Here is a 72089-nt window from a genome sequence, read left to right on the forward strand (position 1 = left end):
TTTTTTTGATTAACGAATGGCTTACCTATTTATATAACAGACAGCATTAAGCAGGGGTAATCTAAAACGGACTCAATTTTTACTTTTCTTTTTTGCCCCAGCTCTAACATTTTACTATCAGAACCCCAGGCTTCCGCCACGCTGCGCCCCCGCGCCTGACGTCACAATCCGGATCTAGAACTACCAATCCCAGAATGCCGTGCAAAGGGGCGGGCTCTCCGGGAGCCGCCGAGTGATTGGCGAGCGGGAGGCGTTTCCTTCCGGCGGGAAGGGCCTGGGAGGCGGGGACTAGGGGATGCCTTTGGACACTATTACCGGAGTGGGAGGGGTTTGTGCGTGAGTCTTGGGTCCCCCGCCCGCTGAAGAGATGGACGAGGATGGGCTTCCGCTCATGGGGTCGGGCATAGACCTGACCAAGGTTTGTGAATGACGGAGCTGAACTTTTGGCGACCCGGGAGGAGGATGGGGAAGGGAAGCCAGGTTCCCAGGGGACTCCATCGCTCCATGCCACACCCTGTGGCTGGCTCCGGGCCTCTCTTCTGCCGACCTCGGGAGGGAGAGTGCCAGCCTTCACCTTGAAAAGGGATCCCTGTCAAGCTGCTTAGGGGGGTAATGTGCCTGTCCCAGCCTTCGCTTCGTGCGTCACGAGTCTGTGCTCAAGAGTGACCCGCTGGCGACATGGGCCGGTCGCGACCTCTAACCCTACCTCTTTTATTCGGCCCCCGAGTTTTTTGTGTGTTTATGTGTGTTATCTTTACCGGCAAGTTCGTACTTGCGAATCCAGAGCCCATTCTCCGACTTTTCTAAAGCCTCTCTCATCTTCGGACACCCCACCCCCCCAGTTTGGGGAAACAAGTTAATGACTATTCACAGTGCTTCAGAGAACTCATATCACACAGCAAAATGCCTCGTTATTAGTATCAAAGGGATTGCACGGTGTACATTCCGCCTGTACGAATCATATTTGTTTTTACATAATACAGGTGCCAGCTATTCAACAGAAAAGAACGGTGGCATTTCTAAACCAGTTTGTGGTGCACACTGTACAGTTCCTCAACCGCTTTTCTACAGTTTGTGAGGAGGTAGGTCCTGTGATATTGGTTTAATGAGTAGCCTAGAAATCGCCTTGCATTTTTGAAGGTGGCAAATGAGTAAAACAGTCTTTACAGTATTCACATACCATGACCTCGTCACCCAATTATGTAGACATGCCTTAAATCCTCTTGGGTTCAGTTACCATCAATCCTGCATCCCACCTCTGCTGAATTAGTTTTCTAGAGGCCTTTGTGAAATAGTTCCGTAAGGCTTATTGTGATTACAGAGGACAAAAAGAATTCCAAAATTTCACAGTTGAAAACATTTTTTATTTTGAAATTGCTTATGTTTCTCTAACCCCTTAGATTTACTTTTTTTTTTTTTTTTTGCTGAGGACGATTGGCCCTGAGCGAACATCCATGCCCATCTTCCTCTACTTTATATGGGACGCCGCCCCAGCATGGCTTGACAAGCAGTGTGTCGGTGTGCACCTGGGATCCGAACCTGCAAACTCCAGGCCGCCAAAGTGGAGCTCGAGCTCTTAATCGCTTGCGCTATTGGGCTGGCCCCCAGATTTACATTTTTAAGTACACATTGTTTCAGTTTGTATTAAAATTATTTTACATTCCTTCATCCGAAAGATGGTTGGGAGGTAGCCTAGGAACATAACTTTGGCATCAAATATCATGGAAATAAAAATACTTTCTGCAAATAACTTGTGAAATGAGGATTAAGTACCCAATTAAGGATTAGATACCAGATCCAGGGATCTCTGTCTTTAAAAAAAAAAAAAAAAAAGCCAAAAAAGAGAATGGGAAGGAAAATGGGAAACATGGGTTGAAATTGAGTTTAAGAAAGGAGAATGAGGGGTAAAATTAGATAATTCACAGGTGAGCCAATTAAACAGTATTGAGTTCATTTTGTCTTGTATTTGATATAAAGTATAGCCTTGGCAAGTGGAGTTTTTGTTAGATGTGTTATTAATAAAAATTGCATGGAGACAGGAAAACTATTTTCACTTGTATAAGGTTCCAGCTTCTGTTTTTGTCTAGTTATCAAAATCTCTTCTGCCTTCTCACTAAGGCAAAGGAAAGCAAAATGATAATTGATAGAGTAAGGGGCTCAATTCAATATATTTTACTTAACAGGCCCAGAGAGTAGGGGGTTGCTTCCATGAGTTTTATCTTGTACTGCTGCCTCTCTAAGTGGGATGTAGAATGGACTGACTAAAGGATTTAGTCCTTCACTTTTTATATCAGGGTAGGGTGCAGAAGTATCTGGAGAGAGACTATTCCAGGATTGTTAGCAGTGAGGAGCAAATACTCCATCCTCATGCTCTTCATCACCAGGTTAAAAAATAAAATAACAACAACCAGCAGACACACCTGTGAAAGCAACTTGATGGAGCTGCTCTGAGACAAGGATAGCCCCTCACCTTTGTGGTGCCTAACGACTTTCACTGCCTGAGGAGTGAATGCTGTTTCCTGGGGACTAGATCAAATATAATAATCGTCTCTTGTTTATTGACTGCTTGTAAATTATGAAAGCCTCATGATTCCTTCTTTTCCCCCCTTTCTGTTCCTGTCTCAACTTCTCCCCCAACTGTTTTAACTCTATCACTATTCCCATTTCTTCCCTGAACTTTAGAGAAAAGTTTCTTGACCAAAAAACTCATGAAGTTTAAAGGTGGCTTATTGCCTTTTTCTCCTTAATGGATACTCTAGGTTGACTGTAACTCATTATTTACAGTTTTTGTTTTAGCAGTTTGGATATTTATGTCAGTTGTAGACTGCTTGGTATGATGACAATAACTAATATTTATTGTGTGCCTATTCTGTGCTAGGCATTGTACTAAGTGTTTTACATGTATTTAGTCATCACAGCCCAGCCCTCTGAGAGAAGTCCAGTTATCTCTCTTTTAGAAATGCAGAAACTGGGATGTAGAGAGGTATAAATCATTTACTCATTCGTTCATTCATTCATTCATTCAATATATATTTGAGTACATAGTATTTAGAGCTGGGGTAGCTGCTGTAACTTGCCCACACTCACACAGCTAGAAAGTAGCAGAGCTAGGATTCCAACTCTGATCTATTAACTGGAAAGAACAAAAATGTCTCACCATTCTGCTATATTGCACCTTCTGATCTGAATAAGAGGCATGTTTACATCTTTTTCAAGTGAGAGACTGCAGTGTCTTCTTTATAGCTATTTCATAATTTATTTTTTAGATTCGTACTCTCTTTGCTATGCTATGTCCATTTGATGTAATATCTTTTTTAATGTGATAAATTCCAAGGACATATATATTCAAACTTAAGGTGCCATTTTCTCCCAAGTTAAGATCAATGTGGTTTTTCAACATAATTTGTAATTTGTTAATAGCATCTATTAGACCTGTAATCCTTGTTTAGTTAAAGCCTTAAGCAAAGACCTGTAGTCCTTGTTTACTTAAAGCCTTAAACAAGAACAAAAACAACTGTTTCCTTCAACAAAAAGTGAATCTCAGCTATTATTTTTGTTCTCCCCTCCCCAAAGCCCCAGTGCACGGTTGTATATTCTAGTTGTAAGTCCTTCCAGTTCTTTTATGTGAGCCACCGCCACAGCTTAGCAACTGACAGACGGGTGGTGTGGTTCCATGACCAGGAACTGAACCTGGGCTGCCGAAGTGGTGAGAGCGCCGAACTTTAACCACTAGGCTATCAAGGCTGGCTCAGCTATTATTTTTTGAACTGGAAGTAAACTGGGGAGAAAAAACCTGATTTTGTTTTTTGGTTTTTGTTTTTTGCATAATCTGGTTTGAACCAAACCCAAACTGTAACAACTTCAGTCACAGCTTAAGTCAAACTGGAATTAAATTTCAAACAAATTGCTAAGGCTCTTTCTTCATCACTAATACTGGTTTTAGTGTTCTCTAATAAGGAGAAAAGTGAAGGACTTAATTTTTTAAAACTTTCTGGATACCAGGCTACTTTGTAACGCTTCTAATGACTGGAAACAGGGTAGGAGAGAAGGAAGAAGACAGAGGAAAGTAGTTGAGTCAGACCCAAGATACAAAGTTACTTAAGGTCATCTCTTGCTTTACAGATCCTAAGTAAGCATTTCTATTCTGGCCCTAATCGGCAAAATCTTGTTATGGTGGTCCATTGGGACAGAAAACTTAAAAAGGACAACACAAGTTCTATGCATATTGCAGATAAAACTAAGCAGAAATATAACCTTATAGTGAATTTTAAAGTCAAAGGTACTCTACAAGCAGGGCAGTCAGATGTGTTATTTTGATTTAGACTGGTAACAAGCCTAGAATACTGGGTTTTTAATCATTTTTTTAAATATTCTAAAATGTTTCTTTCTTCTAAAATCTTTAAGTACAGGCAAAAGTGCTGAGAATTCTCACATAACCTAGAAAATTTTACAATGCTTGTCTTCTACCTCCAATTTTTAAGCCCACCATCAGCTTCAGCCAAATAATGTTTTGCTTAAAACTCTATTTACTGCTACAACTTTTACAACTGCTTTTACAACTTTTACGACTGCTGGGCTTAAGTGTCAGATGAAGCTTAATAAAACCATCAACTGCTTCCCTTTCTGACTTCTAAGACATATCCAACCCAGTGTAATATACCAAGAGATCCATTATTTTAAAATACTCTTTCTCTTTTAAAGAACTGGATATGCAAACTGGGTATTTTACAACCCTGAAAACCCACAGTATTTAATTTTTGTCTCCAGGTTCAACTATTAACTCCATATTTCTTCCTTTCGTCTTGTTTTTCACTTTAATAAAATGCTCTGCTTTAGAAATATGTGGGTGATAAATCAAGAAATTTTCAGCTTACCTAACAAACTTCAGGTACCTTGTAAATTCCCCTTTTGTCTCAAACGAAGGTATTGCAGGTTCTTTAACTCCTTATAAAGATAAAAGGATGGTTAAAAGGATGAGAAAGACCTTTCCATTTCCTCTCTGCTAAAACTTTCAGAGGTGGGGACAGTTACTGTCCATAGTCATCTACACTTTAGAGCAGTGGTTCTCACCAGGGGACATTTGGCAATGTATAGAGATGTTTTTAGTTGTCACAACTGGAGAGTACTAGTGACATTTAGTGGGTTGAGGTCAGAGATTCTGCTAAACATCCTATGGTGCATAGGACAGCCCCTCACAACAAAGAATTATCCAGCCCAGAATGACAATAGAGCCAAGTTTGAGAAATCTGCTTTATAGTGGTCTGAGGGTTGTAGATTGAAAATGCAGAAGGCATAAACATCTTAGAGATGAACTTCTGCAGCCCATAAATGAAGCCAGGTGTACTTTGTTAAGTGACAATGACTTTCTAAAAAGTATATGTTTATGTATGTTATAGCAGTAATTCCATGAGAACAGACTCAAAAATATTTTATGCTGAATTATCTTTGAAAAGCAAAGGTTCTTAATTATGCCATGACCCATTGGCACTCTGGTGAAGCAAAATTAATGTTTTTAAATGCATAAAATAGAATGCATAGGATTATAAAAGGAACCAATTATATACTTTTAAAAACTCAAAATTGTGATATAGTAATATGTCATTTATTAAAGCATTAAATTATATAATCCAGATAACATATTTAGTATTTTAAACTCTCAAAAACCAGCTGTAGAGAAAATGGATAATACCTTTGTGGGTAATAAAATTACACGGTTTATCCACAACAAAGATCTTCCCTGGCCAAGAGGAAAAGCCTTTTGTTGATCTGGTTTTGAGAAAATCATTTGCATAGTGGTTCTAAACTTGGGGTACCTGAACTTGGATGAGAAAAAATTATATTTTTATTTACCTCTAACTTAAATTTCACATTTTCCTTAACTTTAAATTTAGTCACCAAAAATCACAGTAGTATTGGGACCTATGACTTTCACCAATAGAAATCACAGATCTTTTTTTATTAAATTACACTTGTTTCAGATTTCTTTGTACTTTGCAGTTATGGTTGTAATTAGGTTAGATATCAAAAACATTCAGATAAATTATTATAAATTAAAATATATTGATGTTTAGATCAATGTCTTTCATGTCTTACATCAATAAATCATTCATATAATCTTGTTTTATTTAGAAAAACAGGTCATTTCATTTTGGTGAAGTTTTGATAATAGTAGATGAGGGTAGGTAAAATGAGTGCTTAAGCAAAAGATTGACATACCAGATGAATCTGCATCCAAAAAAATGGAGAATAACTGCTCTAGAAATTATAACTTTTTTCCTCCAAGCCTCTTTAATCTTCCTTATCAACAAGTAGTTTTCTAAATAAACATTTTCATCTTTAGTCCCTTATTTACTAAGACTTGTATTTCAATCCTTAGCCTATTCTGTGTGAATCATTGAGTACCCATTTAAGGACAATTTAGTTTTATGATCTAACCATGAAAAATTTTTCATACCAATTTTTTAATAATTCCAGATAAACAGCATCTATTTTAGGAAATTTAATCAGAGAAATTTGATTCCCAGTATTTCACACAGTAGCGTTTTAGCCTTAGTGAGAAGCGGGTTGATCATTTATTAGCTTTGAATGACAAAAATTCTGTTTATGCAATACTTGGGGATTTTCCTTTTTTTTTTTAAATATAATAAACTTTATTTTTTAGAGCAGATTCAGGTTCACAGCAAAACTGAGCAGAAAACAGAGTTCCCGTATACTTCCCTCTGTCACCCTACATGCACAGCCTCCCCCACTATCAGCATTCCCTACCATCATGGTACATTTGTTCCAGTCAATTTGTTACGATCTGCATTGACTCATCATCATCACCCAGAGTCTAAATTTGCTAAAATTTAATTTTAAGGACAACACCTATAATTTGGAGAGGAATTCATCCATGTGGTGTTTTATAAACCTGTATTTATGTTTACAGAAAAGTCTTATGTGAACAAATCGTAGAAATCAAGGTTAAACTTAGCTTCGAATGCCATTGAATCTAGATTCTAGTGTTTTGTTTCCAAATTATATCTTCGTAGATATCAAGATGCTCATCTTAAAAATAAGTGTCTTGTGAAGAAGCATTACCTAATCTGTGGTTGCTTTCAGTTTTTTCCCCCCCAAATGTGGGCAAAATGATCATTTCTTGGGGTGTTAAATGAATTAGTCAGGATCTTGATAATATCCCAAAAATCGGTCAGAGTGCTGCACTTCTGCCAGCTAGTAAACTGGCCAACTGCTCTTGGACTGTGTCACTGAATATAATAATGTTTAGGATTCAGGAGGTTTAAATAAATGTTCTTATGGATCATATTTTATGATGTTACTTTTATTTGTGTGGATAGATAGATAATTTAATTGTACAGAATAACTGGAGCATGGTAAGTTTTTGGTTCTGGTTTATCTTGGATTTTGATGGTAGATTGATTCCTTTTGCTATTCTAGTACTTTTCCTATTTTTTTCTCTTTGTTTTAATTCTTTCCAGCATGAGCTTCGCATCTTCTAATTTCATCCCCTTTTACTTTTCCAAATTGGAAAGTTTGAATTTGGGACTAATTATATATACTTAGGTGTTTAAGTAATTTATAAAGGCAGATCCTGTTCCGGGCTGTTTTGAGCTAATTTTTATTCTGTTTTCTATGAAGAATTCCTTCAGTCATCAACAAATAATTATCAGGCTCCTGGTAAGTGTCAGGGCATTGAGTGTATAGCAGTGAACAAAATCTCTGTCCTGGGAGGAGTTGACATTCTGGTCTCAATGATTGATTATGGCTCTGATAATGAGTTTGACAAGGCTGAAAATGTAATTTTTTCTTATCTGTGAATACAGTTTTATAAAATAACCATGAAGCATGTTAATGAAGATAATAGACTACTTGAGTTACCATTCCCACTCATGTCAATAAGAGAGTAATATATTAGAAAATGGCAAATACTTAAACCATAGTTTTTATTATTTTCTAATCTGCTGTTTGTTAACAGTTTATTTTATTCAAACTTTATTCTTTTGTTTCTAATCTTTCTTTTCCAGAAACTAGCAGACCTTTCTCTTCGTATCCAACAAATTGAAACAACTCTCAATATTTTAGATGCAAAGGTTTGTATTTCTGAATAATTTATAGTATAAACTTTGCTCTGCATATACCAGCTTTCTCAGTCATACTTAACTTTAATTGCATTTGGGAATGAATTCAGTTTAGCTCCAGTATCCATGAGGTAGTACAGTGGTTTTTTTTTTTTTTAATTCATTATAATTGCAAAAGGAGTGATATTCATTATTTAACCATTAACTGACTCTGTTTAAATGTACACATGGAGTGAGATTTTTTTCGTTATACTTGTCAAAAGCATAATATGAGTAACATGTTAAGTTGAGCTATTATATAGTTTTCTTCATTTGATGGAAAATTCACAATTATCTTGATAGTAATCATTTGATAACACAGTAAAAATTATATAAAATTTTAGATATCTCCAGAACAAAATTTGCAGAAAATATCAGCTATTTTCCATTTGCAAATATATTAAATGCTAATAATTTTGATTTGACTAATTTTGATGCCAGAAATTACAAGAGATAACCAAGAAAAATAGAAGGGTGTTTTGATTTGAAAGCTTGCAGATTTTGTGTGTTTTTCCTATTTATAAAATAATGGAGACACTACTATATTTTTGTGACTTTGTTTATTTATCAAAGAAATATTGGGGTCCAGCATGGTTGCGTAGTGGTTAAGTTCAGCACACTCTGCTTTGGTGGCCTGGGTTCGCAGGTTCGGATCCTGGGTGCGGACCTACACCACTCATCAAGCCGTGCTGTGGCAGCAACCCACATACAAAATAGAGGAAGATGGGCACAGATGTTAGCTCAGGGCCAATCTTCCTCACCACCAACAACAAAAAAAAATCTGAAAAAATGTTTATTGAATATTTATGAGGAAGTAAAATGACTGATATCTTTAGCATAGGATCAGAGTGTCTAGTATGTACTTTCTACATCTTCTTGTGGACTTCAGTCACTATATTTCACTCAGAACATTTCTCTAGCTTGGAAAATTTAGGATATCTGGCCCTTGAACATATTCAAAATATTTTCCTAGCAGACATACTCCCTTGAAACTATTTGGGCCATAGCCACTGTGCTAAGTACTGTCATCAGTCAACAGTTCTCAATGAATATCGCTGCTTCAGATCTTATTACCATTGGTTTTTTTCATTATTCTTTATTGTGAGTGTGTGTCTTATTTTAGTGTTTGGGGAATTCTTGAATTAGAGTCCAAGGTCACAAGTTAAGTTACGGTATGGACAAGTTAACCTTAATTATTTCCATGGCCATAGAGTTAATCCCCAAAGTTAGCCAAACATCTGACAAATGTATATCATTGATATTAGGATGAAATCAGAAAAGAGGGTTTTCATGGATCTTGCAAATCCAACCTGAAATGCTTAACCACTGACAACAGGCCCATCTTTTGTGTGTGAAAAATAACACATTTTAGTAACATTCAGTGATAAATGTTTAAAGAAAGAAAAAAAGAATGAGCTGTGTCAGACATTAAAATGTAATGTCAAGAGTTTTGTCATTTCCCAGATAATTCAAATTTAAAATATGCTGCCAAGCACTTTTTTTTTTTTTTTTACAAAGTATGTTTAATAAAAATCTTTTTACAACAACTTTGTGAGGTAAGTTTTCTTATCCCCACTTTACAGGTGAGAAAATTGAGGCTGAGGGAGATTTACACGAGGTCATGTAGCTTGTGACTTAAACCGAAGCAATCTGACTCCAAAGCCTCTGCTCTCATTCCTTACACCAGCACTCTTATATTTTAAAAATAATTCCTGGGAAAAGAATGGTTATAAGCTAAATTAGATTTGTGAGAAATTCTTCAAAAATGTTTTATTTGTGAATTCCTTTCATTTTTAAATAGTTTTTGGCATGGAGAATTTCAAACACCAAAGATGAGATTTTATAAACCTATTTCTATAGGCTTAAAACTTGACAGATATTTAAAACACACACACTTAGAAACTTATAGTGTTTAAGCACCTAATATTATCCTCATATACTGACATTAATTTTCTTTTCTCAGTTGTCATCTATCCCAGGCCTAGATGATGTCACATTTGAAGTATCTCCTATAAGTGTCACTAGTGTTAAAAATGAATCACCTTCTGAAACCACTTCAGAGCAATCACAGGTAAGTATTTAAGTTCCAAGAAACGTGAGCAGATCTTGGTTGAACCAGACCTAAGCAGCAGGTTTGAAGGAAGAATTTAAATAAAAGTGTATAACTTTGAATAGTAATATTTTAAAACCTTAAGATAAAAAATGAAGTTTGAAAAAAAGTGGCTGTTTTATTTTGTTATTTTGAAGGGCTTTCTTTAATATCTTCTTTGCTTATAAAAAAGAAAATCCATCTATACAGGACTAGGAAAAATCTTGAACATAATGATTTTCTTCAAGTTCATTATGGAAATTTTTCCAAGTTCTTCTAAGAAATGTACTTTTTAAATGTTTTATTATAAAAACTTTCAAACGTACTCAAAAGTAGAATAGTACAGTGAATACCCAGATGCCCATTACCTGGATTCACCAGTTAAGATTTTGTTGCAACTGCTTCAGATGTCTTTTTTGTCATTTGCTGAAGTGAATCCCAGGCATCTTGTCATTTCAACCCTGTATAATTCCTTGAGCATCTCTGGAGAGTTCTGACATTTCCTTCTATAACCACAGTGCCTTTAGCACACACAATATAATTAACAGTAATTCCCTGGTATCGTCTCACCCCTTGTTACTCAAAGTATGCTCCGGGGACCAGCAGCATGGGCATCCCCTAGGGGCTTGTTAGAAATGCAGAACCTCAGACTCCACCCCAGACCTACTGAATCAGAAGCTACCTTTTAACAATATCCCTAAGTGATTTGTAGACTGTTGAAATTTGAGAGCTACTGATCTAAGAAAAACCAATTGTCTAAAAAGTGTGTTTTTAGAGTTGATTTGTTCAAATCAGCATCTTAGTAAGGGCCACACTTTACATCTGGTTCTTATGTCCTAATGTTCATTTATGCTCCGTATAAATTTAAATTTTATATTACTTTTTATGTCAAAAAATAGAAGTTTTTCATTAAGAACAATTTCTCATGTATCTCAATGAGGTATTAAAATGCAAAATGAAATAATCACTAAAATAGTGATCTACCAAGTACTAGTGAACAAGTAGACTTCCAATCTGTATGGAATTCTGCATTTGTGCCTGGAGATACTTTCCATAGGATACTTTTTAGATCATGATAGTGTTGACCTTGATGATAATGACTAACATGTAAAGGGTCTTTACTGTGTGCCAGGTGTGCTTCTAAATGCTTTTCATAAATTAACTCATTTAATCCTTACTGCAGCCCTATGAAGTAAATAGTATATTATCAATTCTGCTTTACAGATGTGTCAAATGAGGTATACAGAAGTTAAGTAACTAGCCAAATGTCAAACAATAAGCGTTAAGAGCCGAACTTTTAACCCAGGCAATCTGGTGCCAAAAGTCCTAGCTCTTACCTACTACACTACACTGTCTCCAGCACCTGTGTTGAATTCATTAAACATATTGAGCACATGTGGTACAAGGCCCTCTGGGAGGAGCCATATATTTAGATATAATATGTATTTGGGGAATGAATTGGATGGAAATGAATTGGTCCTGTCTATTTAAGGTCTCAAAAAATTGATTACAAGTAATCACAGCTTAATTTTCTAAAATTCAGAATGACCTGATATAACTGGCAATTTTATTTTAAAATTGTATATTAATTCATTTGGAGGATTTATGAACTCTGTTGGATTCCTGAGTTTAAAAAATTGTGGTAAAGTTGTGTGTTGATTAGCTTAATAAAATAACTGCTCAGCATGTTCTTTATATTCAAATCAACTTCGTATTTCTCCATTGTTATTAATTGGTATATTTTATGTAAAATATTTTGAAATGGACTTAGGTATTGCTTAACACAGAATTTCTATGGGCATTACAGTCAACTCACTCATCAGATAAAGGATAATCATGCACTTTTCTTTTAAATCATCCATTCATTGCAATCTCTAATCTATATATGAGTCAAAGACCTTTGCATATTGATTTTTCTGCAACTTTAATTTCATGGTTCAGATCTTGTCATTACTCACAATAGAACGTCCAATCGTGCAGATTGAAATTAATTTGAGAATAAAATGAAGGACAGTTGAGAGATATGATAGAGGATTTAATGGGTCGTTCAATTAGCAAAAGTGTAAGACCTGACATAATTAAACCTTGTTGAGGTCTTCGTTATTAGGCAAAAGTTAACGGCTGAGTTCTGAAATCCTTTGGGGCTGTATGTAATTATCATTTGCTCCATTATGCTATTTTATGAGTTTATTGTCCGTAATTTTTTTAAAAACATACTTGGGCTTTGTTTGAATTTTTTATTTAATTAAATGTTTTGGACTTTTTGTATTTGTGTATTTCACAGATGAATATATATGTCTACTCACTTTTGTATGTCATATAACAGGAGAAACCTAAAGAATTTTTGGATATTTTGTTTGCTTCAGTTTTCCACAGGTTTAATCTGTATTTGAATTATCTGAGGAAAAACCTTAATATATAATTTATATTTCTATTCTAAAAACTATAAATATTTAAAAGTACTTCTTGATTTATCTACATTTCAGCATAGATATGTAGACATAAAATTGATTTCATTCTATTAAGGTACTTCCTCTTAATGCTAATCTACAGATAATGAGTGAGAATTCACAAAAGTAAACTTACTCTAAGTGTTCAGATAGATAGAAAAATCAACAACTATATACAGACAGTCCTAGCTTTGCACTTAAGCGAGGACAGGGTTTCAGTCTGGACAAGTTTCAGTTAACATGGTACCATGCAAAATGAGAACTGCCTGTACAATAGAAGCATTTTTATCTAAAAAGACCACTCCCCAGTATTCTTCATTGTAAGTAGTATTTAGTATTTCATCTTAACCACTCTGTGGAGAATGTTACCGTTAATAGTTCCATCAGTAGCTGCAATATACGAAACCAGATAGTTTTGTCTGGGAAATGGGCTTCTCATCCATAAACTCTCCAGGCATTGCTTTCTAAGATGTTAGAATAGCCATATCCACTTAGAATAAGATTACTTAATAAGTGTGGAATTCAATTGTGTAGATGGTAGATACCTAGCAGATCAACTCACTGTCCACTGGAGTTGAATAATTGACAAATCAAATAGTTTTATCAGCTTTATTAAAAGTTTTATTAAAATAATATGCCCATCTAGAATTCGTGTAATATATCAGCACTCGGACAAGTAAAGTAGAATTCTAATATTTTTAATGCCATGAATATATTTGTGTTTTTTAAGGAACAATATAATGTTGATGTTAAGTGTAGCTTCCTCTGAAATCATATTTAAGTATTTGTAAATATTTGGAAACATATATCCCATAATTAAATTATTGGTATTTAACTTTAGAAATGTTTTTTTCTGATATTGATTGTTTTAGAATTATAAAAAGAAACATCCCTTTTAAGTAATATTAATGGACCCCTTTCATGACTTGTCTAAAGATTTACACACAATACTCTCTCTACAGCAGAACAGTTTACAAGACTCTGGACCACAGGAAAGTGAAGTAACAGCAGAAAATATCTTAACTGTAGCCAAGGATCCAAGATATGCCAGATATCTCAAAATGGTTCAAGTGGTAAGCTAATTTGGTCTGTCTTCTCTGTCTAGCAGCCTCATTTGAAATTCTTAACCTGGAGTTTTCATTGTTATTTTTTCACTCTGAGAAAACTGCTAAACCAAGTGACCAAGTTTTTCTACTCTCTTACTTCTTTCCTATGTTTAATTAATGCCCTGATGAAAAGTAAGCAGAAGTCAAATCTTTCTAATTAAAACTGATCTCACATTCAAATTAACATAGTTTAATATAGATTTGTGTAAGTATTTTTGCTTTACATAAAGTTATCATTGCAAATCTTGGATGTATCAGATAGAGGAATGCAAGTGGACTATGCATTTGGTAAATCATATGGCTTTAGCTTAATTCCCATATGCTAGCACAAATAATGTTTTTTTGTGTGTATTTTTATTCTGAATTTCATCTGTCGGTGGTTTGGTTCATAGAAAAGAGCATAAGTCTCTTGGCTAAGTGAGGTAATGCTTTTAATACTATATGGCTTTAGCATTCATATTTTTTCTAAGAAGTCATTACATGGTATGACACCAAAAATATTTGCAGTTGTCCATGACAGCAGAAGTTTATTTCTTTTCTTTCCTGTAGAGAGTCCTATTACAGTGGTTGAAGGAGCTAGCTGTCCATCATTTTTCTGTTAATCAAAAAATTAATACTTTTGTAAAATTCTATTATCAGGCAAAAGAAGTACTAATATTAAAGAAGAACAGTTTTGTTCTGCTGTCCATGGCATTATTTATCACCAAAATAATTTAAAAACAAATACTACCTGACAACCAGAAGAGTAGATTGGCTCATTTAGAAGCTATGGTGGTGACAATGGGAAGAAGAAAGTACATTCACTTTTCCTAGCTGTCAGAAGAAGAGGATTTGTCACCTTCAAAATTCTTCATTGACAGTCAAAATCCTGGGCTCTAGGCTTTAGAAAAAAAATAAACCAGACTTTGGGATGAAATTATATAAAGTTCTTTAATTAATAAGAATAAAGTAGAGCTAGTTTGATTAGGAATCATAAGTTTTTAAAGCTAGAACCCAGGAAAGCTTAAGCTAAGCTTAAGATTTGGATTGTTAAAAACTGTGTGTTTGACTCTTTCAAACAAAAGAGGAAAAGCTTCAGAGTAATTCTAGAAGGCTTTTTATGTTAGTCTCTTCTTGCCTAACATATGATATATGAAGTAGGAAAATCTACTTGATGATATCTATAAGAATGCCCTGAAATCTTTGATGAAAGACTGCATCTTAGGGTAACTGTTATATTCTTGATACATTGCCTCTGATTTTACGAGAACTTCAGAAACTGATTTTCCTTTTCAGTATAAATCCACTGTTCATTTATTCCACAAATATTTACTAAACACGTACTTTAAGGTACTATGTTAGGTACCATCTAGATTTATTTAGCAAACTAGGGTCAGATACTACTTGACATTATTTTTGTTATTAATTACTTAGACAAATCCCATTGCTTTTCAGAATCATGTATATCATATGTATGTGTGTGTGTGTATGAATGTATATATTTAAACGACTCTTTAAATATTCGTTTTTCTAATTATATGGCTTACCATCTCAGCAGGAGTAAAAGCCAGTCCTTCACAAGCCTATGAGACCCCGTACAATATTGCTCCCCTGTTACCTTTCTGATCTCATATCTTTGCTCACTCTGCTCCAGCTCTACTGGCCTCCTTGATGGTCTTTGAATAAATATACGGGCAGTCTCTTGTCTCGGGACATTTGCATCAGCTATTCTCTCTGCCGGAAACACTTTTTCCCAGATATCTTCATGGTTTGCTCACTACCTTCCTTCAAGTCTTAACTCAGACATTACCTTCTCTCTGGTCCCATTCCTTTTACCCCTTCCCTGCTGTCTTTTTCTTCATATACCCATCCAGTAACATGTAAAATACTACATATTTTACATACTTTGTGTCTCTCCTGTTACTAGAATATAAACTCCATGAGAGTAGGGAATTTTTTGTGTCTTGCACTCTTCCCAGTTCCTAGAACAATACCTGGCACATAGTATTTACCTAGGGATGAAAATGCCTGTATTTTTCTCTATGCCATTTTACCTTTTGATAGGTTTTGGTGATAGATTTCTTTTTTACACTAGCTCAGTGGTTTTCAGACTGAGAAACTTGGTCAAAATACAGGTTCCTAGTCCCCACCCTACTGGAGTCTCTGGAGTTGGGACGTGGAGCTAGAGCATGTGTATTTCCGAAAAAGCTCTTCTGATTAAGAACTGTTTAAAATATTTTACACTATATTATAACATCCTTAAAATAATTTGTGTTTAAAAACATTTCAGAAAGAATAAGGAATTGTTTGATTTATTTTTTTTAAAAAACTATCTAATTCTCTAGCAGAATTTAGCACTTAGCTTCAGCCCATCCCTTTTGTTAGTATGGGCAGGAGTTCGGTTTCTTCTGCCTCATACTTTTCCTGTTTTTAGCCCAGTTTTCCTCATTTCAGTCCTTTGCCTCTTTTCTGCCTTTGGTACAGGAATTTCTAATTCCTGAACATTTTCAGGGTTCTGGGAGTGCTGCTGCCCTGTGGTGTCCCCCTCTTCAGACTTGGCCATCCTCTGCTAAGTCATAATCATTCTTTTATCTGCTTTTAATTTCCATGTATTGTAGTTCATATATGCCTCTTAGTCACTGAAATTGAAGTTTGTGTTCTATTTCTTTTTGCCTTATTGTTTGAGGTAGTTTTCAAGAGGAAAGGAGGGAGCAGCATCTACACTGCCATCCTAAAACTGGAAGTTCATCCAAGTTAAATTTAATTTTATTGATTTTAGTTTATTGTGCCAACCTGTATCCCAGAATCTTATTACCCAACTTCTGTTTTCTACTGCTCCCTGTCCTACATTTCATTCTTCAGACAAAACCACAAACCCTTCCCAATACATGCTCTATGCTTTTCCACCTCTGAATCAAATTCCCCCTCTCTTGATTACTACATGTCCAAATTCTAGTCATCTGACATGTTCCTGTGAACACTTCCACTAAATCATCTCAGATTCTGGACCCACCAATACATAAAGCTAGAAGTAATATCTCTCATCATTGACCTATCCAATCCCTTTATATTTTTTATGGAACTTATCACTCATATCTTATTCTATGACAACTTATCCATATTTTTATCTCCCCTGTTGAAAAGAAAACCATAAGAAGAAGAACTGTATCTTGATTCATCTTTGTGTTCACTTTAACACCTTGCCCATAAGGTGCTCAGTCAATATCTGTTGAATGGACTATTTTATCCTGCATATTAACTCTCCTTCCCAGCTTTGTGTCACCTGGAAATGTACAGATATGCTCCCATTTCTTCAAGTTATTGGTATAAAATGTTTTGTAGGACCAAACCAAGAATAGACCAAGAAGAGATCTCTCTCAAGGTTGACATGAATCTGCTAATCGTTATTTTTGGATTATAGTTATTAAGCCATCTATAAATCCACCATTTTTCCTGTTTCCTAATATCATGAGTGACTCAGAATGTCCAACCACAGATATAGGCTACATGTTTGACAGTGACAATGCTCAGTATTGTCTTTCCTTGGCATGGTCCCTACCAGAGTTCCTGTCACTTCTGCATCATCATTCAGTTCTGCCTTTTTGTTTAAATATAAGTATGAAATAGTTAAATCAGTTCCCTTCATTGCTTCTGCTATCTGTTGAAGGACGAAATTTTCAGCAAGGTAACTTAGGAATTTATCAGATGCTCTGATTTGGGCAAAAACAAGCTGCGAGTGCATGTAAATAAGTAATATCTCCCATCATGTCTGTGTCTTATCCTTGTGCTTGTTTATAACTTGTTTTGGAAAGCCTCATCTAAATCCTGCATCTGGTCAGGTAGCCAGAAAGTATGCTCCATCTGATAATACAACTATTGCGTTCTTTTAGCCTCACTTAGGGGTTCCTTTATCCCAGGTTCAAGACTTTCCATATATATGTATATAGATATTGATTTATAGGTAAATCCTTCCATTGTTATTGGTATAAAAAAATAGAGTATACCTTCTATACTCTAGGGTAGTGAAATGCCTTCCTATTTTCTGTGTTAGTCTTCTAATCAGTTGTGTTCATTCTACTAAGGTGGTTCAGTTACTTGAGTGTGACTGAGAACAGACAGGGTTCAGAGGGATATAGATAGAAAAAAAACAAATTTGACCACTTCCTGTAAGGAGGAGCCTAACCTCAGCTAATTCTAGAGGGTAGCTTCATTACAAATTGCCTTATCAATACTGGAAAGTGTTTCACTTTCCCAACGAGATTGTAGATTTTCATTAAAATACCCAATTTTTCTCAGGTATTTTAGTTTTAGTTATTAATGTACAGAAAGACCAATATCAGCGTAATTCATCAGATGAGTACTACTTTGTCTATTAATATGACCTTGAGTAGTTTATCACCCGTCATACACGTTACTACATGTTATCAAAGCTGAGTTTTAGAAGCCTACATTCTGGAATTTAGGAAATTGTTTGTATTAACAAAAGAGAAGATAGCATGTTCTCAAAAAAACCTGACTTTCTGAAAAAAATCACTGTATTTATACCAACAGTATAAAAATCTCCTAAGATCCCCCAAATAACCATTTCTATATCCTCAAAAGGAATTTAACAGTGCCACAAGTTCTCTAACCTCCTAAGGACAAAAACAGGATTTCATTCATTTTTAATTGCCTTTATATTTTTGTCATTTAAAAGTGTGAATTGCTGCTCCATAAGCAGAGTCTTATACCTATAATTCCCCTTATGCTGTGTTTCTTATCTTTTTCCAAAGTGTAATGTTCTTCCACTCAGCATCTTAGTGCTTACCAGGCTGTCAGCTCTCTTGTAATCTGTCCTCTTGCTTCCTTCCTGAACTATTGTTTAGAACCATTTCATTCGCTCTAGTAAGATAGAGTGGACAAGTATTTCTCAAGCCCTGTCAGCGTCTTTGCTAGTATAAAAGCTTGAATTTGCTGACCACCCGTGTGGTGCTCACTCATTTCAGGTAGGAAGGCATTGAAAGTCCTACAAATTACAAATGCAGATATATTTTTTTAATTTTTAGGCTCCCTGGATATCAGGATGAACTACAGTCTTTTTTGGCTTTCTTCTTAAGCTGCCATGAAAACTTCCTCTTCCTGGGTCCTAGCTATCTCTGGAATGTATTGCTTTTGTATTTGCCTTGCCTCACTTTATCAAATACCTGTAAATCTACTTTAGAGCCTAGGTAATTAAAACTGCTTAATTAATATAAACTCCTTTGAACAGAAGCCAACGGAATCTTTCCGTAGTCACAAGTACCAGTTCACAGAGAAACCAGCAGTACCTTGCTTTTTGGTCTTTATACCTTTTTCTATCACTCCTGGATTCCTACCCTTTGTGAGATATAAGAATGATTACAGATCCAGAAGGTAGTTGTTCTCTGTGAGAACAATTTGAGTGCCAGGAGTACCCCCAGATCTTTGCTCTGTCCTGCTGACATGCAGCATGGTATAGTTTCTTAGCTTTGTCATACAACCCTGTGTGACCAAGTTCAGGACATGTCACCTCTCAAGGCCTGAGTTCCCTCATACATAAAATGAGATCCTAAGTTTGCTCTAGATTTATGATCTATTCATTGATCCCCAAATTTGGATCTCATTGTTAATGAATGTTCCTGGAACACCTGCTGGCATTTTCTGATTTTTTTTTTTTTTTTCTTTTTAAGCAAGTTTTACACAAGATTTTTCAGTGAGTAATACTGTTGTGTTCCAAATGTAGCAGATAATTGATTCTGATTTAATGTTTGTTGTCATAATAGTGCAGCACAAGCTTTTACTAAATTACATATTGCTTTTATAACTTAACTGGAATTGTGTACATAGATCACTTTTCCAACAATTCCCCCCTTTTTACTGGCAGAGCTTGGTAAATCCTTTGCCAGTAATAAATTGTGCATTGGGAAAGTCCGACTTCCACATTAAGAAGCTAATGACTTGTATTTTTTGAAACTGTATTTGCCAAAACAGTCTCTTTGGACACTTAGACTTTTTTAAAGCTCTATTTTCTTTGGCTGGCTTAAAATGTGAATTGAATAATCTCCTTGGTTCTGGTGGTTCTGATGCATCTGTTGCCAGCAGTGGCTGTCGGGCTTGGGAAAATGTGACTTCCATTACCTAAGGATGAAGAATCTCCAGCTGATTACTAGAGATGTTCATCAAGAAGTTATGCACCTTGGACCTGGGGAAACTAATCAAGCATGAAGTAGAGTACTCTTTAGATAAGGTTTAGTTTTTGTAAGAGTAATTAAAGGCTTTAAAACCTTGTTTGGGATATGACCCCAGTGTGACTTTCCGTGGTCTAGAGAGTTCCAGGGTAGGTTCTTCATCACTGATCAATGGGGTAGTCAAAAGGAAGGAGGAGCTGCTGGTTCATGTGTAATCAAAGCTGTGGAAAACACTAGTGCGGATTTAGTTTAACAACTATGTGCTATTTCTTTTTTTGTTGCTTTTTATCTCTGTAGGTCTTATTAATATGTGTTTATTGTTAATATATTAATATGTGTTTTGTTTCCTTTATAATACCTAAAGTTTATTAATCAATATCAAGGTCAGTATTTTTTGAGCACATAAAGGTTTGGGGCGGGGGAGACAACTTTCTGTGGTGTTTTAGCGTCACACTGTTCATTGAAGATAAAAGCTGCATGTACAAAGATTGATTTCCCACAAATAAGAATGTGGATAAAGAAAAGACACATGTGAACATTTGTCCATTTAATTAATTGCATAATTTAGCCAACTTTGAGAATTGAAAAGGGAAAGTATTTTATCCTTCCCATCAACTAAATGATCAGCCAGATCCATTTGACTACAACTGAAAGAAGTTAAGCTTAGCAGACTGGTAGACTGTATGAGTAGTAACTTTAAGTTGGGATAAATGGAACTCAAGTGACCACAGTTATCCTCCTTCCTCTGCATTCTATCTTACATCAAATGCAGGAAGGATAGAGATCCCCCTAAGGCAGAAAACGTTGACAGTTAGCCACCAATTGGGAACCCCTGAGATGTTACTTATGCTTTGCCATGGCCTGAGTATCTGGAGAACCTAGAAACAGGTAACTTTTTTTGTATTCTTGGCAAAAAAACTACCAAAATTACTTATTCTCTGCTAAAGTCAGTGAACTAGCCTCTAAGGAAACGATGTGTCAAGAATTATTATGCCAGTTTTACAGATTATGATTTTTCAATATTTTGGCTGCCTTTTGAACCCTTCCCAAGTTGCCTTGAAAGTTAGGGAGCTCAGAATCAGTCATACTATGTACACATTTAATGTTGAGAAGTATTGCTTTTAAATGCTGTAATTGCCCTTTTGTTTATTCTTTGCTCTTTTATTTTCCTTATGTATGTTTGTTAGAGAGCAGTAAACAATATTGCTAAGTTCAGGTTTTAAATTTCTTGCTTTTCCAGATGTGTTTCCCTGATTTCTTGTTTTCCTTAGAAAGAAAAACATGTAGTGGGCAGGTACTACTAAGTTAGATGATTGTCAGTATCCATTTAGTAATATTATATGCGCCTACCTTGATTCTTATGTATTCCTCATATATTCTTCGCTAGTACCACTTTTACCATAATCATACAGCTCAGAATATTTTAATACTGATATCATGTATTTTTCATTATAGCTATCCTTCGGTGGCATTCAAATGCCATTAAAGTGTTAATTTGTGAATAATTTGTTTCCAGGAACTAATCATTTAACCATAACTATTTTTATTTATGATGTTTTCAGTCTCTGGAAAAATACATTTTGAACTGTGAACCTCAGGAGGGTTTGGAATTCTCAGTCATATTTGAAGATAAGTCACATACCAACAAGCTGGTGTACACAGATGCCAGTCTCCATTAGAGCTGTAGGAGGATATTTGGCTACTGTACATTTGAATTCTTTGTTTTTTAATAATATATCATATAATTAAAAATTAATTTAGATTAAAAAATAATTTAAAAGGGGAAGTGAAACGTAAGAGAACTGAGAATGCAAAATAATCTTCTTTTAAAAATAATTGATAAGGTACTAAATTTAAGACCCTAAATTTGTCAAATCAGTTTTTCTTAAGTATAAAAATGTATTTGAAGAAAATATATTTTTTTAGGAATTGATTCTCCATTACATATTTTTGTGTCATTAATATCATAATTAAATTAATTTAGATTATATATAGGACAGCTTATCTGAAACAGTGCTTTTAAGCCAAAACACTTAATTCTTTATTTCAGTTTATTTGTTTACTAAGTGCCAGTAAAATTTACTTCATCTGCCTTAAATTCACTATAGCACCATACCTCTGTACACTCCTTCACACAAAAGAAGGAAAAAGAGAGCAAGCAAGCAAACACAGGGGAGGGAACTTTTAGAGCTTAAGGTAGTTTTAGATTTCATAGAAATTTCCTTTAAGTGGGATATAAAATGATAACCAACAAAGACAGGGGCATTTAGCAGAAAAATATTTTTAACTTCTGACTTCATGTCTTTCATTCTAACTTCTTTAAACAACTCCTTAACCCTTCGTTTAGAAGTTGTGACAGAAGGGACAGTACTCTATTATTAAGGTTCATAAAAAAGTTTTTGAATATATACACTAACAATGACAGTTTTTATAGTTGCTGAAATATATGGTATAGTTCTTTTACTTTGATCCAACTGTAACTTTTTAGTTACCCAACTTTGATTTCTCATTGCCCTTCTATCTTTCTTTCCTACTCACCACCTCTTCTAGAAATAAGGGACCTCACATAAACTTTTTCCCAACTGGTAAGGAGGAAATAATATTAATGTAAGTTAAGTAGTTACTTAGATTTATTTACTCTTTTAGAAATACCATGATTCTCACCTTAACTATAAATTTGTTGTCTAAGATTGTGGTTAATTAATGGGGAAAAAAGCAAAACCCAGAGGAGCAAATAAGCTATAATAAGGAAGTGGGCTCACCTCAGGTGGGAGAGAAGTGTTTTAGAGGTTTTAGAGACCATCAACTTGAAGAAGGTGTTTTAGTACCATACTTGGACAAGGATCTCAAATAGTGTAAGCATTCATAATGGGGTGGACAGTCCTGGTGCAGAAGATAATTTGTCTTGAATGGATCACAGCAATGTAAGATGCAACAACATAGTTATATATAAGTTAATTTTTTTATAAGGATTATTTTACAATTTGGAGGAAATGCTAATATGTTAACTGTATGTTTTAAAAGGAAATAATGTAGATTTCAAAATATTGAATTTTATTGGGAAAAATGAATGAAAATTAGATTTTCTTCTACCCGAAGATATCTACATCTTTTGTATTTATCTTAACAGTATAATTTTAAAAAATATCTCTAGACCTAAGCACAACTCATCAAAGTTTTTCATAATATACCATAACATCCCAACTTTTCTTTTTCTTTTCCTAGCCCAAGTTCACAAATGACTTTTATTCACTTAGTTGGTTAGACCATGTGCTGATGACACGTTGATATCAGATTCAGGACCCTTCATTGTGGTTCTGTAGCCGCATAGAATGCCTAATCCTGGCCGTCTCTTTATGTGGGTACCTATGGATCCCTAAGACCATTGAATGAGAGACTCTTAATACACCAGTTCAAACACGTTACCAATATTGGAAAATTAGTTCAAAAGTGAATGCTTTGTGGTTTCAATCAGTGGAATCAAGTTTATAATTAACTACTAAGAATTCTATTCTTTATAGCTTTTATTGCTATATTTGGAGCTATTTCTTTAAAGCCTCTTGAATGGGTACGTATAGAAATAAGTTTTCAAAAACTGAACAAAAGACCATCTGAACTTATTACACTTTTAAGTAGCAAATTCGAAAATGATTTGCTATAAAAATTCTTTGAAAGTTTTTATTCCTAGAAAGTAAAAGTATAATTAAATCTAGAAAATTCTAATTAATACATGTTTTAAAGAACAAATATCATTTGAGTGAAATGAGGTACAGCAAAGCTATAATGTAGCTGAAGTATTCATAATGCAGTTATAGCATTAATTAGCCTATCAAAGCAAGTCTTTAAATTTTAGATATTGTTTTTGCATCATAATGGAGGAAGGAAAATGGGTCCCCCACAGCGCCAAATTACTCTTTTTTTTTTTTTTTTTTTGAGGAAGATCAGCCCTGAGCTAACATCCATGCTAATCCTCCTCTTTTTGCTGAGGAAGACCGGCTCTGAGCTAACATCTATTGCCAATTCTCCTCCTTTTTTTTCCTCAAAGCCCCAGTAGATAGTTGTATGTCGTAGTCGCACATCCTTCTAGTTGCTGTATGTGGGACACGGCCGCAGCATGGCTGGAGAAGCAGTGCATAGGTGCGCGCCTGGGATCCGAACCTGGGCCGCCAGTAGCGGAGCACGTGCACTTAACCGCTAAGCCACGGGGCCGGCCCCCAAATTACTCTTAAATCAACAAATACTTGAGTGTCTACAAAATACAAAGAAAACACTTTTTTGGTCCTTAACACCTAATATTTATCATGTTGCAAGAATACCCAGGAGAAAAATCAATCACATGGAGAAATTGATGCAGCCATATTTTGAATTGTCTCATAACAATAGATCCCTAACTTTTTGAAATAATTTCTTTAGAGGTTTTTCTTGATAGGCATTTAGGTTAACCTTAGTTCCCATGCCTAAAAGTCACTGGTAGAACTGCTAACATGTATTTTTCTTATGCGTAAAATAGTAATAACTCCCTCACTAACTTCCTAGGGCCCTGGTCATGCCTGGTGTCACTTTTGTCCATTTTATCATGTAATTTGTTCCTTCATCTTTAAAAATATCTGATGGGCAGTCAGTGAGAAATACTTTCTCCCTGAGAAACTGATTTCTTAAGATAATCATGGAAAAAGAAATAATTTACTGTGAGCTCCATAGAAACCACTGTGTATAGTACTAGTCAAGATTTGTAAGGCCTCTTTTTTGTCCACCTATTTAGGTTCAAATTAACGACCTTGGAGGCAACAGTATCAGAGTTAAACATCAGGGTCTAGCATTTTCTAAACCTGCTCAGTCATTAGAAATAAAGCTTCCCTTTTTTTAGATAGCCATATTCACTTTACAGTGATTGACATATTTATTTAAATTAATTTTGTATCCCTTCACAGAAAGCTTCCAGAAAGAGAATAGAGTATTGAGCATGTACTTGCTTTTGTGTTATGATTTGTTCAGTAAACATTTATCTGTTATATAGAATATTTCATTTGAAAATTATATCCTAAATATAACACCCTACTAATATAGTTCATAAAATGTAATATAGATACTTTAAATAGAGCGTTATTGAAAATCAGAAGATGAATAAATGGTTTAGTCCATTTCACTAAGTGAGAATTTAAGTAACAGGAGCCTGATTGGAGAACTGGCTGCCATTTTCCAACCCATAGCATCTTTTCAACTTCTACTCATTCCCTCTCCTGAAAATAAAGTACTATTCACCTATCAACTCAATAAATCCTTTTTTTATTGGTGACCTAGGTGAGGAAAAAATTTCATAAACTTCATATTTTCCGTCTTTCATAACTCAATTGTTGTGATTCAAGCTCATAAACTGAGAGGAAAAACTCTAAAATATAAGGAGCATTTTTTGTTATTTTAAAAAAGGATAGTCATTTATCTCTATTAGGTTGAGTAAGAGGGTTTTTTTTTTCCCCCTTCTAATCTAAAACTTTAGGAAAATTTCAACCTGGTTTATAAAGGAATATAGTAGTTTTGCTTCTGTTAACACAATGACAAATAAATGTGAACATTGGCAGTCCTATAAACCTGCATACAGTTTTTGTGATATAAGAAACTGGTATTTAACTATTAGTGTTGCCATCATAACTTCATTACTGTGGCTTCTTTACACACTTTCTCCAGTGACGCAAATACAGACGTGATTTTTTGGAACATCAGCCTTATGGCTGCCTTCTCTCTTCTTCATTACTTGTGTTGGACAAACTGCCGTTATCACTTGCCAAAAATAATCCCACAGTTCAGTCAACTTCAGTTTTGAGGTCTCTCATGTCCTCCTTAGACCACCAGTAGCTTTGTCTCTTGGAGATCAGAAATTGGACACTTCTTTTTGATGTTTAACAAACCAAACTCTGTTCCTTAACCTCTAAGGAGGAATATAACAAAACAACAACTTTTCTAAGCAACATCTCTGGAAACATAGCAGCAAATCCCTTTGGAATGCATCCTCTGGAACACAGGCCAAATTATTTTTGTATCAAGGTTTATGAGATTTGTATTAAGTTGATGATAATAGTAACATCTCTAATAGGGTAAGATATATGTATTTTCCTCCATCTGTATCCATATACAGAAATGACTAAAGACTCACCAAATTTTGGTAATATCTGTATTCTTTTGCTGTAACCAGCTTCAAGAAACTAAGGGTAAAATATGGAGCTTATAGATTCCGGCATCTGTTATTCTTATATAATATAACCAATTCCATGAAACTGTTGTTAAAATAGGGAGCTTATCTAATTCCACCAACTTCCCTGTTCCCTTTTCTTCCCTTCCCACCCACTGCCTCCCTCACCCCCGCCCCACACACACTCTCTTTGCTGTATTTTAGGAAATGTTTTTTTCAACTTCATTTCTCCTCCCTTCTGTTTTCTCGCCTTTGTAACTTATTTGTATAACCTTTCCAAAGATATCCTGTGGATTATGCTAAATTATAATAAATAAATCACATAGTTGAGTTTGTAGAAAGACCTTATACCATTAAACCATAGTTAATAGACACTGAGAGGTCTTTTTAAAGAGTCTGACATTAACTCTGCTTTTTTTCCCATTTAGCACTTCAGTGTTTTTTTATAACTTTCCCTGTTATACTAAATAGTTGAGTGGCATTTAATTATCTAGTAAAATTCCCAACCTTGTTGTTCAAGTAGTCAGCTTTCTCCTCTCCTATTAAAATTACATAAATTTTATTATTAAGTAATTATTAAGAGCATTTTATTTAAAAATCTTTCTCTCAAGTCTTAGTTCTAGGTAATATATATATATATATTTGTGTGTGTGTGTGTGTGTGAGGAAGGTCAGCCCTGAGCTAACATCCATGCCAGTCCTCCTCTTTTTGCTGAGGAAGACCGGCCCTGAGCTAACATCCGTGCCCATCTTCCTCCACTTTATATGGGACACCGCCACAGCATGGCCTGACAAGTGGTGCATCAGTGCGCGCCCGGGATCCGAACCCGGGCCACCAGCAGCAGAGCATGCGCACTTAACCACTACGCCATGGGGCCAGCCCCAGTAATATGTTTTAAAAGTGGTGCAAGTTTTAATCTCGTGCTTACTTTATTCCAAATGTAAAAGTCTTCACACTGGATACCCCTAAGCAAGTAATTGCTTTTTTTTTCTGTCTTTCATTTATCTTTTAACTTATTTTATAAGCTAAAAAAAGACCCAAACTTTTATCTTCCACCTTCCTTGTCTCCCAAACCTACCATGTTTCACTTTCAGAATACCTTAGAGATTGGTCCATGGAACAGTATTACTTTGAGGAGTAAGATTTTGAAGAGAATTCTATGATGGTGCTGTTTTATTTTTATCCATCTAACATTTAGGATGCACTTGTGTCCATTGTCATCTGAGTCTAAATAGATTACATTTTACTAATTTATAATATAAAACATAACATTTATGAAGATAAGTGTATAAATGGGCCTCTAAATGACAGCCTTGCCTTTGCTACCTCAGGAGAGAGGGTCTCCCTGGTAACCTATAAATTTGAAAGAAAACCTTTGCTTTCCCAATCTCCTTTAACCTAGCAAGCTGTAGAGAACTTGGACTTTTTCTCTTCCATAGCCAAAATAAGAGATTATGGTTGTAGAAGGCATCTTCTGACTCTATAACTGTCTTTTCTGGACTTTTTTTATTGAGGTCATAATAGTTTGTAATATTGTGAAATTTCAGTTGTACATTATTGTCAGTCACTGTATATTTGTGCCCCTTTACCCCTTATTTTGCTTAACATAATACCCTCAAGGTCCATCCATGTTGTTGCAAATGGGATGATTTTGTCTTTTTTTATGGCTGAGTAGTATTCCATTGTGTGTATATACCACATCTTCTTTATCCATTCATCAGTTGGTGGGCACTTGGGTTGCTTCCACGTCTTGGCTATTGTGAATAATGCTGCAGTGAACATAAGGGTGCATAAGTCTCTTTGAATTGTTGATTTCAAGTTCTTTGGGTAAATACCCACTAGTGGCATAGCTGGGTCGTGTGATATTTCTATTTTTAATTTTTTCAGAAATCTCCATACTGGTTTCCATAGTGGCTGCACCAGTTTGCATCCCTACCGGTGGTGTATGAGGGTTCCTTTTCTCCACATCCTCTCCAACATTTGTTATTTTTTGTCTTAGTAATTATAGCCGTTCTGACAGGTGTGGTGTGATATCTTGTAGTTTTAATTTGCATTTCCCTGATGATTAGTGATGTTGAACATCTTTTCGTGTGCCTGTTGACCATCTGTTTATCTTCTTTGGAAAAATGTTCATATCTTCTGCCCATTTTTTGATCAGGTTGTTTTTGTTGTTGTTGTTGTTGAGTTGTGTGAGTTCTTTATATATTTTGGAGATTAACCCCTTGTTGGATATATGATTTGCAAATAATTTCTCCTAGTTGGTGGGTTGTCCTTTCATTTTGTTCCTGGTTTCCTTTGCCTTGCAGAAACTCTTTAGTCTGATGAATGGACATTTTTTTAAAGTAAATAATAAAATTTTTAATATGTTTTCTGATTTTGAAAGTGAAGATTATAGTTAATAATCATCTGAACTTAATTTGGCAAGATCTGTAACATTTCTATGAGAGATATAGGGTCATTAACTTGGAAGACTCTTCATATTGAATTTATAACCCTTTTGACTGTCATATTTTCACATATGCTTGCCTGGACTTAAACACAGGCTTTATTAGGTGAAATGTAAAATAAAATCAGCATTTTGGGGGAGGGAAATATCTGGGCAAGTGTATATTCTTAAAAAATATGTTTGAGACAAGGTTATATATGATAGATTATTTAAAGATTTGTGTATTTTTCTAAGTCTTTGTGTTGTTCATTTTAAATAAACTGCTATCCCATCCTCAAGACTCACCTCAGCAAATCTTTTGCTGGTCTTCAACTCAGTCTGCCTTTCCTTGGGTCTAACATTGCCCATTATGTAGGCCTCTGTTATCAATTTCATCATTGCACTGTGATTATCTGTTTAACACATCTATTAGACTGTACTCCCTAAGGGCAGGGGGTGCTTATGTCTTTATTTTCTCAGCATAAGGCACTGTGCTGCCATAGTGATGTTAAATGTTGAGGTGTGGGGTTGTGATATCAGAATTCTACCACTAAGCACAGTCAATTTACTCCTAACCACCCTGTAAGATCCCTGAGACCAGAAAACACACAAAGGAGAACTGCAAAAGAAAGCAAGGGAACCTTAGCAGGGTTGGTGCCCAGAAACTTCAGAGTAGGGCTCTGAGAAATTGGACTGGAGCATTGCAGCTCCTAAGGGGCCTCTGCTGTATCTTAGGTTCAAAACTGAATGTCACAACTGGCTAGTGACTTTTGGAGGACCAAAGGGAAGAGTATACAACAGCAATAGGGAGATGATTGAGCTTTTTCCCACGTGGACCTTGGCTCAGCTTACCCCTTCTGCCACAAAGAATGAAGAGATGTGAGGGAGAGGGTCCCAACCATGTGTGCAAGCTTTTAAAGCACAGTGACCCTGCTCACTTACTTTTGAAGGTGATATAATCAAGGTGCCCAAATTTAACACATCACATTAGTGTTTCCTCATCTTTTGGGATGATGTAAAGAGGAGGAGTTGACAAAGAGGCTTGATTGCATCTTCTCCCCTTAGAGCTTTATAAGTGAGCTTTCAATAAACATTTATTTATCTGTCAAATCAGTCCCCTTTTCAAGTGAATTGGTATTTCTGACATATCCTTTTCTTACTGTTTTGATGTTCTTATCCTGCACTTTGAAATTCACATGTTCTCAATGTTCTTGTGATTTATACACTTTTAGAATTATCATTACTTCATGTTTGTATTGGTGTAGGGAAGATGTATAATATGGTCCCAGGAGAGTTCTTGAATTCTATTTGACCTTTGCACATAATGTATCCAAATGGAATTGGAACATTTGTTTATGAAAAGAACATTAACATAGCTATACTTAAGAGTAGAAAGCTCTGAAATCTTTATTTGAAAAGACATTTATTCATATTGTTAAGTATTCATTGTATCATTCCAGCCAAGGCTTTAATCATTTAAGTTATCAATGTTTTCTTTCTTATGGTGATATAAAGAAGAGTGAGAATATGATATCTGGCTTCTATACAGTGGAATTAGTAATGGATAAGTTCAAGTGATTTAATTTGGGCTTATGTGGTATTGGATAGCACTGACTCCATTATGTCAGTTAAATGTGTACCTTATTAGATTATTGAAGTGCTATGCACGTACTAATAAAAAGCAAAATAAGAGCTTTTTTAAATAATGAGCCATCTAAAAGATCTTGCTTTAGGTGGTATGTAGAGACATATAAAGGACGTTTTTTTTTTTAGCTTCTATTTCTTTAATTTTTTCCCCAGTTTTATTGAGAAATAATTGACATACATCACTGTAAGGTGTATAGCATGATGGTTTTTGATTTACATATATTATGAAGTGATTACTAAACAATAGGTTTAGTTAACACCCATCATCTTATATAGATAAAAGAAAAAGAAAAAAATTTTCTCCTTGTGATGAGAACTCTTAGGATCTACTGTCTTAACAACTTTCCTACATACCATACAGCAGTGTTAATTATAGTCATCATGTTGTACATTACAACTCTAGTACTTATTTATCTTATAACTAAAAGTTTGTGCCTTTTGACCACCTTCCTCCAGTTCCCTCTTTCCCCACCCCCCGCCTCTGATAACCACAAATCTGATCTCTCTTTCGGTGAGTTCGATGTTGCTTTTTTTGGTTTTGTTTTGTTTTTTAGATTCTGCATATATGTGAGATCACACAGTATTTGTCTTTGTCTGACTTATTTCACTTACCATAATGCCTTCAAAGTCCATCCATGTTGTTGCAAATGGTAGGATTTCTTCATTTTTTATGGCTGAATAATTTTCCATTATATGTATACCATAACTTCTTTATCCATTCATCCATCGGTGGACGCTTAGGTTGTTTCCATGTCTTGGCTATTATAAATAATGCTGCTATGAACACGGGGATGCAGATATGTTTTAAAGTTAGTGTTTTTATTTCCTTTGGATATATTCCTAGAAGTGGAATTGCTGGGTCATATGGTAGTTCTATTTTTAATTTTTTGAGGAACCTTTATACTGTTTTCCATAGTGGCTGTACCAGTTTACAATCCCAACAGTGCACGAGGGTTCCCTTTTTTCCACATCCACACCAGCATTTGTTATCTCTTGTCTTTTTGATGATGGCCATTCTAATAGGCATGAGATGATATCTCATTATGGTTTTAATTTGCATTTCTCTAATGACTAGTGATGATGAGCATCTTTTCATGTATCTGTTGGCCATTTGTATATCTTCTTTATAAAAATGTGTATTCAGGTCCTTTGCCCATTTGTTTATTTATTTATTTTTTTGTGAGGAAGACCAGCCCTGAGCTAACATCTATTGCCAATCCTCCTCCATTTTTTCCCTTTTTCTCCCCAAAGCCCCAGTAGCTAGTTGTATGTCATAGTTGCACATCCTTCTAGTTGCTCTATGTGGGACGCTGCCTCAGCATGGCCGGACAAGCGGGGCGTCGGTGCGGCCCATTTGTTGATTGGACTGATTTTTGCTATTGAGTTGTATGAGTTCTTTATATATTTTGCATATTAACCTCTTATCAGATATATAGTTTGCAAATATTTCTTTCCCATTCTACAGGTTGTCTTTTCACTTTGTTGATGGTTTCTTTTGCTGTGCAGAAGCTTTATAGTTTGATGTAGTCCCACTTTTTAATTTTTTTTTATTTTGTTGCTTGTGCTTTAGTCATGGTTTCCATAAAATCATTACAAAGACCCATGTCAAGGAGCTTTTTCCCTATGTTTTCTTGTAGGAATTTTATGGCTTCAGGTCTTACATTTAAGTCTTTAATCCATTTTGAGGTAATTTTTGTGGGTGGTGTAAGATAGGGGTCAAGTTTCATTCTTTTACCTGTAAATGTCCAATTTTCCCAGCGCCATTTATTAAAGAGACTGTCTTTTCTCCATTGAGTACTCTTGACTTGCTTGTCAAATATTAGTTGACATTATATGCTTGGGTTTATTTCTGGGCTCTCAAGTCTGTTCCGTTGGTCTGTCTATTTTTATGAAGGAGGCATTTTTAATAATTGAATTATTGTCTTCTGTCTTTTGCTTAGGGTGTTCCAGTGATGGCAATAAGAAACAAAATGATATCGGAAGGACTAGACCCAGATCTTCTTGAGTAAGTAATTCTTCTAATATAATGATATTACTGCCAAGATGTTGAATTTGTCAGTTATAATAAAACACTTCAAGCTCTCTATTTTTTTTCCTTATACAGTGTTTTATGGTGGAGGAAACCACCTCATAAATGGTGTCTCTGCTATGTTACAAAAGTGAAAAATCTATGCTATGCTACTAAAACCAGATTTTGCAAGTGTTAGGAGTAGTTTCAATAGAACAGTGATGAATCTGTATATCCAAAAGAGATGGAATTTGATGACAGCTTTGTTGTAGTAGTGTCTACAAGAAGCAGTGTTTTTTTTCTTTCCATGCTGCCTTTTCTTTTCTTTCTTTTATCTACTACATTTTTGTTTCAGACCTTACTGTATAGGAAATTTACTCTACTATAATTTAAGTTGAGCCACATTGAGAAATAAACAGGGTAAAGCCACTCTAGGTCCACATTAATGGTTATTATGAAACTAGATATCAGTTTATGCAAGTTTTGTAAAGTATTTTTTGAGAAGTTCTGAAAAATTGTGGCTCAGAAATTTGACAGTAATTTATTCCATCTAAGCAAACCTGGCTCATCCTGGATAAAATATATCTTAAAGGATTGTTCAGAACTAGTCTGTTTTGCAAGTATCTAGATACTTGTAAAAAGTCTTTTCAATTGGGGTTTTAATTTACCCCAATGTATTATGCTATGTTATCCAAGCATTCATACTGTACTAGCAGTATACTTTGGAATTTTTCTTGGCTCTCAGCCCTTTAAGAAAATCTGTGCATTTTGAGGGTAAAACACCATAAAACAGTCTTTTTCTCATATTTTATCTTCCAAAATATGAAATTTATGATTTTTTTTAAAGTCTGCAAGAACAGATTTCTAACATGTATCTATATTTAGTATATATAGAAGTAGCAAACAGTTCAAGTACAATGACATGAATTGGTAATTTGAACTAAAGCATCTCTGGGATGTTTGGCATTTGTCCTGGAAGTTGTTTCTGACACACACTTTAGAAGCAGATGGATTGTGACATATATTTTAATATGAATTGAACATATGGGTCCAATCCGTTTTGTTACTCATTGGAATATATGTTATAAATATATTTAATGTTGGCCATGACCTCTTTTTTGCTTCTGGAAATACACAGTAAACCTTCTGTAATAATAGAGAGCTAAAATGACCTTTAAAATGATGATTTTTTTTGGGGGGCCAGCCCCGTGGCTTAGCGGTTAAGTGCGCGCACTCCGCTACTGGCGGCCTGGGTTTGGATCCCGGGTGCGCACCAACGCACCGCTTCTCCGGCCATGCTGAGGCCACGTCCCACATACAACAACTAGAAGGATGTGCAACTATGACACACAGCTATCTACTGGGGCTTTGGGGAAAAACAAGGAGGAGGATTGGCAATAGATGTTAGCTCAGAGCCGGTCTTCCTCAGCAAAAAGAGGAGGATTGGCACGGATGTTAGCTCAGGGCTGATCTTCCTCACAAGAAAAAAAAAAAACAATTCATGTAAAATGATGATTTTTCTCTCTAAAGGAAATGTAATAAATGGAAAACTAGCAGCCCTATAAGCATCAACATACACTAGATATCCAATCCCTTTATCTCCTACTGACTTCATTTCATATATAGGTTAGGCTGGCCCAGCCTAAACTTACTTCATAATCCTTTATTTCAACCAGCTACCCACACTAGCAACTTGAAAGTCATCCTTGATTCTACCCTCTTCCCTACCCCTTACTATGTCAGTCACTGTGAATTTCTCATTTTTATTATCTCTCACATCTGACCACATGCCTCCCTGCCCATTGCTGTTTAGTTCAAGCCCTCATCATTTCTCACCTGAATTATTCTAATAGCTCCTGATTGGTTTCCCTATTCTCTTTCAGTCTGTCACTAAAGCCTTAGTGGATCTGTTCATACTTCATTCTTTCTTCAGATCTTTCTGTGACTCTCCACTGCCTTCAACATGGAGTCTAGGGGCCAGCCCCATGGCTTAGCGGTTAAGTGCGCGCGCTCCGCTGCTGGCGGCCCGGGTTCGGATCCCGGGCACGCACCGACACACCACTTCACTGGCCATGCTGAGGCCACGTCCCACATACAGCAACTAGAAGGATGTGCAACTATGACATGCAACTATCTACTGGGGCTTTGGGGAGAAAAAAAAAAAAAAAGAGGAGGATTGGCAATAGATGTTAGTGCAGAGCTGGTCTTCCTCAGCAAAAAGAGGAGGATTAGCATGGATGTTAGCTCAGGGCTGATCTTCCTCACAAGAAAAAAAAAAGACGTGGAGTCTAACATCTTAGAATTGCATATAAATGCTTTTATCGTCAAGACCCAGATTCTTTCTCTAGCTTCATTTCTTCCCGCTCTTCCATACATCCCTATGTCCTGCAGCTGTAGCAAACTACTTGCAGTACTCTAATGTATCATTTTCCTGTTCTCTTTTGGTGTCTTTGAATATTTTTTTCCTCTCCATGGAACTCCCTTCCCCCATCTTATTGGCCTGGCTAATTTCATATTCTTCAAGACTCCATTTAGGCATCACCACCTCAAGAAGTCCATGGGTGACTACCAAGGAGAAAACCTCCAGCAGCCCCAATACTTCCTTGATGTATCTCATTTAGCAAGTTTGAGGGCATGTCATTCTCTGTAAATGTTGAGAAACATTCAGTTGCAAGATGATGCCAAGTTTTAGGGTAGAATTCCAGTAACCATTAACATTGTCTTACAGAAATGCTGCTCCTCAACCACAGCCTGGAGCCTGAATTCTGACCCATTACCTCATAAGTACATGCCATTGGTCACAAGGGGCACTGGTTAGAGTGGGGGTGACTCATTAGAACCTATGACCACTAGTACTAGAAAGCCAGCTCCAACTACATTTAGCTAGGTATGATAAGTGGAATCAACCGCCTTGTTAAAGAGGAATTCTGACGCTTTGGGAATTATGTTTACATAAAAGTAAAGGAGCCTCACTTTGGGAGAAAAGTCTGAGAGGATGAAGGAGAAGAATACGTGACATCGAGGGAAGAATGTACTTTTATTTAGAAGCTTACGTACATATTAAACCTCAACCAAGAACTTTCAGTAAAGATTGTTTCATATTCTTTTAAAGTATAAACATACACTTTTTTTAAAATTAGCCTTAGGTAGTAAGAAAGACTCATATAACTCTTAGAAGAAATAATCTAGATCTGTCTGCACTAAGCAAAAAGCAAAACAAGTTAATATAGAAATAAATACTGATCAGAAAATACATTGTTATTTGATTGGCTTGTGTATATAAAAATTCAGAAGCTAAGAATACATAACTTTAAACTAAAACTGTTTACATGATACGAGACAAGGGAGCCTGGCTGTTTTCCTAGAAAAATGACTATCATTGAATTTTAGAAAGTCTGTAAAACTGAAGAAAATGGCTGATAATTACCAAATAAATAGTACTTGTTTGCTGCTTTTAAGTGATTGTTTATTTTTAAAAATCCAAGTTTTTGAAAATAACAGTAGTTCTTACATAACCAAGAATTAGTCCTGTTTAGCTTATAAAAATTAGTTTCTAATGCCACTGAAATAAAAAGATAGGTGAGAGTACCTTTGTCACCATCATACTCAGAAGAGTTTAAGGGGAAAGAAAATGGAAATTTTTATGGTTGATCTGTTTTAGTTTTGCATTCAGAAATATAGAACAGGTAAAGTGTGCCATATAAATTCTTTTCAATCAATGCCTAGATTTTCTTCCCAGGAAAAAAAAGAGTTTCTCCCCTATCCTATTCTGTGCTTACATTTATGTCCCAGAACTAAGATTACTATTATTACCTGGTAATTACTACTTTTACTGCTCTAGGATACATAGACTAGCCTCTGGACCTGCCCATTAGCAAGAGATGAAATTCATGATTTCATGAAATTAAGGCTCAGGCTAAGGCAGACTTTAGAAATGATCTGCTCGCTGGGGTTCAGATTCTGCCCTGCCACTTTCTAGAAAGCTATCTGACCCTGGACCTAATCTCTCTGTGCATCAGTTTCCTCATCAGTAAAATGGGAAATAGAAGAGTTGTTCAGACTAAGTAAGAGAATGATGTAAACACTTAGCACAGCTCTGGACAAGCAGTAAATGTTCAATAAATGTTAGTTGTGATTTATGAATGTTTTAATGGAGGAAGATGTAGCAAGTTCTAAACAATTGGATTTACCAGGCTTATGGATCACAACTTGTTTATAATCCTGTAGTTGCCTGAATACCATTGTGTTTTCAACAAAGACATATTTAACATACACAGAGTATTTATCGTTTTGAATTATACTCTGTTTTCTCAAACTGAAAAATCTATATTTTAAACTTTGCAGTAAGGAACAGACTTCTGAAACTGAAATTCAGCTGGTCACACTCTTAATATTAGTGGGAAGGTGCAGTTTGTAACAGACTGATTTGGCTAAAGAAAGCATGTAATTGAGTTCAAATTACTGTGCAGGCCTTGAACAGAACCAGCTCAGTTGGCATTTGTCCTGGAGATATCTATTCAAAAGACATTTATACCCTCCTCACAGACGTGGAATGACCACTCTTATGGTTGCCAGAAATAAAAGTAACCACCTCAGCTTACTTATCACTGAGACAAGAGGGGATTTATTAGTGTTAACAAAAAGGATACTGGAAAGCAAGAAACTTTCTGTTAATTGTATTCAGGGCAAGTCCAGCAGATTTTCCTGCCTGTAAGGGAATTCCTTATCTGCCATTGATCTTTGTCTACCTCCTGCTACACTACATAATGGATTAAAGGTTGGGTTTCAGCTGGTTGAGGGTTGAATAGACCCCAAGTCCCCAACTGGACAATTCCAAAAGTAGATTTTTTACTGGTTTCATTTTTTAGTTCTTGCTGAGCTAGGATCCCACTTGATGTCATTGCCAGTCCTTGGCTGGCAGACTGGCTAGAAAGTATAGGACAGGAAAAAACAATGTCAAAAAATTGTGACTGACCCACTGTTGGAGACCTTGATCACAAGAATGAGAGAGAGAATAAAAATATCAAAGAAGTGGTGTTAAAAAGCGGTTGTGGTCTGCCAATGGCTAGCAGACAAGAGAGAGGGGAGCAGCTGGGAAGTAAAGGACCCTGAGATGAGCAGCAGAAGCCCCTCTTACCTAGGAAGACTGCCTTTCTTTTCCTTTATGATGTTAGGCATTACATTGTTTCCCTGGCTGCAGGAACCTACTTACTACAACAAAGGACAGGATATACCTACCCTTGATGGGCGTTCAAAAGAAAAAAGACTAAAGTATGTGTAGTTTAAGTAAGTGTAATGCTGAAATAAGTCTTACTAGCTACTGTAATATCAAAGTGGAAATTGTCGTTTTTTTAACTCCTCAGAGGTCTTTATATAGTGAGTGTAATCTCAATTCAGGAATCTTAGCATTTTTCTCTTTTCTTAAGACCACCCATTGCCGCTGCATAGAGCTCTGACAGAACACCACTAAAGGACAACAGTGTCATATGACATTATACCTTTATGTGTGATATGGTTGATATTGAAACGTGATTTGAATGATAACTACTGCACCCTCTCCCACAGCCTCCTCCTCAGCAGTTTTTTTACTAACAATGTTTTTGGTACTTAATCTGCTTTAAATTCAACTATTTTAAGTTTAAGAAAATGAAAAATATTTTAAACTATTTATCTACATAAATAAGGTTTTTCAAAGAATGTTTATATGGTTTTTATGTCCTTAAAGTGGCTACGGTTTTAAACACAAATATAAATCTCTCTTTAATGAAAACAAATTAAACCAATGATATTTGTATTTTAGGACTCTTTTCATGTTCAGGATCACAGAAACCAGTTCAAACTAGCTTAAGCAAAAAGCGAAGTTACTGACGCATATAGCTGAGAAGTCTAGTTAGGACAGGATCAGGGGCTCAGTGTCATCAGTGCTGGCTGACTGCCTGGCTGGTGTTCTCTCTTCCCCAGCACCTCATTCCACTTTTTTGTTGTTATTAGTGCCCTCAAGTCAATTCCAACTCCTAGCGCCCCTGTGTACGGCAGAGCAGAACCTTGCCTGGTCTTTTTGCACCATCGTCTCATCTTCTGACGCTGTATCAGACAATGCTCTTCTGCTATTCATAGGGTTTTCCTGGCCGTTTTTCAGAAGTGGATGGGCAGGTCCTTCCTAGATTCGACCTTTACTCCTTGCTATAATAACCCATTTCTCTCCTGCTGATGAGCTTCTTTCTTGAATTAGCAGTTGAAGGCTTTAATATTGCTAGTTTCGCCAATCGAATGGAAAAAGAACCCCTTCTTCTCCATAATCTGTAGCTCATTTCTAGGGAAACATTGATTTGGTCCTGCTTGGATTATGTGCCGTCCCTTAATTCAGTCTCTCTCTCCAGGGGAAGAAATTCTTGTCATTGGCCAGGCCTGAATCACGTGACTGAAACAAGGCAGGGAGTGGGGGAAGAATGAGAGCAGCAGGGACTGTGGTTGACAGCTTTATTTGCTTCACATAAGTGAGAGAAAAGTGGATGTCAAAAATAACCTGCACGCACAGCATCTGGTGTACTAAAAAGTACTGGTTTGTATAGGTTTAGTCTTTCCTTCTCCTTTCTTAATTTTGGCTCAGTTTTTTTTTTTTTTTTTTTTGTTATAATTTTATTTATTTATTTTTCCCCCAAAGCCCCAGTAGATAGTTGTATGTCATAGTTGCACATCCTTCTAGTTGCTGTATGTGGGACGCAGCCTCAGCACGGCCAGAGAAGCGGTGCGTCGGTGCATACCCGGGATCCGAACCCGGGCCGCCAGCAGCGGAGTGCGCACACTTAACCACTAAGCCACGGGGCCGGCCCTTGGCTCAGTTTTAGTTGAAGTCAACCTAATAACTTCTTTGAAAATATCTGGTTTTTAAGATGATTTAGACTTAGAAATGAGTTTAAACTTAAACTTCTTAAAAATTTGCTTTTATTAAGGATTTTATTGATAATCTTGGTGCCACAAATTATATAAATATGCTTATTAAAATGTAGCTACCAAGCTAGTGGGTTTTTTTGTAACCACTAAAGATTGAGAGCTTTAAAAAATAAACATGATACATCATGAATGTACTTCTGACTTTATATATTTTTCTGCATTTTGCTAATAGACTTTTTTAGTGATTCACTTATATATTTAAAATATTAAGCGACTATTATAAAGTCCTCATTTCCAGATTTTAGCAGTGAAGTGTGTTTCCTTTGAATTTTAAGAAGCTAAACTTCAGGCTAGTAGTTTCAAGTAGCAACCTTTTCAAACATGTTTAAAACTTCTTTCCATGAAAAATACTTAAAACAAAACATTCATATATTGTAGGAGCAAGTAAGAGCACTTCTGATCATAACATAAAAAGCCAAATTTCTGTTCCCTCTAAGACTATGAATATAGAGTCTAGAAATGATGGTATTATTACTATCATTACTATTACTATTAACATTTGTGTAAGGCTTTATAACTTATAAAATGCTTCGATACATATTACCTCATCTGATTCTCATGGTTTCTTCAATTGTTCTTTTTTTATGTCCAAAGAGAACTAGTGTTCACTTTTTCTTTTGTTCTCATAGCAATTCCAATTCAAAGTAGCATAAAATTTATTTTAAAATGAATGAGGACAAACAATAAGAAGTATTAGCGAGAATACAAAGAAATTGGAACCCTGTGCACTGTTGGTGGAAATGTAAAATGATGTAACCGCTATGGAAAACAGTATGACAGTTCCTCAAAAAATTAACCTTAGAATTGCCATATTATCCATCAATTCCACTTCTCAGTATATACTCAAAAAAAGTGAAAAGCAGGGACTTTAACAATATTTGTATACCCATGTTCATAGCAGCATTATTCATAATAGCCAAAAGCTAGAAGCAACCCAAGTGACCATCAACAGCTGAATGGATAAATAAATGTGGTATGTACATACAATGGAATATTATTCAACCTTAAAAAGGAAGGAAATTTTGATACATGCTACAACATAGATGAACCTTTAAAACAGTATGCTAAGTGAAAGAAGCCAGATACAAAGGCCAAATATCCTATAATCATATTTATAGGAAACGTCCTGAATAGGCAAATCCATAGATACAGAAAAGAAGATTAGTGGTTGCCGGGGACTAAGGGTAAAAGAAAATGGAGAGAGTCTGCTGATGGCTACGGGGTTTCTTTTCAGGGTAATGAAAATGTTCTGGAATTAGATAGTGGTAATGTTTGCACAACCTTGTGAATATACTAAAAACCACTAATTTGTACACTTTAAAATGGTGAATTTTGTGGTATGTGAATTATATCTCAATTAACAAATAAATGACTACTTAAGAATCCCAAGCTTAATTGTGCAATTTCAGTGAAAACTTATATTTTGTATAACTTTTCCCTACACTCCAGCTATTGCTCCTGCTAAATGGTCTAATCTCATCTACTGTTGCACCCCAATATACCTTACACTCCAGCTACCAAATCAATTCCAGTTCTCAAATGCAGCATGCCACACCATTCTCATTTTTTTCCTTTACTTAGAACACTCTCATCCACACTTATTCCCACCTTTTCTGTTTCTGGCAAACTCCTACTCATATCCCAAAACCCTTCACAGGTGTCCACCTCTCTGGAGTCTTCTCTGACCAACCCTAGTAGAGTGAATTACTTTTTCTTTTCACACAAGCATAGTTAGTACAACAGTATTTGTGTATATCACACTGTATATCACACTGTATAACAGTAATTTGTTTGCATTTCTGTCTCCTCCACTAAAATATCAGCTTCTTCAGCCCAGGAACTACTTATTATTCATCTCTTTATCTCTAGCACCTAACATAGTTGCTGGCAAATAACTATGTTATTTGCATAATGATGATGAGAATAATAATAATGGATAACATTTTTTTTAGTATACTTACTATGTGCCAGCTACTATTCAATATACTTTACATTTAGTAATTTATTTTAATCATCACAACAATCTAGTCACTTAGTTGGGTATAGACTGGTTAAGAGTCTCACCCCAAGTTGCCCAGCAAGTAAGTAGCAAGGCTGGGATTTGAACCCAAGCAGTTTGGCTCCAGAGTCTGTGTTCTTAACCACTGTGCTGTACAGCATCACATATATCAAAAAATGGTTATGTACATAAGTTAATTAGTTTTATAATTTCACCCCCTTCTAGGTCTAAGCTGCTTTTACCCTTAAGTAGCATTTATTTTAGGGGAGTTGTGTACATTGTTTTTTTTGTTTGAGTTGCCATAGATACTAATATAATTTTGATGTAGTATTCAAATAATTCCCTCTGGTAATTTTTTCCTTTTTAACAAAGTGAAGACAGTAAGAAATTACCCATATAGCAAAGAGAAATTTACTGGGGGAAAATGTGCCCGGTATTCATGCCCATTACTTCTGGAGTTCTTGCTTCTATGGAGAGCAATGAAGACTATGTTCCTGTGTTAGTATTTTAGGCAGACAGAGCATCAGTGAAAACCTAGAAATGCTGTACCCAGTTCTAAAGTTTTCCTGTATTAAGTAGATGTGACTTCCCGATGGGCATAATCTAAAATTGTACAGCAGAGCAAATGGGTTTATATTTGACAGCTAGGGAGCAATGCCAGCGTTTCTTTCTTTTTTGTTACATGCCAGATATTATATTAAAAAACATAAGCCAAAACTCAGCCATAATTTTTAATAACTAAAAGTAAATAGTAGGCTCTACATTTTCTTACTTTATTAATAGTAATTGTATTTGTGGGAAAGAAGAGTTTTATTTGTTGATGTCCTAAATCTTTAATAAGAATCCAGGAGCCTGAGGGAGAAATAAGTCTGGCAGTTTGTAATTATTAAGACATAGCGGCTATATTATTCTTCCCTTCTCTCTTAGTTTTCCCAAGAGTGTACTTTACTTGCCTAGTTTACTTTCCTGGTAAGAGTGAATAAAGGCTGAGTGATGGTGCTGCCATATTGGTTAAACGATTTCTGACAAACACTATGGAACCTATCTAGTTGACTGTTCTAATGTGACACCATTAAAATTTCGTTTTGGTTTATTATAGCATATTCATGCGAAGTTGGAGTTTAACCATCCTCATATCTCCTTGTTGTGCCTGAGGAATCTTCTAGACACTATTTTTACCAACTCATGCTATTTATATTCATTCTCGGATGACAAAACATATAAGTGAAAGCATTCAACAAACATTAGGAACTTTCTTAGACCAGGCATTCTCCTTCCCTGCAAAATTTCCCTACTGCCTGTGTTTCTTAATAGCCATTCTTAAACTTTCTTCCATTTTTAAATTTCTCCCTGCAGTTTTCCTGAACGTCAAGGTTTTCCTTTTCTTTCCATTTCTAGCTGTCCTTTCTCTGTACCTCGTATACACTTGGAGGCTGCAGGCATTTAGCACTGGTCATGCCAGCCTCTCCAGATCTCATCTCTGTCTGTAGTTGGGTCTCCATGGTAATTAGAAGCAGAAAGTGCTGAAGCAGCACACTCTGTAAGGACTGGCGAGAGAACACAGTGCCGTGGCCTGTACGGGAATAGCACTTAATCCGCGTGGTGCTGTAGAAGCCAGGGAGAAGCACGCTGCGGTGGAGAGCAGGAGACTCAGCTAAGGACGCAGACTTGGCAGATTTATTAGCAGCAATTTTCTAGGATGAACCCAATTTACAGTTAGTAAGTGCTTTTTTTCAACTGGAAAAACCTTTAAAGTTTTTTTCCTTCTTCTCTTTCAGGAGGCCAGATGCCCCAGTGCCTGATGGTGACGGTGAAAAAAATACAGAAAGTTCAGATAGCGAGTCTTCTTTTAGTGACTAAGCTAGAGAGCCTGAACTTAAACTCTTAGTCTTAAAAACATCAAATGGCAATGTATCCACCACCAGGCTTACTCTATCTTAAAAAAATAAAGCGTTTATAATAACCTGGCAGTATGTCTTGTTACCTAAATAAAGGGCCTTGAACTGGAAAATAGAATAGCCTAAATAAAGTGCAATTAGTCTACAAATACTAAGATGGAATATTTCAGTGATGCAATGAGCATTTAAAATGAAGTCAATGTGAGTTTAGTGATCAAAAATAGACTCAATGCAAAAAAAGTGAGTTTTTCATTTTTTGTGAATATTTTAGCATGAAAAGTATTATGTGCATTTTGTATCATAAGAGCTGTTAAAGAAATTTCTGGCAGAAAGTAATACTGGATTGAAGTTTTCTGTGACAACTTGAAGCTTATATGTCATATATAATGGATATTGAACTTATTGGTAATATTTATAAGCATATAGAACTTTTTATCTCTTGGCCATTACTTCATAGACTGGCAATGTCAGTTATTCTTAATTATATTTATTATCAGATAGAAGTTGGTTCAGAGTCAGCAAGCATCATTGTCATCAACTCTTACTGCCTAAACAGAAAAACAAAATTTAGTTTGCACAGGTTTAAAATGTCTTCACCTCATCTTGCAGATAATTCTTCATGAAGAAATATTTGCACACAGATTTAGAGAAAAATCTCTAAAATACTTACGTGGAAAAGACATATAAATGCATTTGATTAATGGTGCTCATCTTAGTTTAGGCCACCTGTAAGTAGACCCTGAGAAAGGAGTGGTATAGGTATGTCATTTGTCAGGTGAACCCAGGAAGCAGAAGTGAGAGAATAGGGAGAGCAGGACGGGAAAACCCGTACAAAGGTGTCTTGTCAAGGTTGCCATTTTGGGCTTGCGTGCTCCTAGACCTCCTGAGGAGCTTACAGAATGCCTCCCAAAATTGTTCACCTATGCAGATGGGATAATTATTAACCAGCTTCCATCCCCGTTAGTTAAGAGTTACCTACAGGAGCGTTAACTACCTCTGCACTTCTGGGCTGTGCTTTTGTGTGGGAAAGCAGGCTTTCCCAGTGTTGGAAGAGGACTTGGAACAGAAAGCAGAAAGATGCATGGCCCATGCTTGCGGTGGGATTTCACTAGCGAAAAGGGGCAAGTCTGACCTCACGTAGAACTGTCCAGCGCAGCTGTGGCTGATATCAGAAGTTGACAAGGGGATGTGATGTGGGGCAAAAGCAGTGTTTGCTGCTGTCTACCCCTTGACTATTCAGAACCGCTTGAGCCCTCTGTTAAGTCTACTCCGACACCGAGTCTTCAAGGTGGTGGCCAGCCATGGTGTATAAGACTACACAGGAGGATTAGTGAGACGAGCTACAGTTCCTGTCGCTGCAACTGAATCCAAGGCCAAAACTCATATTCATCTGCTCCTTCCTCCACCACCCATTTTATTTTATTTTATTGTTTTTGGTGAGGAAGATTGGCCCTGAGCTAACACCTGTTGCCAATCTTCCTCTTCTTGCTTGAGGAAGATTGGCCCTGGGCTAATATCCGTGACCATCTTCCTCTACTTTATATGTAGGATGCCTGCCACAGCATGGCTGGATGAGTAGTTTGTAGGTCCATGTCCAGGATCCGAACCTGCAAACCCGGGGCCGCCAAAGCGGAGCGCACGAACCCAACCACTACGCCAACCAGGCTGGCCCCTCCACTACTCATTTTAGATTTTCCTTGCTCTCTGCCAGAAATTCAGTTGGTCTAGTTTGGTTGCCTACTAGAGTGACCTAGACCTTTATCCCTTCAGGGATCTAGGGCCTTGGTTACTTTGCCCTTCTTAGGCTATGATTATCATGATTGTCTGTTCACTGTTCACGCCAGGCATAGAAGCACCAAAGCATGCCCCAATGAATCACCTGAGTTCCTGACACATCCTCCCTGTTTCATGGCTCCCTAGCTCCTCATGTTAACCAACATATTAACTGCCATTTTTTGCCTGTTGTCCCACAGACACGAGCAGTCCAATGGGACCAGTTGGCAGCAGTAGCTTCAGTTTTCTGGAATACTGTGCTCCCTGGTGGAAGCATGCCAGCTGCTTCTGCTTACCCTGTCTAGGAAACAAGAGCTCCAGCCCAGCAAAGCCCTGATAGGGATGGGAAGCACAATTCTGCAAGTAGGTCACTGGCAATAGTGGTAAGAAGGGCCAATCCTATTTTTATCCTCTTGGTTCCTGGACCCATGAATTCTAGCATTTGGGGACAATGGCATCATATACTGGTCATTGGTATAGTGCATCTATCACATCCTGGAGAGCAGCACTCCAGCCCTGCAGGATGTTATGTCTGAGCTGGCGCTAAGCTGATCCTGTAATAGGGCATTTCATTGTTCTATTAGATTGCTTCTGGATAATGCTGTAGATGGTAGGACCATGGATCTGATAATTCATGTCACTCTTCATTTGCTGCAAAACAGTTCCTTGATCTGAGGCAGTGTAATGTAGAATACCATGTTGGTAATAGGCATTCTGTAGACTATCAGATAGGAATTATAGCAGAGGTACTGCTGAAAGGGAAGGCAAGCCCATATTAAAAGTACAAACTAATTACAACAGGAAAGAATTCCTTCCTCCTCCAGGAAGGAAACTAATGCAAATAACTTTCTACCAAGTGGCTAGTTAATCTCCCGAAGGAATGGTACTAAATCGTTGGTCCCTGCTGCTGACAGACCACGTATTCACCAGTGACAGTAACTAGATCAGCCTTAGTGAGAGAAAACCCAAGCTGTTGGGCCAATGCATAGCCTCCATCTTTGCCACCATGATTACTCTTTTGTGGGTTGTGTGAGACTAGAGTGGTCAAGGACAAGGCTGGCTGAAATCTACTGAAGCAATCATCCTATCCACCTAATCTTTGCCTGCTCAGGTGAGTGCTCTCTTATTGACATTCCATGACGTGAAAATCTGCTCACTCTGCTGTGATTGAAAACCTGTGTTTCTTCTTAACTCAGGCCACATCTTTCTCCATCAACATGAATGACCAAGTGCACTATTTGAAGCTCTGTCCATCAGGAAGATTTTTCACTCATCACTGATTCTTAGGTTCACCTCTGAGAGAGGCTATAGTGTAGAAGCCAGCCATTTTGGGCTCACACCAACATATCAAACTGGTCCATCCATGAACAAGGCCCACTTTTTCCTCCTTTGTCATCTGGTATGTTAATATTGCAAAAATAGCCTCAATTCTTCACTTCTCTCTGTCTCCATGCCCTTTGCACTGTAATTTTACATTGCCTTCCTGCTCTGGGTGGAGCGTTCTACCTCACCTTTTGACTCTGAACTTAGCCGTGTAATTTGCTTTGGGCCAATAGAATGTTAGCAGATGTGATCTAAGCAGAGGCTTGAAAACCACTTGGGTGATTGGTCTTGCCTTCTCTTGTGCCTCTGCCACTGACATAAGAACATGACTGAGATAGTCTGATGGAGAATGAGAGATGTGTGGAGCAAAGCTAAGTTGTTCTAGTCACCCAGCAGCCAACCCCAAGATGTGAGCAAGCCCAGCCAAAATCAGAAAATCTGCCTAGCCAATTCCCAGCTGGCCCTAGATGCATGAGTAATAAATGCTCACTTTTGATTCTCATAAAGATTTTTTGGTTGTTATTATATAGCATCATTGTAGCAGTAAATGATACAAATGACCATAGGGAATTCTCCATGAGATCATAGGAGTAGGTTGAAGGAGATGCATTAGTGCAAGAGAGGTAAATGATATGGGAATCTAGGCCACTTGTCCATGTAACTTACATGCATCCTTTGGACTTGCTCAGGCTTGATTCCAAATGTATCATTTCCATTGAATGAGGGATTGCTACTGTGACTATTTGACCTTATGATATGGTGACTCTGATAACACCCAGCTCATGATGGGCAGCTCCAGTTAATCACGTGATGTCATATGTGGTCAGATCTCAGTTTCTGTTGGGCACAGAGGCATGCCAAGGGTTGCTTTTCAAACAATGAGAAGGCATGACCTTGCTTCAGAACCTAAGGCCTATGCTGTTAATCTTCTATTGGAGCTTGCTAGAGCTCCTATACAGTGTTCTACTACAGATATCTGTGGTATCAGTGGATAATCAGTCATATAGTCTGAGCCGGAGGATAGCTTGTATCACAGCCTGAGCCTGCAGCAGAGCCCTCTCTTGCTCTGGGCCCCACTTGAAACTGGCAGCCTTCTAAGTCTCCCCATAAATGGGTGAGAGCAGTATTTGGCTTCAAAAGTCAAAGTCTCCAATGTGCCGTACCTCTTTCTTAATGGTAGAGGATGCAAGTTCAATAACTTGTCCTTTATCTTGGAGGGGACGTCCCAGCATCCTCTAGACCATTGGACCCCTAAAATCTGCAAGGGTCTGAATTTTCCATCCTCTGGCTTATGTGTGTTTCATAGGGCACCAAGAGTCCTTTCCACTTTCTCTTCACCAAATCTGATTAACCTGATTTACCAAGATAGAGGACAGGCACAAGGTTCTGTGGAACATCAGGATAAACAAGACCCCTGCAGACTACACTGTGAGAGAGTAGGAGAGTTGACCATAGCCCTGTGACAATAGATTAACATGCATTGTGATCCTTCCCATGTAAAGAAAAACACTTCTGGTGTTCTTAATGGTTGGGAAAAAAGTTTGCCAGATCAACAGTCACATCCCATGCCAGAGGCTATGTTGATATGTTCCAGGAAAGGTACCATATCTGACATGGCAGCCGTGATTGGCACTACCACTTGGTTAAGTTTATGGTAGTCATTTGTCTTCCACCATGGTTCTTGTGGTCTTAGCAGGGGCCATACCTCTGCATCCTTTGAGTATTTAAAGGTGGTACTAATCTCTGCAGTTCTACTCAGAATGCAATATTGTTTCTCTATTCTATCTTGGCTGGAGTGGAGGGGTGCAGTTTTAGGGATTTCTACTTGATCCTCCCTGCCGTCATAGACTTTATTCCGTAGGTCAGGGAACCAATGTGAAGCTGTTAAGAATATCCCAAGTATGCACTCAAAGACCAGGGAAAATAGCCACAGGGACCCACCTGGACTGACTGAAACGACTGTAAGAAGGACTGGTATCCGTAAGTCCCAACTCTAATTGAGGGACAATGACGACATTTTAGATCACTTGATATCAAGTCAGTTTAGCCCTCTATCCAACAACATTTGAAAGGATTGAGTATTCCTCTTTCTCCATTGTGTAGTTACTTTGATAAGCAGCTATAGTTCTTCAGGGAAAGATTGGGGAAATATCTATTATCTATACTTGTGGCGGCATAGGTGGCATTCTTCAAAGGGCTTTGACCTCCTTTTCAATTGATGGACATGAGATAATAGTTACAGGGTAACACTTTTCCATTATAGCAGCTGACATCAACCTTCTGCTCAACAGTTCTTGCTTTTTTTTGGATTTTACAAGTAAAGAGACACTCTACTCTACTGCCTCCTACCTTGAGCATGAGATACACCATGGTGTAGTAGTCACCACCACAGATCCCTGCACACCAAGGAACCTTGGTTGCCACTTCAGTCTTGCTACTACTTTGCCGCTGATGGTTGAATACCACTACCTGCCCCCTGCCATTATGAAATCTTCAATTAGTCATCTCAACTAATGCAAGAGAGCCCAGTTCTATGGCACCATATCCTACTGTGAATCCTAGCCTACAGAGTACAGGTACCACTGATTTCCTCAAAGATGTCATTGCCACCCTCATTAGTACATTCTTTATTGCCTTCTTAGTAAAGAGAGTTTTCTCTGGACCCTTCCTGGGAAAAGAGTAGGTTGTTTCTCTCAACATATGAAATAAATCCATTCTAACATTCCCACATCTCTGAGCTGCTGGGCTCCTCTTCAATACTTTGACGAGGCAATTCCAGCATCTCCGTCTCATTTAGTGTACAACATCATGATGACCAAGTTTCAGGAAGCCATCCCAGCAGCCTATTAACACCAGTTCTGTGTGTCCTTGCCAAGTTGTTAAATCCTGAATCATAAGAGAGTGCTCCTATGTCAATAAACTCTCCTCCATCCAGCCTTATTCTCTGCCCTTCTGGTCCATCACACTCAAGATTATTCCCACACATATTCTCCAGATTCCTGCCGGTACTTGTTAGCCAGTTCCTAAAATTATTTCAGTAAATAAGCTATTTCTTTCTATATTTTCTCTCTCAGCTGAAACCTAACATTAGTTATTCTTCACAAGGCCATGGAGGAAGATGAGTTAGATCTTGAGATAGTAAGAGTCATCTTACAAGGCATCCACTTCAGGTGAACACTTTATGTGGTCTCCAGCTAAGGACTGGTTGCTGTTCTCTAGTAAGAGAGAGAGCTGCTTTGGCTGACATGGGGGATTCATGCCACTCTCAAGATTTCCAGAACTTTTTCATTAAAATTTTTAGTTTTTAAAATCTTCCAAGAAGGAGCAAAGGATAAACAATGACTAAATCTATATCTTTATAGTCTGTTGTAATCATAATACAATTTTTAAATGTTTTCTTTTGCTCATATCCCAGAGTTTTTCTGCGAAACTTTTATATCTGAACCAGAGCATGGCTCCTGTTAAAGAATAAATTGTTCCATGTGCTATTGAAGAGTGCCCAGACAACATAATGTGCAGTAAAACAGTTTTGTTTCTGATCAAGTTCTTCACAAAAACAAGCTTGATTTTCAGGATTCGTGAAAAACTTAAATTCCCACAATTTAATCCTATACTTTAACAGCTACTCAATAGTGCCAAGATGTCTTTTCAAAAACATTCACTTTTACCTTTGTTGTTGGTAAGATCAATAAATTAAAGGACAGACACTAGGGACCAGCCCGGTGGCGTAGTCGTTAAGTTCATGTGCTCCTCTTTGACAGCCCAGGGTTCATAGGTTCGGATCCCAGGTGCAGACCTACGCACCGCTCATCAAGCCATGCTGTGGCGGCATCCCACATACAAGATAGAGGAAGATTGGCACAGATGTTAGCTCAAGGCTAATCTTCCTCAGCAAAAAGAGAAAGATTGGGAACGGATGTTAGCTCAAGGCCAATCTTCCTCACCAAAAAAAAAAAAAAAGAAAAAAAAGGACAGACACCAGAGCAAGTGTCACTCTGACTTGGATTTGGATAGATAGCTTAAACAATAGACATTTTTCTTCCTTTGGAACATGAAGTACAAAGAGTCTATGTGTGACTCCATTTCCTCTCTTCCCCAAAGAATATTACTTTAGATTGGCAGCTTACAAATAAATAAATTTGGAGAAAACTCACTTTACAATGTCTACAAATTATTTAGTAGGTATCTGATACTTATGTTCAAGTTGATATCATTAGATTAAAACACTGTAGAATTAAACACTTTGTTTCACAGTTAACACTGCAAACTTTTTTTCACAGTAAGTTCTAAGTATTGGAGTAATAACATTTTTAAGTCTAGAAGAAATCTTAGCAAATATCTAGTCTAATTGCCTCATTTTTACCAATGAATAAATCGAACCCCAGAGGAATGGTCTTGAATGATTCCCCAAAGAAATGTAAGAAATAAAAGAGGTTTATTTATATAAACAAAATACTTACTCTATCAATAATATTCTTATCTTAAATATTAATACTTTTCGTTATCCATATGCAAGCAAAATACAATTTCAGTAATTTTATTAAAATTTCACATGGTAATCTGCAAAGTGGAGTTGTGAAAATTTTTTTATACTTCTCTTAAAGATATTCTGACATCAATCTCTCAATTTTTTTCACTTGTATTAAAATATGTGACCCTATGGCAATCAAGTAAAGCTATTTCTACATTTTCTTAGGGACATCTTGACCATGCTGGTTTACACTTTGCTGTATTGTCATTCTAGTTTTCCAAGTCAAACCTTAGAAAATTCTAAAAAGCCAGCAGCGTAGTTTTTAGATAAGGCCAGCAGAAACACAGACAGAGGACCTAAAATCAAAAAACCCCAAGGGTAAAATCTATGACAAGTTCTTGAAAGACACAAACTATCAAAAATCACTCAGAAAGGAATAGGTGATGTGAATAGCCTTATATCTAAAAAAGAAATTGAGTTTATAGTTAAAAACGTTCCCATAAAGAAAACTGGACACTCAAACATAGCTTCATTGGTGAATGCTACTAAATGTTTAATGAAGAAATAATGCCAATTCCAGAGAACTGAAAAAGGGAAACTACTTCCCAAGTCATTCTATGAGACCAGCGTTAAATCTGATACCAAAATCAAGCAGACATTACAATAAAAAATTAGTATTTGGGTGGTGAACACGATGTGATCTGTGCAGAAATAGAAGTATAATGATGTACATCTGAAATTTATACAATGTTATAAACCAATGTTACTGCAATAAACAAAAAATTTTTTTTAAAAACTATGAAATTCTTAGGGATAAATCTAGCAAAATATGTGAAATACAAGTACACTGAAAACTACAAAACATTGCTGAGAGAAACTAAAGAAAATCTAAATAAATGGAGTGATTTACTGTATCCATGGATTGGAAGACTCTGTCTTATTAAGATGTAAAGTCTTGTCAAGTTGATCTATAGACTAAATGCAATCTAATAAACCCAGAAGTCTTTCTTAAAACAGAAATTGACAACCTGGTTCTACAATTCATATGGAAACGCAAAGAACCTAGAGTAGCCAAAACACCTTTGAAAAAGAGCAAAGTTGGAGGACTAAAACTACTTGATTTCAAGAGTTGTTATAAGCTACAGTAATCAAGAAAGTATGGGGCTGGCCCCACGGCTTAGCAGTTAAGTGCGCGTGCTCCGCTACTGGTGGCCTGGGTTCGGATCCCAGGCGCGCACCGACACACCGCTTGTCCAGCCATGCTGAGGCAGCGTCCCACATACAGCAACTAGAAGGATGTGCAACTATGACATACAACTATCTACTGGGGCCTTGGGGAGAAAAAGGGAAAAAAAGGAGGTGGATTGGCAATAGATGTTAGCTCAGGGCCAGTCTTCCTCACAAAAAAAAAAAAAGAGAAGAAGAAGAAAGTATGGTATTGGTTTAAAGACAGACAAGTATATTAATGGAACAAAATAGAGAGCCCAGAAATAGACCAACACGTATATGGTGCTAATTTTCAACAAAGATGCAAAGACAATTCAGTGGAGAAAGTTTAGCATTTCAGCAAATTGTGATAGAACAATTGGATATCCATATATTTTTAAAATGAACTTTAATTCATATCTTGAACCTTAAGCAAAATTAACTTAAAATGTATCATAAACATAAATGTAAAATCTAAAACTTCTAGAAAAAAACCATAGGAGAAAATCTTTGTGACCTTAGGTTAGGCAAAGATTTCTTAAATGCAATAACAAAAGCATGATCCATAAAAACCAAATTAATAAATTGGAACACCAAAATTAAAAACTTCTCTTCAAAAGACACTGACTGTTGAGAGAATGAAAAGACAATTCACAGTCTGGGAGAAACTGTTTGCAAATCATATATCTGTAAAGGACTTATCTCTAAAATACATAAAGAACTCTCCAAACTCAATAATAAGTAAAAATTCCCACTTAAAAAGATAGGCAAAAGATTTGAACAGATACTTTGCCAAAAAAAAATACCGATAACAAATAAGCACATGAAAAGATGTGCAACATCATTAGTCATTAGGAAAATGCAAATTAAAACCATAAGGAGATACTACTATACATCTATTAGAATGACTAAAATTTGAAAGGCTGACCATACCAAGCATTGGCAAGGATGTGAAGGATTTGAGGGAAAGTTTATACATATAAATAAAATCAGAGTAGATTCTACATACGTATAAGAGGAGTCCATGAAGAAGAAAAATAAAGCCATACAATGTAACAAAATACAAAAAGTACAATTCAAGAAAACTTTTCTAAAATAAAAGATTGCAAATTAAAATTACACATTGGGAAGGCACTCTATGTACCTGAGAAAGACCCAGAACAGCTAACATAGGACATATTTTACTGAACCTATTGGACAATAAGAAAAAGGAAAAGAAAAAAATCCTTTGGGCATCTGGGCAAAAAAGACCAAGTCAGTTCTAAATGAAATGACATTATATGTCATCTAACTTTTTGATAGCAATAGTTTATACTGGAAGACAATGGAGTAACATATTTAAGATACTCAAAGAAAGAAAATGTGAGCTAAATATTTATATCCAGCCAAACTGAACTTCAAGTATCAACATACAATGAAACTGTTAATCCTACAACTCAAATGAACCCAACCCAACAAAAAAACAACCCAATTAAAAAATGGGCATAGAACTTGAATAGGTATTTCTTCAAGGAACTGGCCAATAAGCACATGAAAAGATGCCCAATATCATTAATTATTAGGGAAATGCAAATCAAAACCACAATGCAGTATCACCTCACACCCATTAGGATGGCTATTATGAAACAAAACAGAAAATAAGTGTTGGTGAGAATGTGGAGAAATTGGAACCCTTGTACATTGCTGGTAAGAATATAAAATTGTGCAGCTATTGTGGAAAACAGTATAGTAGTTCCTTAAAAATTAAGCATAGAATTATCATATGATCCAGCAGTTCCACTTCTGGGTACATACCCAAAAGTGAAAGCAGAGACTCAAACAGCATTATTCACAATAGCCCAAAGGTAAAAACAACTCAAATGCGCATCCGTAGATGAACAGATAAACAAAATGCAGTATACACATACAATGGAATATTATTAGCCTTAAAAAGGAAGAACATTCTGATACATGCTACAACATGGATGAACCTTGAGGACAACATGATAAATGAAATTAGTCAAACACCAAAGGACAAATATTGTATGATGCCTTCCACTCGTATGAGGTACCTAGAGTAGTCAAATTGATAGAAACAGAAAGTGGAGCGGTAGTTACCACTGGCAGAGGAGAGAGGGGAAGAAGGAGTTATTGTGTAATGGGTGCAGTTTCCCATTGAGGAAGATGAAAAAGTTCTGCAGATGGGTAGCAGTGATGTTCGCACAACAATGTGAATGTACCTAATGCCACTGAACTGTATACTTTAAAATGGTTAAAATGTTAAATGTTATGTATATTTTACCACATTAAAAAAACTATTAACATCATGCAAGAACCTAAGAACCTAATTAGGGAATATTGTTGACATGAGATCTTCCTTAAGAATCTAGTGCCCCTTAGGGAGGACAGATGAGTAAACAAGGTTGCAGCAGAGTATAACAACCCATACCATGTGCTAGATGCTGCTCTATGTGCTCAGGACAAAGATTTACTTTTTTATACAGTAAATGACTACTGAGTGCTTACTATGTGCCAGGTACTATTCGAGGTATCAAAGATATTGCACCAGGGGCCAGCCCTGTGGCCTCATGGTTAAGTTCCACGCACTCTGCTTCGGCGGCCTAGGTTCAGTTCCCGGATGCAGATCTACACCACTTGTCAGCGGCCATGCTGTGGTGCGACCTACATACAAAATAGAGGAAGATTGGCACAGGTGTTAGCTCAGGGCGATTCTTCCTCAGCAAAGAAAAAAAAAAACATTGCAACAAAAGAGACAAAAGTCTCCACCTTCACATAGCTTACATTATTATTGGGAGAGAGAAAAAAATAAGTAAAATATATGCCAGATGGTGTTAAGCGCTTGAAGAAAAGTTAAACAATGAAGGGGGATAGATAGTAGAGAGGGCGGGGAAGGATTAACAATCTAGTGATGGGAAAAACATAAACAGATACTTTTTAAAAATCAAGGTGAATGCTCCACAAAGAATATATATGGAATATTTTACGGATGTACTGAGGAGGAGCATCTAATCTCAGCTTGGAGAAGGGGAATGTCAGGGAAGCTATTTAGATGTGGCAATGTCTGATCTGAGTCTTAAAGAATGCCATGAAGAGGCATTGGTAGAAGGGGGCAAGATCCAGCAGAAGGAGCAGCATATGCAAATACCAGGATGTATATGATGCCATGGAGCATCCAGGGAACTGAGTAATTCAACATGAGGTGAGAGATGAGGCTGGCAGGTTGAGGCATTGTGGGCCATAAAGGGGAGCTTGAGTTTTATCAGAAAGCCTGTGGAGAACTATCAAAACATATTAACATGGAGGTGACGTAATTGGATTATACTTCAGAAAGGTCACTTTTTGCTGCATGGATATGATTGAAAGAAACCAAAGCCAGAGGCAGGGAGATATGACTAATGGAGCCAAAAGAGAAATGATATGGTTGAATTAAGGCACTGGCTATAAGGATAGAGAGGAGACTCATTTGAGAAATGCCTAGGAGCACATCAATAAGATTTGGTGACTAACTGGATGTGAGGTTTGAAGGAGAGAAAAATCAAGGATGATGCCAAGGTTTAAGGCTATGATGACTAAGTACCACTTACCAAATTAAGGAGAACAGGATTAGGGTAAATAATAATTCCATTTGAGACTTGTTTACTTTGGAGTACTTGTGGACATCTAAGTGAAGCTGTCCAGTAGACAGACCAAGACTGGAACTTAAGAGAAAAATCTGAGCTGAAGGAACCAGGGGGAAAACACCTAACTCAGGGGGCAGGTGGAGGAAGAGAAGCCCAGTACAAAGGTTATTAAGACAGGGACAGAAGTTGGAAGAGAAAGGGACCCAGAAAGGATGGTGTCACAGAAGCCAACATCAAAGAGTGGTTCACGTGGGAGGGAGCAGCCACCATCAACAGATGCCAGGTAGCACTTATCACACCTTGTTGCTTAATTGTTTGACTTTCCTACCAAACTTGAGCTCTGGGAGGGCATTTGTACTCCTTACCATCATATTTCTAGCTCCAGGTACGCCACAGCTGCTTAATAAGCATTTTGTTGAACAAACAAAGATTAAAGCCAAAAGAATCCTTTGGATTTGGAAGCAAATAAGTAACTGGTGACCTTGATGAAAACAATTTCAGGGGAATGGTAGGGGACAAGCCATATAGCAGTGGGTTGAGGTGTAAATGGTATGTGAGAAAAAGATAAGAATCTTTTCAGAGGCTTGGTTGTGAAGAGGAAAAGACAAAACAACAGCTAGGGGTCAAGTAGAAGGATCATGGAAGGTTTTAGTTGTTAAACCTTTTATATTTTTAAAGATGGTAGATACTCAAACAGGAACGGAGAATTGATGGAGGAAGTATGTTCTGAAAGGGAACGAGACAGAATCCAGAGCTTGGGTGGAGGAAAGATATAAACATGTAAATAGTTGAATAAAATTAAAAAGCTAAGAATAGAAACAACTATGCAAGAACTCCCCCCAGTCACTGCATGATTAATTGTCAAACAACTGATGGTCAAAAAAGGGTTCAGTGTTCAGGAAAGGATAAAGTCACTTGGATGGGACTGGGAATGTTTTTTGGAGACTGGGATTTGAGCTGGGTGTTGAAGTGTGTGTTAGTTGGAGAAGGTGAAGAAGCAGAGGAAGGCATTTGAGGTGAGGGGACTACAGAGGTAGTGCTTTGTAATACAAAAATTAAAAGAGGAGCCCCTAGATCATTTTCAAGCCATGCTTCAAATTTATCAAATATGGAAAATTTAAGCCACCGTTTCTTTAAGTATTTTTCCTGTCTCCGCTTGTCTCACCTTCTGGAACTCCAAACGTACATATGTTAGGTTGCTGGATGTTGTCCCATAGCTCACTGATGGTCTATTTATTTTTTCTAGTCTTTTAGTCTCTGTGTTTCATTTTGGATAGTTTCTATTGCAGTCTTCAAATTCACTGATCTTTTCTTCTTGCCATGTCTAATATTCTGTTAATTCCAGCCCCACCTAGTTCACTTTTCAACTGTAGAGGTTGACTTGGGTCTTTTTAGATATCTTCCATTTCTCTCCTTGTCATGTTCATGCTTTCCTCTGACTCTTTGAACACAAGGTATATATTTATAATAACTGTTTTAATGTCTTTGTCTACTAATTCCATCATCTATGTCATTATTTTCTCCTCATTTTGGATCTTCTGTTCCCGATTCTTTGAATGCCTGGTAATTTTTAGTTTAACATCAGACATTATAAGTTTAACATTTTGGGGGTACTGGATATGTTTGTAGTCCTTTAAATATTTTGGGGCTTTGCAATAGGATGCAGTTAAATTACTTGGAAACAGTTTGATGTTTTTGTGGCTTGCTCTTAAGCTTTGTTTGGTGAGTGCAGAACAGCCTTTAGTCTAGGGCTAATTTGACCCTGCTTTTGAGGCAATACCCTTCTGAAGGCTCTACTCAGTTCCTTATGTGTTAGGAAGTCTTTCTACTCTGGCTTGTGGGAACATAAGCTATTCCCAGCCGTGTGTGTGCTCCAAGGATTGTTCCACCAGCTTCTTTTCAGTGGTTCTTCTCCAGTCTTGGTAGTTTCCTCAAATCCATGCACTGACTATTATTCAGCTAAAGACTCTAGGGGACCCTCTGTAGATATCTAGAGCTCTCTCTCGTTGCAGCTTTCTTCTCTCCAGTACTCTGCCCCATAAAGTCTAGCTGCCTTGGTATCTCCATATTGTGAACTCTGTCTCCTCAACTCAGGGAGATCACCCAACTCTGCTGGTGCAGTGGCCTGGCAACTCATCAGGCAGTAAGCTGGGGCATTCATCAGGCTTATCTTGGTTTTTTCCACTATTTTCAGAGATCTCTGTCCTGTACTGCCTGTTTTCTAGTGTCTGAAAACCAGTGTCATAAATTTTGACCAGTGTTTAGTTGTTTAAGGAGGAAGGGTAAATTTGGTCCCTGTTACGCCATCATGACCATAAATGGAAGCTCAATACTTCAACTGTAGACCCTTAAATTTAATTAGAATGTGAGCTCCTAGAAATTAAGCTAGCAGCTAGAACAGAGCCTGGCACATAGTAAACAACAAATACTTTTGGAATGAATGAGGTCCTGTTTCCTCCCCACATTATCCTCAATGAACTTTTTTCCTTTTAATTCTAACAATTTCCCTAATATGCCAAGAACATTATCAATTCTCTCCTTCAAAATATTGACTATGCTCTCCTGTATCCATCTCAGTGTGGTTAACATTCGTCCATATCATTTCTAAAATGTTTAGGGGGAAAAAATCCTAAGAGAGGACCTACAACTCTAGATACCTCTGGTTGACTTAATCTACTGATAACTTCTTGAGCAGAATCTCTAAACAGTTGTGTACCCATCAAAGAATGATCTAATCCAGTGGCCTAAATTTTCCTCAGAGGAAATGCTTCATATGACTCATCTGCCAAAATGATTCAGCCTGGCCCTGGTCTATCTCTATAAATAATGGCCTGAAGACTAGAAAGTGCTAAGATATGGCTAGTATTGGCACATTGATTCTGTCACTTCCAGGCTACCAGGCTAAGTACTAAAAAATGTCTTGAGTGAAATCATCTCCTAAATCAGATCCTCTTTTAGAAGGATAAAGTAAATTCAGTTCAAAGCTAATAACTGTATTAGCACATAGTGGGCGTTTGGGCTTCCTCCATCATCCCCATGGCTGATCTTCTTTCATTAGTATTAGCATGTTTGCCCTTCTGAAAAGTAGCATGACGTAGGCAAGAGGGAAACTACATATATCATTCCAGCACTAAGAGAACAAAAACCTTATTTAAAAAATTTTTAAAAAATCAGATATGGGTTCCTGTTTCTCCACATCCTCTCCAACACTTGCTGTTTTTTGTCTTGGCGATTATAGCCATTCTAACGGGCGTGAGGTGATATCTTAGTGTTGTTTTGATTTGCATTTCCCTGATGATTAGTGATGTTGAACATCTTTTCACATGCCTATTGGCCATCTGTATATCTTCTTTGGAGAAGTGTCTGTTCATTTCCTCTGCCCATTTTTTGATCAGGTTGTTTATTTTTTTGTTGTTCAGTTGTGTGAGTTCTTTATATATTATGGAGATCAACCCCTTGTCAGATGTATGTTTTGCAAATATTCTCTCCCAGCTGGTGGGTTGTCTGTTCATCTTGATTCTGGTTTCGTTTGTCTTATAGAAGCTCTTTAATCTGATAACACACAGCTGGTGGGAATGCAAACTGGTGCAGCTTCTATGGAAAATGGTATGGAGATTCCTCAAAGAATTAAAAATAGAGATGCCCTATGACCCAGCCATCCCACTACTGGGAATCTATCCAATGAACCTGAAATCAACAATCCAAAGAGGCTTATGCACCCCTATGTTCATTGCAGCATTATTCACTATAGCCAAGAAGTGGAAGCAACCTAAGTGTCCCTCGACTGACGATTGGATTAAGAAAATGTGGTATATATATATACAATGGCATACTACTCAGCCATAAAAAAAAGACAAAATCGTCCCATTTGCAACAACGTGGATGGGCCTGGAGCGTATTATGTTAAGTGAAATAAGCCAGAAAGAGAAAGACAAACACTGTATGACCTCACTCATATGTGGAATATAAAACAACACATGGACAGAGAAAACTGTACTGTGGTTACCAGGGGCAGTGGGGGTGGGAGGTGGGCACAAGGGGTGAAGGGAGTCATATATATGGTGATGGACAAACAAAAATGTACAACCCAAAATTTCACGATGTTAAAAACTATTAAAACATCAATAAAAAAAATCAGATGTGGAATTAAATGGAAATATTTTTTGAAGTGAAAATAATTTGTTTAGGTAACATATTCTTCCCCAATTAAAAAGGAATATGGTGTAGGTAAGAGTGCCACTTGACAAGCCACAGCGTAAGTGGCTTGTTACTGCTGCTTTAGAAGGAGAATTTCCTGACTTATTGCCCTTGCTCTACATCCATTTTTCACTTTGGAGTAATGAATCTTGATCCTTAAGTCCTAGAAGAAATTGGCATCACTTAAGCAACTCTGCTGACAGTCCCCAGACTCATAGGGCTTATCACTAGCAACATAGATATGACCTGGAAGAATGGTATGTTTGAAAAGGATTTTGGATATTTCTTTTCAGATTTTTATGAAAAAAAGCAATGGGGCTGCTTATTTAGGCTCACCGTTGAGTCAAAGTTAAGACACAAAATCCATTTTCTGATTTTTCTGGGACATAATATGTTAATATTTAAAAATTTTCTTCCAGATGAGATACTCAAGTCACAATGTATTTCTCATATACACTGGCCTCGTAACAGCCTTCTATTTCTAGAGGCACATGCCTCTCCTCAACCTTCTTTCTTATGCAGTTGAAACTGAGTGGAAAAGAAAGAGATCTCTTAGAGTTTCTTTCTTTTAAGTAAAAGAATTTAATTATTTTAAACTTTATGGAATGCACTCCCCAAATGGCCCCATAAAGCAATGACAGTAGTAGCAAAACAAAACTCTGTAAAGTTAATTTATTAACCAGAAATTTAGTTTGGTTTTATGGATGAAGAAGAACTGAAACATTTTGACCACAGAACTTCTGAGGTGCAGAAGGGGATGTAACATGGGAATGGAAGGGCTGAGTTTAATTTATTTCTCCCTCCTTTTATTTGTACTAATAATTTGAGGGCAGAGTTTTTTTAGTGTTGGCTGTAATGCCAAGAGATTTTGGTTAAAATAAGGTTGCAACATTCAGTGCGCAGGAAAAACGGGACAAATCAAAGTCAAAATAAGTTTCTCCTCCTGGAACCGTTAGACGAGTGGGAACAGCTTGTTCGCTAATTGCACAGATGAAGTCATTTCTGTTGTACTGATATTAAAAGCTTGACATGAGAATCTTACAGTTCCATCTTGCTCTGCTGTTTAACGCCGGTGACAGGTATTAAAGAACTGCCTGTTCTGTCCAAAAGGTTCACTGTCTACTGAGTACTATCAGACCGTCTATACACATAATTAAACTGCTCGCAACTGCTTTGAAGCACAGCAGACCCTCCGTGTGGAAGGCACGCCTCAGGTTGTAATTCTCCCCTTTGGATTTCATAGTCGTCACTTAACTTTTCAATTTTTCTTCTTTTTTTTTTGTCACTTCGACTTCAAAGACAGTGAATAAGGCTTTGCTTTTTTTAGAGAGGCCACTTTTATTTAAAAACAAACTTACTTGCTTCCCAAATGCAAAGAGCCTTGCAAAACATAGTAAAATACTTTACATGATGTCTCAGATCCTTCCTTCAGTTTATTTTCATTGTATAATCAGTTCCATTTGGTGGAGAATCCTTGAGGCTATTTCACATTCTGTTCAATGCTAACACACACCAAATTTGTAGAACCATAGGGGGTTGTTGGTGTGAAGCAGGAAGGTTCTTCAAAATTAGGGCAAATTAAGCTAAAGGTCAGTATTTTGATCAAACATTACAATTTCCACTAGCCCACAAGAAAAAAAAAATTGGAAGCCCCGCAGTTGAATCCAGGAATACCCTTTCTGAACAGTTACTTGCTGTTCACCAATGTGAAAGCAAAATGATCCTTCAAGTACTCTGGTTTTTGAGAATTTACAATTGTTATTTGATGTCCTAATAGAAATATTGGCTCCAAGCTCTTTGCAGGAGAGGAATATTTTGCAATAACTTCTACTTTAGAAAGGTTGAGTCTATTTAAACATGTTAGACTACAGCTTGCCCTGAGACGCAAGTTATTAATATGAGACCTTTTCACCTCCCCATCTTTCTTGCATTTTAATGGCCCCAAATAAGGAATCCTTTCAAATTTTTTGTTTAAATAATTTTTATAATAGAATAATTTTTGTAAATAATTTTTATAATATAATATGTACAGAATACCAGAGCCGTTAAATCAAGCCTGTTGTTGTACCAATCTCCATGGAAACACTGAAAGGCAGATAACGTTTCTGGACAATAGACAAGAATGTATCAACCTGTTTATTACATTCTGAACTTCTTCCTAGTGCACATGTTGACAATGTCCCTACAAGGAAAAAGGTCAGAAAAATCAGAGGAGATAGAACTATTTTATTTTTGCAATAGAAAATAACGCTGAACTTTCCATAGTAGTTCTGTCCAATAGAATGATAATATAAGCTACATAAATTATTTTAAATTTTCTAATAGCCATATTTTAAAAAGCAAATTTAATAATACATTTTATTTAGTCCAATAAATCTAAAATATTATCAACATATAACTAATGCAAGAAGTATTCATGAGATATTTTACATTCAAAAGTCTTTGAAATATGATGTGTGTTTTATACTCATAGCAAATCTGAATGTGGACTAGTCACATTTCAAATGCTCAATAGCCACGTGTGGCCATAGCTACCATGTTGGACAGAGCAATCCTACGGAGTAGTACATGTTCACTGTATTTAAACAAAGAAATAGAGTCTCCTCCTGCAGTGTTTCCCTTGGTCTTTTTAGAAGCTACATTGGCCCCCGAAGGACCTGATATGTTCCTGTCCAGAATGATTATGCCTCAGGGTGCTCTGCATGCTATAAGGAAGCAGGTCCACCAGAACCTGGTGGTATTTTCCTCCCTTGTGTCTTCTGTATTAATATTGTGCCCCAAGTCAAAGATGAATCTTGGCTTCTGACTATAGTATTAATCTTCTAGAACCCTTCACACTTCAGGGCCTTTGGCCTGGCAACCCACTGCTAAAGCTGTTTTGAATCCAAGAGGAGGCTCATCCAATTCTTATGGGCCAAAAGCTGTTGTCAACCTGAACAGCCTATCAACCAGCACGTATTCAGTGCCTGTTATAGGCTAAGCACTGGCTTCGTTCATAACCTCATTTGCTCCGGTCCTCATATGCTTTCAGTAGCATCCTCATCTCTGCCTCTGTTCCCCAATTCTTAAGTCATCCTCCATCAATCCAAAGAGAGTTTGCTTTAATGTAGCTGATTGTTCTGCTTCCCCAATGGATCTCTGAGATGGCTCCCACTGCTAATAAAGCGCAAACTGTGTAGTGCTGCACCTGAGGCCCATCCCACCTGGCCTCAACCCATCTTCCAAGCTACACCTCCATCTGGTTCCCTAATTGCATGGCCTCTCCCCATCCTCTCTCCACAAGTGCTCCAGCCAAGTGACTTCTTGCCACTCCTGACCATGCCGTATCATTCTTTCAGTTTCCTTTGCTCAAAATGCACTGTTTCCCGGAACCCTCATACACAGCTGGTGGGAATGCAAACTGGTGCAGCCTCTATGGAAAACGGTATGGAGATTCCTCAAAGAATTAAAAATAGAGATGCCCTATGATCCAGCCATCCCACTACTGGGAATCTATCCAACGAACCGGAAATCAACAATCCAAAGAGGCTTATGCACCCCTATGTTCATTGCAGCATTATTCACTATAGCCAAGAAGTGGAAGCAACCTAAGTGTCCCTCGACTGACAATTGGATCAAGAAAATGTGGTATATATATACAATGGCATACTACTCAGCCATAAAAAAAAGACAAAATCGTCCCATTTGCAACAACATGGATGGGCCTGGAGGGTATTATGTTAAGTGAAATAAGCCAGAAAGAGAAAGACAAACACTGTATGATCTCACTCATATGTGGAATATAAACCAACACATGGACAGAGAAAACTGTATTGTGGTTACCAGGGGCAATGGGGGTGGGGGGTGGGCACAAGGGGTGAAGGGAGACATATATATGGTGATGGACAATCAAAATGTACAACCCAAAATTTCACAATGTTAAAAACTATTAAAACATCAATTAAAAAAATAAATTAAAAAAAATGCACTGTTTCCCCTTGTTTACATGTCAAAATCCTACTCAGCCATTCTATAAAATCCAAGTTAGTGTTCTAGCTTCCATACTTATTCTGTGGGGGAGCTGCCTGCTAACCTGAAAACACCTGCTTCTGATGGTATAAGTTGAGATTCATCTTCTATTCAGAGGACATTTTCTCAGTTTGTTCATTCTCTTGCTCGCTGTCTTGTTTCAGAGAGCAGCTACTAGTAATCCATGAATAAGTCCAGTAATTCTCAAACTTCACATGCCCCCGTCTCATGAAGAATAATATCGCAGAAAAACACAAATAGAAGCTTTAATGTGCACTTGGAAAGCTATTTGGAAAGAATGAACAATTTTTAATATAGTGATGCCATGAAGGGACTGCAAATGATATGGACCTTGTAAGTCCTTTTTGTGGGCTGAGTCCACATAAGCACTCATTTTGTGAGTATTTGTTATCCCTTTAGTGTTTTTCAGTACAGTGTCCCATTCATGCTTTTTACAGCAGAGCTATCAAAAATTCACTCCCACACCTCAGCATGTCCCAAGTCAAACTCATCATCATCTCTTTAAACCTGTTCTTCCGGACTCTGAGTTTTGGAAAGGATATCACTAGGGAATTATACTCAGCACGTCCTTCTCCGTCGCTCCTGACAACAAATAAGTGCCAAGTCCTCTTGTTCTCCTTCTGCAGCATCTCTGACAGTCATTCCCTCTCTGCTATTCCCACTGCCAACGTCCTAGTTCAGGTCCATGTTGCCTCTCACCTATACCCTTGGAATGAGCTCCAGCCCTATTTCAGTGCAACTCCTAAACTCCAACATCCACCGAGATTTCTAAAGCCCAGCTCTAAGCATGTCATCTCCCAGCTCAAAAACCCTCAGTTCCTCCCCATTACCTAATAAACAAAGTGCAAATTCTTTAGCCTGACATTCAAGGCCCACTCATTCTCTGACCCCAATATAACATTGTAAAATGTGATCTCCCCCTACTCCCCTACATGTATGCCAGCCAAAATGTACTAATCGTCTCCCAAATACACCCTGCCCATTCTAGCATCTGGGCTCTGTCTGTGGTGTTCTTGTCTCTTTTTACTTCCCTAACTTCTTGCTGATTGAAATATGACCCCATCCTTCAAGTCCAAGTCAAAACTACTGCCTCTTCCACAAAGTCCTTCTGGATTTTCCAGCAGGAAATAATCTTTTGGTCCTTGTACATACTTTATTTGTATTTCTCTTATGATCCTTACTACAGTTTACACTGTAAGCTTCTTTGTATATGTATGTGAGTCAATATCTTATCTCTGCTCAGATTATGAAGTTCATTTCATTGATTCAACAAATACTTATTGAGCACCTACTTGTGCTGGTGCAATACAGAAAACAGTGAGCAAGCCAGGCATAGAGTATCCATTTTAAAGAGCCATCCTACAGCACCTGGCATGTATCTTGTGCTTTGTAAGCACTCAATGATTACTTGACAAATACATGACTGAATTCCTAACTTATCTGAAAAACATATTTGCAGAAAGTTTTATTTTCAGACCAGAAATGTAAGAGTAGGAGGTAAATTAAAAAGGCTTCAGAGCAGCTGAACTCAGAGTTCACACCGTATACGTATTTGTCTCTTGCACGTTTTAGTCGTGGAGAACCTGGCAAGCCCTCACACAGAGCCTTTGCTTTCGGTTTACACACATCTCTAACAATAATAATCCTGACAACAACCACAGTGAGCTTGGGCATCGGATTTCCAAACTCATTTCAGATGAGCAGCAGCAAATTAGGAGCAGAGAGTAGAAATGGTGCAGTCAGTCACATGGGCACATGTGAGACTGGCAGTCCAGCCGCAAGGGAGGACCCAGAAAAGCTAAAAAACAGAACAACAATAAAAAACACAGCAATCTGCAGCCATTTAGGAGAGGGACAAACAGTTCTGCTTACCTCCGAAGGGCCCAAGGGCTTCTCAGTGTTATAGCACAATACTACTTTTAATGACAATCCAAGTCATCAAGCTGGATTATGTTTATAATGCATTATTTTAGAAGGCAGGGAAGATTAATATATTGGAAATGTTTCCATCTAAGATAATTAAGACTCTTGGAGTTTAAATGGATATATCCTCAGCCATCTATTAAACTCACTTATCCAGAACGACTCTCTCCACCCCCATCCGTAGGCTCTCGAGCCAGAGTTTTATTGCCGTTCCTTGCATTACTTGATTCATTTGCCTCAGAACATTCGCTGGCTCTCAGCGTCTAGTTCAATTTTCATTCCGTAAGTTTTATTCCCATTTTATTTGCACAACACTCTAAAAGGGCCAATGGAGGACACAAAAGATTTGAAAAATATAGACCACCAGCTTGTCTTGGAGATGTTCACGGTCTTATTGGGGAGATAAGACCTACAGCCTTGAACCAACATAAGGACACAATAGAGGGAGATGCAAATAAGTGTATGGTGGAACAAACTTTGCAATGAAGGATCATCTGGGAAAAGACTAGAGCTAATCGTGAAAGATTGCTTAGAGATGAGCCTCTGACAGACGTGGAAGATTTGAGGAGGGCATTTTGGGTAAAGAAAACAGCACAAAGAGGAGTACATACTAGAGGCAAGAAAGAGAAAATTGGCAATGGTAAAGAGCCGGCCTGGCAGACTGGGGCTGAAGGCCCTGCTTGGTACTAATAAGAGATAAGTTTGAAGCATTTCCGCAGTTTTGTACAAATCCTATTGTCTTTCTAAGGTCATGTCTTACTCTGCTCAGGCTGCCATAACAAAATACCATAGACTGGGTGGCTTAAACAAAAGAAATTTATTCTCACAGTCTGGAGGCTGGGAAGTCCAAGATCAAGGTAGCAGCTGATTCAGTTTCTGGTGAGGGCCCATTTCCTGGCTGGTAGACAGCCACCTTCTTGCTGTGTCCTCACATGGGGAGAGAGAGAGAGCAAGCTCTCTGGTGTCTCTTTTTATAAGGACACTAATCCCATCATGAGAACCCCACCCTCATGACTTCATCTAGCCCTAATTACCTCCCAAAGGCCCCATCTCCAGATACCATCACATTGGGGATTAGGCCTTAAATGTATGGATTTGGTGAGGGTGAGGGTTTAGGGATAGGGAGACAAACATTCAGTCCATATGAGTGTAAATGCTTGCATTTTTGAAAAGCCCAAAAAATCAAGTTTGATGTATAGATTGCTACCGTCTTCAATCATGTCACTTTACTAGAGAGTTTATGTAATAGCTAGTTGCAAGCTACAAAGCTGACTTGATTTGCTTTTCTAAGTTTATTTTACAAATAAAATCATAGGATATGTAAAGTTCTCCTTTGGTTAGAAGCTCTGGAGGATCCTACTTCTAGAAGACATCATCTAATGCTGTGGATGTGTCTGAAGCTTTGGTCAATGGTTAACAGATTCATGAGTAATTGGTGTGAACACAAACAATGGGCTTACTTTCTACAGCTTGTTAACTGGTAAAGACTGGAGATTTATCAGCCTGTTAAAATGAGGCTCTAACTGAGCTTTTTACCTCCCTCACTAGACTGTAAACTCTGGGAGGGTGGGGTAACTGTTTTCCCCAGCTTCTACACCATCACTTATCACAGAAATGGGGCGTAGTGTTAAATGAACAACTGAATCAATGACTGAATGCAAGACAAATTAATTTATTAACATTTGACTGCAGTCAAGTCGTATATTTCTCAAAATTAACTTTTCCTGAATTGGATGAGATTCTTGTGAACTGGTGGATCACACCTTTTTAACAAATTAAAAGCAAACCACAAAATCAGGACTTTTAAAGCAATTTCTTCACAGACGTGTTCGTTGTAAGTCCAATACAAGTATTCTGTTGAATTGGCTGCTTTGTGTAATTGAGAGCCAATTTTAACGTTCACATGACAATGAAAATTCAAACTTAAGTTTATTAATATGTTGCCTTGGCAGAACACCAGGGATCTTAATGGCAAAATGCGGAGAGAAATGATATTAGTCTCCAAAGACTTGAGTTTGATTTTGAAAATAAACTGATGTTGTTCTTAAAAAGATTGTTCATAAGGGGACGTAACTGTGGAGCTGTGGACTACAAACAATTTAAATGAAAAATAATGCAAAGGACAGAGAATCAAAGTTTCAGTATGCTGTTTAGTTGGAAGGCCCAAGGGTCAAAATATTGAAGTGCTTTAGGGCCCACCTGAGCAATTCAAATCCTGAATAATTGCTAACCCACCGATCAGACAACTCTTCATCTAGACAGATTTACAAGTCATTTGCCAAATATACTAGGATATGAAGCAGAAGCACTGCATGTTCAACCAGATGGATCCTGGAAAAGGAGATTACATCATTTCTAATCACCATGACTATCATTTATTGAGCACGTACCACGTATCCGTCTAGCACTACGTCAAGTGCCGTCCAGACTTATCTAATCCTTACAAAACCCCCATTAAACAGAAGAGGAAACTAAGGCTTAAAAATAGGTTAAGTAAATTACCCTAAATCAACAAGTCTGTAAATGGCAAAGGCAAGATTTTGGCCTTCGCTATTGACCACTCTATTTTATTCCACTGCTCCTCATAAGATGGTCCTTGAGCTGACAACATCAGCATCATCTGGGGACTTGTTGAAAATCAAAGGCCCGAATCCCACCCAGACCTACTGAATCCGAATCACTGGTAGTGGGAGCCTGGAACTTGTTTTAACCAGCTCTCCAGGAGATTCTAATGCACACTAAAGTTTGAGAGGTACGTCTCCATTCTACTCTCTTTCTCCAAACTTTAGCAAATATGTATATTTCACTTTGCCAGTGCAGATTCTTACAAAACACAGAAAGTTAATATCACATTTCGTTTCTTTGTTTGAGCTATGTGAACAATAGTCACTATACCAGAGACCATAATTCCTATAAATAGAATGTATAAAATGAGCCCCAAGGAAAACAAACCAATAGCATTATTATCCATCTAAAATGTGAACAAGGGCTACAGTGATTGGAATTCTTTCAGGACCTGACTACACATATTGATTTGGGATTAAAACAGTAATCACTTAGCTCATTCTAAGCTTTAACAGATAAAATAAATTTTTAATATAAGCTTAGAAATGAATATCTTGCCAAGAGGGCAAGAGTAACCATCAGTGTGCTGTGACAGAAGTGAAATATAATATATGAACATGGCAATCAGAATTCCAATCTATTGCTATGACTGGTTGTCTTGCCAAATAATGAAATGTATTGACTTTACTGCTGAGCTGTCATTGGCATATTCTACAGACATTGAGATTTTCTAAGCAAAGTTACTGGAAGTCATTCAAATATTTATAATGGTGTAATGGGTGAACTGGAGACTTTCTCTTTCAAAAAAATTTTTGTTCCAAACTCCTTGATGAGAAAATATTTGGAGTAAAGCACAATAGATTTATACACAGACTTATATGGCAGAAATTGATTTTTGTTTCCCTGGGAATTTAAAAATCTTTTTAATAGTTGAGAGCTGGTGTACAGCTGCAAGAGGTTGGCTTAATACGGAGCCAATATTTATGCTTTCTTGATAGAAGAAATGAGAATTCTTGCTCTGTTTTCTATCTTTCTTATGTTGAAAGCCAGGCAACACTGGAATATAATACTTGCTTCTTCAAAATGTTTTTAAATTGTTGTTCACTGTTTTGTATTTCATCTTGAAGCTGCTTTATTTATAATATTATTAAACCTCAAAGAAACCCATATGGTGGAAGAAAATGGAGAAATCTTGCAATTTCACTGTTTTACTCTCCTTTAGTAGAATTTATGTGAAACTGAAAATTGTTCAGATCTGTTTTTTATTCTCAAGGAGTGTATCCATGCCTTATAACAGAATGGCTTAAACAGATGGGTAAATTATATTACACAATAAATTTTATGGCTGACATATAATTCTGTAGAAATGGCCCTTTTTCTGACAGGTATGTGAAGGTTTATGTAGATACTTGCTATCTCTATATTTAAATAAAACAAACCCAGCCTTGCAAAAATACAAACATATTTTTGTCCAAATGCAGATCCAGCAACATTGCTGCTACCAGCAGCCCCTACTTCTTAATAATTTCTAGGTTCTTTCTAGCCTTACTTATTTATTCCTACTGTTTATCATTTGCTTACTATATTGAGGACCTACTAAGGGCCAGCATTATGCTGCTGTTTCCCCTGGATGTCACGTGGACAGGTGCAGTACTCTGACATGTGATAAGCACTCAAGCAAATATTATTATCTACGTACATCTGCTGAGAATACAGAATTTGTCTCTAGACAAAGTAATTAATGCTTCCTAGATCCTAGCCCTCACTAGCAGAGATTTGACATCATATGCATCATCTTTTAGAAAAAAATAAATAAGAGCGGGAATCCAACTAGTCAGTAAAATGCAGTGATTAAGATCATGGACTTTGGTACCAGACAGGCTTGGTTCCAATCCTTGCTCTACTGCTTACTGCCTATGTGACCTTGAACCAGTCACTTCAGCTTCCTGTGCCTCCATTTCCTATCTGACAGTGCTGTTGTGCAGATTAACTCAGGGAGTGCTTGGAAAAGTGCAGGTGTGGGGTAGGTGGTCACTATACGGTAGCCCTCACTGCTGTTCTCTGGGCGCTTTCCATCATCTGTAAAATGGATGCAATAAACTTAAAACAAGCCTTGTGGAATTTCTGTTATGGGGAGGGCTAGAGGTTCTATGAGATCAGGAACTATGTACATCTTCACTATTGTATCCTAGCACACAGCATAAATGCCTGGCACACAGTAGGTACAAATAAAAATTTAAGCGAATGAATAGTAAATGAATTATATGTGTAAAGCATTTGGCACAGGTCCTGACACATAGCAAGTGTTCAATAAATGAGAGTTTTTTAAAGTATTTTTAACTATTTTGTGGATTCCCTTAATAGAGCTTTTGTTCAAGCCTGACCTCTGTCCAGAATACTAGGAAGTCTCTAGTGGGAAGTCTTTACTCCCTGGATCTAAGATCTCCAAGAAGCTCCATCCAGTGGCATTATGGAATAACTCCATAGGCCCTGACTAGAAAGGGGTTACTAGTAGGAGCAGTGGGCCAGAAATCTAGGGGATTAAGAACCAAGTCCTGGCTTGACAATTTCCTAGTTGTGTGGCCGTAGACAAGTCGCTTCACCTCTCTAAGTCTGTTACCTCAATTGTAAGATGAAGGGTTTGGATTGAAGATCATCTTCTAACTCTGGATCTCTATAATTTTAGAAATTAACTCTCATAACTCTTTGTTCCTGAACATATGAACAATTTTTATGGCTTATCCCTCACATATGTAGCATGCCTATTACACACATACACAAACACACACATACGCAAACACACACAAATGTGTATGTACAAGTCAGCAGTGCCTGCTGTGAATTTTTTCATCCAAAACAGGAACTTTTCTTCTGGAACAATGAATTCCTCTCTCTGTTTATACCTTTTTTGGTGATGCTTGCATGAGAGTTGTACCTTTAAATCTGGGACCCACATTAGATTAGAAACGAGAAGTGTTCTAAAAGGAAGCCTTGGTTAAGAAAAATTAATGACTTATTTTGTCCATTCCAGCCCAGTGTGATTTCCCTCCTCCATATTCATCCGATTTTTATTGTTTGTACCAATCATTTGCCATTTCTTATACATCCAACTGGTCGGGTGTGTGTGTGTGCCTTCTCTTTCTACATAAGAAGAGCTATCACTTACGAAGCACGTGCTATTTGCTGGGCGCCATGCTAGGGAGTTCTCTAATTATTTCAACAATCCTCAAAAAGTACAGATGAGGAAACTGAATTTGAGTGCTTAAGTAGGTGCCCAAGTTCAAACCACAGGCATTGATGGAGTCAGAATTTGAATCTGGGTCTGTCTCATCCAAGTCAATGCCCTTTCTACCCTACACTGTCTTTCAAACAGCTACTTGCCTTGTCAAATCCCAACAGCTTAAAATTTTCTCTCAAAGTAGATCTGTTTATTACTGTTATTTGAACTCCCCCCCATAGACACACACAGAGTGGTGAACATCATAGGTGCTCAGTAAAGGTATGTTGAGTAAGTGAAAGAAAAAAAAAGGGGGCACACTGGGCCTTCTTCAATTTTGTGGCCTCGTTTCTCTCCTCGCGTTCTTTTTTTGGATCAAAATAGGAAGTGGTAAGTTTGTCACATGAATACAAATCATGGACCTGTGAAAAGTGCCAAACTGGCTTTAAGGCATCAAGGAAGTCAAAGCTTATTCCCCTCTATTTCCATCCCAACATCCAGTGGGCCTGAACATCAGTATCCCATCTTATGACAGCCTCTGTAGACAGTAGCCTGCTGTGGAGGAGTCCCTAGACCCTTTCATATTCTACAACGAAGAGTTTTCTCTGGGCTTATGAAAGTATGTTTTAAGAGAAATTGATCAGTTCTTTGGTGTTATTATGACTCACATATATTTTGAAGACTACAACAGTGAGAGATTGAACAAGGCCATTATTTTGGA

At 37.1% G+C, this 72089-nt stretch overlaps 1 protein-coding gene across 2 annotated transcripts; it reads left to right on the forward strand.

Annotated features, from left to right (window-relative positions):
• The first annotated feature begins 290 nt into the window (after nucleotides 1-290).
• WASHC3 (WASH complex subunit 3) lies at nucleotides 291-43109 on the forward strand. 2 transcript variants are annotated; one of them, XM_004418026.3, is made up of 7 exons: nucleotides 291-418; nucleotides 984-1082; nucleotides 8025-8090; nucleotides 10081-10188; nucleotides 13619-13729; nucleotides 32126-32190; nucleotides 42925-43109. In XM_004418026.3, exons 1-7 carry the CDS (start codon nucleotides 368-370, stop codon nucleotides 43004-43006), a joined length of 582 nt encoding a protein of 193 aa, XP_004418083.1. In that variant the 5' UTR covers nucleotides 291-367; the 3' UTR covers nucleotides 43007-43109. The 2 variants fall into 2 exon arrangements, with proteins under 2 accessions (XP_004418083.1, XP_014635842.1); XM_014780356.2 differs by having other exon boundaries at nucleotides 13622-13729.
• Nucleotides 43110-72089: the final 28980 nt, after the last annotated feature.

Source organism: Ceratotherium simum, chromosome 25, assembly GCF_057802395.1.
Source record: "Ceratotherium simum simum isolate JZ-2026a chromosome 25, ASM5780239v1, whole genome shotgun sequence".
Classification (NCBI taxonomy): Eukaryota; Metazoa; Chordata; class Mammalia; order Perissodactyla; family Rhinocerotidae; genus Ceratotherium; species Ceratotherium simum.

Bases quoted from the DNA above. Each gene is read 5' to 3' on its own strand.
- WASHC3 (XM_004418026.3), top strand. From the start codon at position 368: ATGGACGAGGATGGGCTTCCGCTCATGGGGTCGGGCATAGACCTGACC. The intron at 8,091-10,080 runs GTTTGTATTTCT...TTCTTTTCTCAG, and splicing joins TCAATATTTTAGATGCAAAG to TTGTCATCTATCCCAGGCCT. The intron at 32,191-42,924 runs GTAAGTAATTCT...CTTCTCTTTCAG, and splicing joins CTAGACCCAGATCTTCTTGA to GAGGCCAGATGCCCCAGTGC.